General features: G+C 36.1%; 3 protein-coding genes and 1 long non-coding RNA gene across 7 annotated transcripts; 2 read left to right on the top strand and 2 right to left on the bottom strand.

Annotated features, from left to right (window-relative positions):
- Window positions 1-44,267: 44,267 nt before the first annotated feature.
- LOC116195176 (albumin-2-like) lies at window positions 44,268-45,943 on the bottom strand. 3 transcript variants are annotated; one of them, XM_031524167.1, is made up of 2 exons: window positions 45,865-45,943; window positions 44,268-45,297 (listed from the first exon to the last, which is right to left on the bottom strand). In XM_031524167.1, the coding sequence occupies exon 2, from the start codon at window positions 45,285-45,287 to the stop codon at window positions 44,373-44,375; it is 915 nt and encodes a 304-aa protein (XP_031380027.1). In that variant the 5' UTR covers window positions 45,288-45,297; window positions 45,865-45,943; the 3' UTR covers window positions 44,268-44,372. The 3 variants fall into 3 exon arrangements, with proteins under 3 accessions (XP_031380027.1, XP_031380039.1, XP_031380034.1); XM_031524179.1 differs by having other exon boundaries at window positions 44,268-45,615; window positions 45,865-45,928; XM_031524174.1 differs by having other exon boundaries at window positions 44,268-45,691; window positions 45,865-45,897.
- Window positions 45,944-54,589: 8,646 nt separating this feature from the next.
- On the top strand, window positions 54,590-56,498 carry LOC116196130. The gene is made up of 2 exons (XR_004154757.1): window positions 54,590-55,798; window positions 55,886-56,498. It is a non-coding gene; the product is annotated as an uncharacterized LOC116196130 (long non-coding RNA).
- Window positions 56,499-63,724: 7,226 nt separating this feature from the next.
- Window positions 63,725-64,132, top strand: LOC116203486 (self-incompatibility protein S1-like). The gene has a single exon (XM_031535232.1). The coding sequence runs from the start codon at window positions 63,725-63,727 to the stop codon at window positions 64,130-64,132; it is 408 nt and encodes a 135-aa protein (XP_031391092.1).
- A 231-nt stretch (window positions 64,133-64,363) lies between these two features.
- LOC116195687 (DEAD-box ATP-dependent RNA helicase 50) lies at window positions 64,364-69,220 on the bottom strand. 2 transcript variants are annotated; one of them, XM_031524995.1, is made up of 8 exons: window positions 68,815-69,218; window positions 67,460-68,055; window positions 66,786-66,980; window positions 66,403-66,590; window positions 66,110-66,323; window positions 65,651-65,782; window positions 65,373-65,548; window positions 64,364-64,829 (listed from the first exon to the last, which is right to left on the bottom strand). In XM_031524995.1, exons 1-8 carry the CDS (start codon window positions 69,152-69,154, stop codon window positions 64,592-64,594), a joined length of 2,079 nt encoding a protein of 692 aa, XP_031380855.1. In that variant the 5' UTR covers window positions 69,155-69,218; the 3' UTR covers window positions 64,364-64,591. The 2 variants fall into 2 exon arrangements, with proteins under 2 accessions (XP_031380855.1, XP_031380863.1); XM_031525003.1 differs by lacking the exon at window positions 64,364-64,829 and adding an exon at window positions 64,830-64,966 and having other exon boundaries at window positions 68,815-69,220.
- Window positions 69,221-72,089: the final 2,869 nt, after the last annotated feature.

Raw genomic sequence — 72,089 nt, 5'->3', positions numbered from 1 at the left:
TATCTAGTTACCAATATTTTAACTCTTTCCTGGTTACAGCGGAATCCCACAATGGACGTAGGAGGAGATAAATTGAAGTGGAATTAAAAATGTAAGAAAGGTCCTTCTGAAGGTTGAATTCACAATCTCTTATTTCTAAATCGAGGGTTGGTTTCTCCTGCATCAAAGTACAAGAGATGAAGAGAGGACAAGATGATTTGAAACACTTTCAGAGTCGCCAACAAATATTTATAAAACAACAACAACAAAAAACAAGAAAAAGGGTAAAACGGGTCTGCTCGTTGTACAGGGCGAGTATGGCCTTTTTCCATGCGCAGGCACGTCCTTTTTCCTTTTTTTTCCCTCTCAATTTCTTTAATTTCTATTACATAAAATAACTTCGTAAATAAAGAGGAGTGCGTAATATTAGCTGGCGTGGTAAGAGAGTACCCTTTTCTTCTCAAATCCCGTAGCTGTCTCTTGACCTTTTATAAATATTAAGCTGGTCAGCGAGCTTCTGTAACTAGCTTTAACCGGCCAGGTAAGGCTCAACCTTCTTTTATCCAAATTCCCTAGATCGAATCCCTCCAATGGCATTTCTCCTTATTTTTCCTCTTCCCCTTTTTTTCCCCCCTTTTTACCACTCCTAGCCTTCCTTGGCTGTTTTTTTTTTGTCTCTCCATCCCTTTCCTAATAGCCTTTACCATTATTCATTTTTTGATGAATGCCTTTATTATTATCGAATCCTTACTGTAAGTAAGTTTCATCAACTCAAAATTAAAGAACGACTTAAGACTTTTTATAGTTCAATCATTATTTTCTAATTAACATATTGAAAATTCAGATTAACTTCCAACCTGTAACCTCTTAATTAACCCACTGAGTATGGAATTTGCAACCTCTTGATTATCAACCGAGAGCGTGTGTCACTACGTTGCACATTTTTTATTACTTATTTTTCTTTCCTTAATCCTCTTGCAAGTGATACTTTAATTGTGTGAGAATCCATTATCAACTATTAGGCTAACTAGTGGATATTAATTGTGTGGAACCATTCTTATCACCTTACATATGTATGCATTTTTTTCTTTGGAGAATCTATCTGTATATATTATATGTGCTATTAAGAGAAGGCAGTGGCTCAATCTGGCTCTTTCTCCGGTAAGCCACTACCACCACAATCTGCCTCTCCCCTCTCTTAGAAGAAGGTGTATATATTGGGGTAGTGGTGGCTCGTCAGAGGCCACAGTGACTCCACCAAAAGTTGCCGGCGGCATCTGAAACTGTCAGTGACTAATATGAAAGGACGGCCTCTGGCGAGGCACATCACCTCGATCTGCCTCTAGAGAAGGGAAGGCATATTGAGATGGGTCAAGGGGTGACTCGTCAAAGGCCACTGTTGTCTACGAATCACTTTGGGAGAGGTTCCTTTCGGCCCTCCCTCTCTTCATTCATTATGGAATTCTTTCTTTTTCTTTTTCTTTTTCTTTTTCATTAATAGGAAATTTGGTCCATGACTAACGGAGGTTACATCAATTGGGTCCTTAACTTAATTTTTGCATCAATTCGGTCCTTGAGTTTGTAAATTTGCATCAATTTAGTCCTTGTTACGTCATTTAGGTCCCTCACTGAAGAAAATTGCATCAAGTTGGTCATTGTTACATCAGTAAGGTCCTCCACTGAAGAAAATTGTATCATGTAGGTCCTATAGTTACATCAAACTGGTCTTTTATTACATCAGTTAGGTCCTCCAATGCATTCCCTTAACTGTAGGTATTGACGTCGTTAAATGATGGGTCATTGTTACATCATTTTGGTCAAACGCAACATCAAATTGATCCTTGAGTGTATGTTGCTTAGATTTGAAGTTTTAAATGAAACATGACTTAATATCTCATTTTTTGGCGGGTAATACTGGCCATTATATTGGACAGACGTTATATCAATTAGGTCATTCGTTTTCTTCTTACTTAAAGAGTTGTGTATGGCTATTACATTACCTCCAATTTAGCAAAATAACAAGGAATTACAAAAATAAATACATTAACAACTTCCCAAAGGTTCACAAAATAGAGTACACGTTACTTTGCCAAAGTACCTTCACAAAAGAAAGTACAAGTTACTTTGACAAAATAACATATATGTTACTAGAGAGTTGACAACAATCACACATACAATGACATCCTGCTATCTTCTGTTTACATAGATAGCCGAAACCTAAATGTAATCCAAAAACTATCACATTCAACCTAATATAACTAAAGTAACATTCTATGTCATTGATTAAGTGCACAAAAAGTGTTGCATTAGCTTTTTTATGGTTCTATTTACTGAGGAAGAGGTCCCCTTAGATTGAAATAAGCTACAAATCTTGTAGCAATTCTAGCAGTGGCAACTCCCATGGTCTTTCCTGTGATTGGGGTGCAAGAAGAGGGCCTGACTAGAGGAGGCATCTCAATAACGTGTAGATCGAGCAAATTCATAACAGATAATCCATTAGTTTGCACTTGATCATACATATCATGCATTATAAAAAAAAAAGAAAGCAAAAGTACCTGTGATTGTTGTGTTTCAGATGACTGTGATCTCTAAGAGGGCTCTAATGGCTGAAGTGCAGTACTGTCATTAGTGATGTCCATTTGTTCTACTTCTATACTCTAAACATGTCGTCTAGAAGTACCTTTAGCTGCTCCGGGTTGTACAGTACATCTACTTTTGGTGTGTCTACACCTCGAACATTTAGGGGAATTCAACCTCCTCTTTACCTTGTGGGGGTGAGTATACTCCTCCGGGCTTTCTTCTCTTCTTGCTAGGCCTACCTGGTTATTTACTAATCTTTGGAGGATTGATAGGGTCATATCGAGTCTTCTCCCAGTAGTCTAGCCCAACTATAGGATTTGTGAAAGGTTGATAAGCTCTCTTACTGATCTCTTTCCTCAAGCGATGATGCACATATTCCTCAGGTTTCTGGTTGTTGTATTGCAATGCAGTAATGGCATACTTGCAAGATACCCTTGTTAAGTCATACACTCGCAAGAAATTATGTAGTTTCTCATGTTAACTACACATTTAGAGAGTGGGGAGCATGTTATCTTAGACAGTGCCATATCAAGATCCCCACACCACAATGTAACCTAACCTCCACATCTGCTCCTATATTCTTCCAATCTTGGTTGAACCTTAGGGCATATGAATCCTCGATGCTTGGCATATAGCCTCTGCCCTTTCACAATTTTCTTTGTAATGTATTCTCTCACCCTTTTTCAACTAGTGTTATAATAGTTCTTCCTTCACTTTCAACATTTTTTTATTGAATTGTTCACAAATGTTATTGGTGAGTATATCATTCTTGCAACTGGTGTCAAAAGCATGCTTGCTCCATCTATGAGCTTCTATATTCTGAAGGTAGTCTGCAGCAGTTGTACTCATCATCATCACTCAAGCCATACATTGTGTGAACCTTTGAAGGGTTGTTGCCTTGACCCATCTCCATAAGGCTTTCTTCAAGCTTTGAAGTCTCCAATTCTTGGTCATATTTGCCCATATGTATCTGCAACAGAATCTGTGTGTACCTTGACATACTTCATGCACGGTAGATTCCAATCCTTCACAGCAACTATCTGTCAATACATCTGCATTGCATTAAGAACAAAACAAACCAAAAGAAGCAAAGCAATGACATGGTAGCATTAACTGACCTTTTACATGTCTAATATGAAAGTGTACTTCTTTTCCACATGATCTCCCACATCTGCTATTAAGTTCTCCAAAAACCATTTACAGTTATCTTTACATTCCACTTTTATAATTGTATATGCAATGACAAAGATTAAATTGTTGTCATCTTGGCTAATTGCAGTTAATAGTTGTCCACCATAGTAACCCTTGAGGAGACAACCATCCCAATTGAAAGCTTGTAGTCTTCCATGAAGCCTCTCCTACCTGCATCTAAGTAGATATAGAGCCTCTCAAACTCATGGCTCTCAGGTTGGACTTACAAGTGCACAGTGGAACCTGCATTGGATTTCAGTAGCTCATTTGCATACTCTCTCAAGTATATTGTTGTTTCTCTTCACCTTCGTACTTCTTTCTAGCCAAATTGATGGCCCTGAAAACCATTGAATCATGTAGCTTAACTTGATGGACATGAATGAAGTAATCAAAGACTTGTTGTGGACTCATATTTGGTTAGGTCCTCAGACTTGGGATCAACTTCTTTGCAACCCACTCTCTAGTTGATAACATGTTTTCGATCCTTCTTGCACAAGTGTGCTCACTCATATATGTAATCGCTTGAAATATCTTTTTCTTCTTATTGAAACCACAATAAATTTTCCAAGGACACCCATCTTCATCTCCTTCCTTTCTATCAACACTAGGGGTGATCGGGTCCGATTACCTTGTATTTTTCATAATACCCGGACCCTACCCTATAAGAGATATGTTCCAAGATTTTAGAATCGGACCTTATCCTGTTGGAACATGTCTTTTTTTTGTCTCTATGGAATTGAATACAGTCCTTGCCTGTTCAACTAGACTAGAATGTCTGCAGGCAGCTAAAGTGCCCGAGAAGGTTACTTCATTTGGCTCCAGTCCAGTTCCTATCATTTCATGGAATAACCGCAGAGCTTCGTGGGCTTTTCCATTTTGCCCACAACCAACAATAATCCTTGTCCAGCACACAGTGTCCCTCACTGGCAAGATGTTAAATAAACTTAAGCCATCATCAATTTCTCCACATTTCATATACATATTAGTGAGAAATGTGACCACAACACCATTTGATAGATACCCACTCTTAGTACAGAAAGCATGAACCTCTTTACCGCTTCTAATTGATGCTAAATTAGAACAAACTTTCAGAATACCTGAAGGAGAGTCTCTTCATTTGAGTTAACCAATGACTCCAAATCTAAAATCTAATATCCATTAGACAACTTCTCTTCTTCATCCTCACTTAGAGCAGTTGAAGTTGCTAGTGAAGCTTCAAGAAATGCAGGTCCTACGTCATCATTATTAGTAGCCTCAACATTCTGCTGCATCTGCATCTAAGCCCATTCAGCATGTCGTGTAGCTTTGAACCTATCCTTGTTCTTGTAACTTGGCCTCTTTCTTTTAGACTCATTCTCTTCAGTAGTCATCTTCTTCTTCTCCTCCTCCTCCTTCCTTTCACACGCTTTCTTCCTCTTGCAAGTGATATCTTCCTTACCCTTACTTTCACATGCATTTACATTGTCCACCTTATTAGCTCCTATCCCAATGGACTGTACAAGATGAATGTCATCATCCTCCTCATCCCAGTCCCTAACTTCAGGTGGCTCACCAATATCATCATTAGCAAAGCATTCATTGGCCATCCCTTTAACAGCTTCTTGCTCTCTTACTTGTGCAGCTTCCTGTTCCTACTCCTTCTTTGTAGCTTCACATTCTCTCCTTTGAGTGTCAATCTTCTCCAACTCCCTAATCCCCTCTTGAGTGAGTTCAATTTAGTTATCTACATGGTCATGCTCATCATGCAAGTGCAACTTACTCTGATCTTGCAATACACTAATGATGTATATGGCATCATGGTCTGTTAGGAATGGGTTTGTGGCTAAATCAAAGTTCTTAAATGTGGGATCTTTACAACGGCAGGTTGTGGGTATACTGCCATAATTCTTAAGCAGCATTTCATGGATATTAACAGCTGTTAGGGTATCTACATCTATACCTGTGAATGTGCATAAAATCAACTGTCTTCCACGAGTGTAGATTGCAAGAATTAGAAAATACTACTTTGTAAAACCTAAAAATCTCGCCTTTTTAACAAAAGCCAACATCAAACAATGGATTTCTACCCAAAAAACAACCACATAGAGACAAAGGTCTGATCGATGATGGAAACCCAAAAAATGTCATCTCTTTCCTTTGATTACCACAATGGGATTTTAGAGAGAGAAAGATAGATTTCTACCTAAAATTACATCAATAGAGAAATAGAGATATGATCGATGATCGAAACCAAAAAAAAAGCTCATCTTTTTTATCAAGACAACCACAATACGAATTTAGAGAGACATAGAGAGTTACTAAGTATGCAGAAGAACTTAAGATCACCTTGATCGTCATCCATAGTGCTCCAACACCTCATTGATCGCTTCGCACAATGTTGGTGGAGAAGAAATAGAGACCTTCTTCTTGAGCAAAGGAGACGAAGGGGAATGGGAAGGTAAGGGGAGCATGAAATGAGCGAGAAATAAGATGGAGGACAAAAGATTGAAAAGAAATGTCTGTTAAAAAGTAAGAGAAAGATTGTACTCTGAAGGACCTGATTGATGTAATCCAAAAACAATGTTAAAAAAGGTAACATCAGATCTCTTCTCACTTATATTGATTAGGTCCCTCATACTTAACGACCATTTAGCTCCGTCATCCCAATTACATGTGTCCAACATTGAGGGACCCATATGATGTAACAAGGTACCAAACGCCTTTTAAACTTGCAAACCAACTTGATGCAATTTTCTTCAGTGAGGGACCTAAATGACTTATCAAGACCAAATTGATACAAAAAAATAAGTCAGGGACTCAATTCACATAATCTTCGTTAGTCAAGGCCCAAATTGCATATTAATTCTTTTTTTTTCTTCTTTTCATATTTTAGATAGAAAAATAGTAGGTCACATCAGTAAATATGGTTACACTACATTGCATAAGTTGTCACCTCGACAAAAATGGGGGACTCGTGCATATTTTTTGGGAAAATTATTGGGTCTTGTGACTGAAAATTCAGTCACCTATAAGTAAAAATCCCCAACACTTGTTGCATAAAAATTGTTGATTTTGTACAAATAATTTTCGTACAATTTAGATTTTGTACAAATCCCAATTTTTTTATACACTTGTTTTGGGATTTTGTACTTGGGGTGACTGGAAATTCAGTCAATCACGGATCCCAAGAATTTTCCATATTTTTAATGTAAGGATGTAAAGCCACGTTTTATTAAAATGTTGGGGATGGACAGAAAATTTACCCGTAAAAACAAATGCAAACAGAAACTCAAGTACGATCACTTAATTTATAAGTCAACTGAGCAACAAATTGTAATTGTATAGGTAAATTGCATTTCTGACTTCGTAACACTTATCACATGAATTTATCCCTAGCTATAAAAAGCAGTTACAAAATGTGTTGAGAAGGTGAAAAGTATTTTTCGGAGACGAGTGAGAAAGGGGAAAATAGAAGAGCATATATGAGATTTGAATATCACAACCTAATAGTTTAAATTTTTGGATTGGAGATGAATCCAAGTTCGTATAGGCTCAATTGAAATTTAAGATGGTGTCAAAACCAGGTTACACCCCCGTGTGGGGACTCAAATCACATTAGGCCAGAGTATGAATTCGTGATCAGTGAAGTTTTCAAAGTGAAAGCCCAACTTCAGATCAGTTTGTTAAGGACAGGTATCTAAAGGCATGTAACATATGTAGGCAAAGAGTGAGACAGACCCCATGATACCACTTGAGAGCTGATTATGAGGTAAAAATATTACTTCCACACCCAGCAAGAAAGATGAAAATAGGAGAGCTCCATAAAAAATTTGGATACCAGAATCTAACAGTTTAAATATTTGAGTTAGAGATGGATCATCTGTATAAGCAGGATAGAAATCGAAGAAAATGAATTATATTATAATAATCCCTCATATTGGATCGAACAATCACTTAAAAGATGTGTAAAACCCATTCACCTGTGCAACTTGGAACTCTCATTTTGATATCCGCCACATATTATTATATACACGGCTTGTGGAAAATAAAACTACAGGTTGATAATAAAGTCGTCTCAGTTTTGCAATGATATGCCATCATCATATAAGTATGTACCCAATTATATACTTATATATGTATATACACACACGAAGGGATTTTTTAAAATGAATTAGTTAACGTGATAGCGTGGTATATTACGTTAAAAGACATGGTACTTCTATCTAAATGCGTAAAAGCATTTGAACAAAAATATCACATCTTTCAATTTGACGTGTTACATTGGCACAGTAAGTAATGGTCATATTATAAAATCTCATACATAAAACATATGTGCGTGGAATTATGTATGTATATGTTAAGTCAACCCTTCAAGAAAAATATTATTTTTCTCAGGGTATGCTAAGTCAACCCTTCCAGAAAAATATTATTTTTCTCAGGGAAAAATTAACAATAAGTTGTTGCTAACGTGATCCCGAGTATACTCTTTCGGGGATAGCAATATGTCTATTCTTTCGGGACAGCACAGACGCTCCATTGATTTCAATGGAATTGGTCTTAATTAATAATATTACTAAAAGAAAAAAAGAAGAAAAAAAGCATTATGTGCGTCCTATGAGAGAGAGTCAGGGTGGAAAAATGAAGAAATCTTATCCGAACAGACCATAATGGTTTCTCCGTTTCAGATAATTGAAAATAGTCAAAAAGAAAGAGGATGCATAACACTGATACTCGCACACACAGGTTAATCAAAAAGTCTTCGATTTAATTCTCATGATGAAATTATTTGTATCATTTTATTAACTATTAAAATTTTTATTTAATTTTACGTAAACTCATAATCCCCCTATAAGCCAAAAAAGAAAATGTCAAAACTAGGAGATTGGCAAAAACATTTTTAGGTATGGTATGCATGGGTAAGCAAAATTAGGGCATGCGCCTATTTTCTTTTTCTCTTTTTTTATTGCTCATAGTAATATCATTAATAAAATGTGACAAAAATGTCACATGTCTTAGAAATTAAAAAAAAAAAGTAATTCAGAATGAAATTACTGAGATAGTGGAACCGTTGGAATAAGTGGCAGAAACAACAAACAAAAGGGGAAGATTAAATCATGAGGGCATGCGCCTGTTCAATTTTTTTCTTCAAAAGATTTGTGCATGCGATATCTGAATCATTTGATGTTGCAAATTTCGAAGTTTGGAAAACATAGGTGAACTGAGTCCACATAGATCGACATATTTGCGGATATGATCGAATTCATTTTGATGAATGGACATAATAGGATTCTAACTTAGAAATACTTAAAGATATAATAGGGGCTTTCTGTTCCATACATAATAGTGGATATATCTAACTGCTTTACCAAGAGGAAATGATGTATGGAAGGGAAGAGATATTGCGTATGAAACAAAAAAAGGTAATATCTTTAAGAGATATAATATCCTTAGTTGGATATAAACAAAAAAATATCTCTAAGAGATATAATAGATATAAACAAAATATATCCATAGTTGGATCCCTTAAAGATATAATATCTTTGAGAGATATTTACCTTATTTCATACACGCAATAAGAGGAAAAGTGATCCAACGAAGGAAGGTTGAGGACTAGAATCAGCCAAAAATTAGATTTAGGACTAAACCAACAAAAAAAGGTAAAAAGCTGAGGACCATAATGACCTTTCTTCTATAACTTTCCTTTTTTTTTTGGCCATATTTTTCAATTACATTTGACTTTAGAAAAAGTGGTGGATACAAAATGTATTTCCTTCAAATATAATAGAAGACATAATAATGTAGATATTCTAATAAGTCTCGTCATTTGCTAAGAAACTCATTATTTTATTCACTAAGTAATAAAATTTTCTATTATTTGACAACTAACCTGTTAAAATTCATAGTGAGACTCATGTTGATAAATGGAAATAATCTAGCTTTTAAATATGATGAAATATAATTTTTCGGTTACAAAAGATGTCTAAAGCCTAGTATAATGAAATAGAAATTCTAAATAACTAATAAAGGAACATGGATAGTCCCACTAGGTATCGACCCTGCGACCTCTAAGTTAACAAGTGAGAATGTGCACCACTGCGCTACACCCTCTTTTGATGAAAAATATTATTTTACATCTTATGAGATAACCTTTTTAAACATTAGGATGCTTAATGGATAATTATTAGAGCTCTATTATTTTTTGGAACATCCCGGATAGTTGCCTTGGGCAGTAGCAACTCTCCTCATTATAAGGCAAATTCTATCACGATAAACAATTTTTTGTTCCATGGTATACAATAATTTCAATCATTAGATCATCTCAACTTTTAATTATATCTATTCATTATTTACATATTTTAACCTGAATACTTTTAATCACGTCCGTCCATTATTTCAATTATCATGGTAAATTTACTTAGACATATGATGCATTTGAACTAACTCTAATTTTTTTAGCAGTCATCGCAAACACGAACTGTTTATGTGAGAAGAACAGAGAAAAGGATTATATTTTTTTGGCCAAAGAGAAAGGATTATATAAAAATCCCAAACGAATGTCTTAGGTTGTGTTTCTTTGGACTTAAAATTAAGTGCTGAAAATTTAACCGCTTAAGAAAATAATTGCTTAATTGGTTAAGTCAAGATTGTTTGGTAAAATTAAGTGTTGAAAATTTGTGAGTTTCTAAAGTCGTATTTGTGCGGACCCGAATTTCGTCTCGTCGAGGTCACATGCTTGCGACCGATCGCACGGTTTATGAGTGTCTACCTTCTCGAGATACGTGAGAATGAGTCGCCACTACCTGTTTACGACTCGGAGGCTGAGGGTCAGTGAGTTGCCATGATCTAGGGGTAAGGATCCACCTAATTTACTAAGGCATATGGTCTTGTAGAACCCGAGATTTCGAATTCGGAGGTTCTATTACGTACGGGCCTATATCCCGCACGCTCTATCGGTACTTTAGTCTGTCTAGAATTTGTCGTTTTTATTCATTTATCGCTTGATTTAAGTTTCACTCATCTTGCTCGTTTTGACACCGTAAATTTGTAGAAGCGATCGGTTCGATTTAAGAGATCGACAGAAAAGCGAATCCTCGGGTCAAGGGATCAGTCCACCGTCCTCACATGTCGGTTAACCGTATAATGACGATTGGTTCACCGCGTGGGCCGGGCCTATGATTAGTGTGGTCCCGCTCATTCTAAGGACCCGCAAACCGACTCGAACGGCTCCGACACTCAGTCCGTTCGCTTACCGATCGAGATCATTACAATAATGAATGTACAAATAAATGTCTTTACAATATTCTCTCGAACAATAAAAAATAATACAAATTACAGCGCGGAATCCCGACCGGTTCGCGTTCGACCAATATTCCTCTCGGGCTTACCATACAATTTGAATGACCGAAATCAAAATTAATGCAATGCGGGCTCATGAGAGTCGGGGATCGGGTCCGGCCGAACCAACGGATCCCAGGAGGGCCAAATGGTCCTCAATATAACCGTGGGACCAATCGAGCTCTCAGGTAATTATCTAACCCCATTTCCCACATCCTGACCCTAGTCATCTTCCGCTTGGATACTACTAGGGTCAAAACGGTGACTCAACGCTAAATCTCATACCGCACTTGGGTCGCGCGCACTCAGTGTGTGGGGGCGTTGGACCTCGTGTGAACTGTGTCCTATGGGTTTGGGCTTGAACCGTCATAAAACAGACAAAAACAGATAAAAACAGACAAAAACAAATGAAACAAATAAAAGCAGATGAACGCAGATAAGTTGTGTGTTAATTGTCTTGTTTACGTGATTAACAAATTATGAACCGGATTTGCTTGGCACACAAGTTTCTATCCTAAACAGAAAAACAATGGTGATGTATTCAATGTGAATCGGTCATGGACTACCTTGGGAGGGTATGTCGCATTCGGCAGTATTTGAAAGGATTTGACAGACACGGCGTCTATAGTCAAGTCTTGAATGGATGGGTTGCTTTTAAATTGTTCTGCATTGTGATATTGAGGGCTTAATAGATTATGATGGATGTGTGTTTTCGCCTAAAACCGAAAACCTGATATTTTGTCTAACCGTTCTCCCATATTTAATTAAGCCAAGTTTGAAATTAATCAGTTTTTCTTGTTTTGACCCATTCTAAGCACAAACTTAGGGAAATGGTCACACAAAACACTACGAGGGTGCCAAGGTCTCTGCAGTTATCCCCGGAGGGACCAAACAACCTTTCACAGGCCATCTCTGCTCGTACCTCTAATCTAATTCCCTAAGCGCCTGAATCTACGCCAGAGTGACAGAAACATACAGACAGAAAAAGGGAGGGTGTACAAGTGACAATCGCACCTTGACAGGCGCCCACCCTTTTTCTTATTCGGTACGTCGTCATCCTAATGCCTAGGATGTCGGCGAATCAAGAACCGGTGGTCATGCCCTTGAACTGGAAAATGTGTGAGTGTACATATGAAAAGTTAAGACCCCGTGATACAGAACATCGAAAGTTAGTAGCCGTCGTCGACTGATCTCTTGGACCCATCGAGGTCGTGAGAACCCCGAAAGAGCCAAGAAACTAGTCGCTCCGCCCGGAAGTGGTCTAAGGACTCATGCACCCCAACTTGAGCCACCTCAAATCGGACCCAAACTCAAGTTAAGATACACGAGTACTCCCTAGATATCCATGTCACGCGTGTCACATGTCTCGATGCTTTTGAAATTATGAGTTTTAAAAGGGCATGACTAACAGTTCTTGAATTGTCGATGCGATAATAGATTATTGACCCGTTCGTTCAATTTATTTAAAAAAGCCGAGTGATTTATTTAGCCAGATAAAACGTCTTGATTAACTGATGTGTGGTATTATTGAGTTAATTAAAATCTTGTCGAATGCTTTAGTCTACGGGTCTCGAGCCGTCGAGACGGCCATCAGTGGACCGCCAGATAAAAACTCTAATACCAACCGTCCTGAAATTAAATTCAATTTTTAAACCAACATTACGTGATTAATCCGGTTCGTATGAGGTTTTAATTGAAATGACGCTTAGCAATCCGAAGAACACACGAATATAGGCATACATGGTCACACCAACACTCAATTTACCGGTTTTAAATTCAAATGATCAATTAAGCTGGCTTTAGTGTATTTAGACAATAAAAGCTGAGTGAGCATGAGATTAATTCATGTGGGTTCATTGTCATTTCACACAATCGATTTTTAGGTCAAGTTCGTGTTCCGGTCGGTTCATTTCGTCACAAACCCGGGTTTTAAAGGTCGAGTTCAATTAATCCCGCTCCGTACCATTTTCCGTTCTTTTCAATCAAACATTCATTTCACACCATCCACATCCACACGAGCATTAGACGAACAAAAATGGAGCCCTATGCATGTCACTAAAGTTCGACTTTTGTACCTCTCTCGAGCTAGTGTCGAGAGGAACTCCGTGAAGCTTCGGGCTGCCCACAAAAGGAGGCTGGAACGAAACGTTTCGCGGACATTCCGACAACAGAAAAAGGAGCTGCAAATCAGTATAGCACACTAGGAGAAGCTTGACTGATGGTAGCAGCAACCGAGTGACAGCTATGATGGGCCCGAGCTCATGAAGTGGGCTTGAGCAACGGCCGTAGTGGCTCGAGGGGGACCTGAGGAAACTGAGAAGTGACGACAGAGAGCTACCACAGCTGAGGGAGGAGCCAGGCAGGAGTTGCACCTCAGCAAGGTGTCCGTGGGGTTTCAAGAGCAACCACTAGCAGGAGCAACAATCGACAATGATCTAAAAGGGAAGGCAAAAGGAGAACAACAGCAATTTCGTAAGGGCAAGTGATAGTACGACAACTGGGGGAAGTGGCAACAAGTATCAGTAGCTCAGGGAGCTAGGAAAAAGCCTGGATCACGCTAGGCGCAGCTCATGGGGCTCGAAGGTTGCAGTAGCTCGGGGAGCGTAGTGGGGATCCGAACAGCAGCAAAACGACTCTAGCTGGAGGACGAGTGCCAGTGGGGGTAGCAAGCTGCAAAGAGGAGCAAGGACAGCAACTCAGTAACTCATTCAGGGGTCGGGAAAGTGGCGACAACAACTCGACGACTTTGGGAGCAAGGGGAACGTCCAAGAAGCTGAGCCTCACAGCAATCACCTCCTCTTCATACTATTATGATAGTTGAGCGGAAAAGGATGGGGAAAGGTCACATGCAAGCCACGGCTGAGTGAGAGAGTGAGGGAAGAATGAAAAGTAGCGGGAGGAAACAGAGGCTGAATGGTGATGTGAGTGTGTATGGATGTGTGTAGAGTGGGGCCCGAGAAGCAGAAGAAGCCAAGGAGACGAGAGAGTTGCTGGAAGGTGGGGCAACTGAGAGGAAAAGGAACAGTTCCCGGGGACAAAGAAGAACATGACGTTGATGGAGAGTGATGGTGATCAACTTCCAAAGAAAAAAGTTGTTTGAGGGAAGAGTGAGCTGAGGTCTGATGGTGAACGTGGGATGGACAGAGAGAGGGAGATAGAGTTTGCTGGTGTCGATGGAAAAGTGACCAGGATAAGAGTGGGGTTGGAGGCTGATGGAAAGGAACAGGACACGGAGCCTCGCCGTCTCAGTGAAGCCATCGTTAAGAGAGAGAGAGAGAGAGCTCGGGTAGTTGTCTTTCCTGCATATAAAGAAGAAAGGTGAAGTTGGTGGTGTGGCTTGCGTGCAGCAGAGTGGAAGAGCAGAAGCAAAAGGTGAAGAAGATATGGGCAGGTTGTAGAGGTTTGGAGTAGATCAGAGCACGGGCGTTTTCAGGCCCCGGACTTGCCCGAGAGGAACAAGAAGAAGAAGGGGAAGAGGAGGTTGTTGGTGATGGTGACTGATGCGGGGAGCAGATCAGCCGAGAGCATGGGCATCTACAGTCTGCAGAAGAAGCAGAGTGTTGGAAGTTATGGCTAATGGGTGAATGAGGAAATTGTTCACAAGCTAATGACTCTTGATTTTCTTGGTGGCTACAAGAAATGAATGGATTGCATTCATGAATAATCAAATACCATTAACACATATATTGAATGTATGTGAGTTATTCTCCATAACAGGAGAATGGGAAGAGTCAAAGAAGCATTGAACCTAGCCTATAAAATCCAACAGACCTTTCAATCTACTTACTGGACAAAAAAAAATTGATTAATTGCTTGTTTGGGAATGATGAGCTAGTGTGGAGTGTTGTCTTCATGCACAAATATCCGAATTTCCACCCAAAACCAACAGAATTCGGTGAATTGAGGTTCGAGGGATCCAAGTCTCCCATTTTCTCTTATGTACCTTTTGAGATAGTGTTCACACTTCACTTCGAGTTCGCTGGAGCGTTACTGTTTGTGTTGTTGCTTCGCTTGTTGCCGTTTTACCCTGGGAAACAATTGTCCACGTGACCTCAAGCACCCAGGAGGGGACAATTCTGTTTCAAGGGGTTTGTGTCTGACACAGGACTCGGCTCTCTCATATCTTTCGGTTTCGCCTTTATTTCGGTTTGAATTTCCAAGTTCTTACACTAGTGAAATTCATTTAATTTTATAGCATTTTATTTGTCCGAATTACTATTTGAATTATCATGCAATTTTGTGACTTATTACGGCTAATTGTTTTTTATTTGTTACAATCTTGAAACAAAAATTGTTATTTGAACGATTCGAATAGCGTCGGGGAACGATGGAGATACGACCAACGGAAGCCAGGCTACTGGCTTCGGCCCTGCTCCTATCTTGCCTAACCATTTGGTTAGCCAAAACGTGGTTGCTCCCTCGATGGTCCCTGTGAACCATGTCGAGAAGCCCAAGAAGTTCAATGGGTTGAACTTCAAGAGGTGGCAGCAAAAGATGCTATTCTATCTCACAACTCTGAACCTTGCAAGATTCTTGACTGAAAATGCTCCAACCCTATCTGTGGGGGAGTCAGATGTGCAGGCTCTCAGTGCGGTTGACGCTTGGAAGCACTCCGACTATCTTTGCCGGAATTATATCATGAACAGTCTTCATGATTCCCTGTATAGTGTCTATCAAGCGTTTAAGACGGCAAAGGAGCTATGGGAATCCTTGGACCGTAAATATAAATCAGAGAATGCCGGTGCGAAGAAATTTCTCGTCGGACGGTTCCTTGATTTTAAAATGGTGGATTCAAGGACCGTAATGAGTTAAGTGCAGGAATTTCAAGTGCTCTTGCATGAGATTCAGGCTAAGGGGATGGCTCTAAGTGAATCCTTCCAAGTGGCTGTTGTCATTGAGAAGCTGCCTCCTAGTTGGAAGGATTTCAAGAATTATCTTAAGCATAAGCGAAAGGAGATGACAATGGAAGATCTTGTTGTCAAGCTTCGAATTGAAGAAGACAATAAAAACTCCGGCAAGGATCTCATCCTCCCTGCAGCTAAGGTAAATATCATGGAGCAAGGGCAAAGCTCCAAGAACAAAAAAGGCAAGAAGAAGCTGGGTACGAATGGAGGAATTTTCAAGCCCAAGTTTCAGGTGAAATGCTTCAACTGTGACAAGAAAGGTCACAGATCTGCTGACTGCATGCTCCAAAAGAGGAAAAAGGACCATGAAGCAAACGTGGCTAATGAAATAGCCCGAGATGTGGCAGACATCAACCTATCTATTGTGGTTTCAGAGGTGAACCTCATTGGGTCCAACCCAAAGGAATGGTGGCTTGATACCGGTGCCACCGACATGTGTGCTCAAACAGAGACCTGTTCACTGTGCTCGAACCGATCACTGGGGAGAGGATCTATATGGGAAACTCTGCCCATTCTGCTGTTGAAGGTCAAGGCAAGGTGGTCTTAAAGATGACTTCAGGAAAGGAGTTGACTCTGAACAACGTATTGCACGTACCTGAGATTCGGAAGAATTTAGTCTCCGGGTCATTGCTGAACAAACATGGGTACAAGATGGTTTTTGAGTCAGACAAAGTTATTTTGTCCAAGTCTGGAATGTACATAGGAAAGGGATATGTATGTGATGGGCTTTTTCAGCTCAATGTAATAATCATAATCAATAAGAATTTTGATTTTTCTGCGTATTTGATTGAGTCTCATGATTTGTGGCATGGAAGACTAGGTCATGTTAATTATAATACTTTGCGTAAATTAATTAACTTGAACCACATACCTACATTCCAAATTGATTCACTGCACAAATGTGAAATTTGTGTTGTGGCAAAATTGACAAGGTCACCCTTTCAAACGATTGAAAGGAACACCGAGCCACTTGATCTAATTCATAGTGATGTATACGATTTAAAGTTCGCAACAACAAGAGGTGGTAATAATTATTTTATTACCTTTATCGATGATAGTACAAAATACTGTTATGTATATTTGTTGAAAAGCAAAGATGAGGCCATAGAGAAATTTGCTCTCTATAAAAACGAAGTTGAGAATCAACTCAACAAGAAAATCAAGAGATTGAGGAGTGACAGAGGAGGCGAATACGTAACGCCTTTCGGGGAATTCTGTGCACAACACAGAATTATACACGAAGTGACTGCACCCTATTCACCTCAATCGAATGGTGTTGCTGAACGCAAAAATCGCACGTTGAAAGACATGATGAATGCAATGATATTAAGTTCAAGATTACCTCAAAATATGTGGGGTGAAGCAATATTGTCAAGCAATTACCTATTAAATAAGGCGCTTCGAAAGAAAGGGGAAAAGACACCTTATGAATTATTCAGAGGTAGGAGACCATCCTACGATCACTTGCGAGTGTGGGGGTACTTGGCAAAAGTAGTTGTTCCGACACCAAAGAAAGTAAAGATCGTTCCTAAGACGGTGGACTGCATCTTTATTGGCTATGCACATAATAGTAGTGCTTATCAATTTCTTGTGCACGAATCTAAGATTCCCGATATACACAAGAACACAATAATGGAATCAAGGAATGCATCGTTCTTTGAAGATGTATTTCCATGTAAATTGAATGAGGCATCGAGTTCATCGAAACGAACCTCACATACTATGAATGATGGACTTCATGACGTAGATCATGAATGGCAAGGTTCAAATCAAGAGATTGAACCTAGACGCAGCAAAAGAGCTAGAATTGAAAAATCATTCGGGAATGATTTTCTGCCATATTTGTTACAAAAGGAACCACAAAGTTATGCTGAAGTAGTGAATTCCTCTGAGGGACCTCTCTGGAAGGAGGCAATCAAAAGTGAAATTGATTCGATTCTGCGAAATCACACTTGGGAACTAGTGGATCTCCCAACTGGTTGTAAACCCTTAGGATCCAAATGGATCTTTAAAAGGAAAATGAAAGCAGATGGATCCATTGATAAGTACAAGGCCGGGCTTGTAATTAAGGGATACAAGCAAAAGGAAGGCTTGGACTATTTTGATACTTATTCTCCTATGACAAGAATAAATTCCATTATGATGATACTTGCAATTGCGGCACTGTGTAATTTGGAAGTTCATCAAATGGATGTGAAAACAACTTTCCTAAATGGAGATTTAGATGAAGAAATCTATATGAAACAACCTGAGAGGTTCGTGGCTCCAGAAAAAGAAAGGAAAGTCTGTAAATTGGTCAAATCATTGTATGGGTTGAAACAAGCGCCAAAACAGTGACACGAAAAATTCGATAATGCAATGATTTCCAAATGATTTAAGATCGATGAGTGTGATAAATGTGTATACATTAAGGAGACAGAAAATGGTTACATCATTTTATATATCTACGTGGACGACATACTCATTGTTGGTAGTGATGACAAAATGATCAAATCTACTAAGAATATGCTGAATTCGAGATTTGACATGAAAGATATGGGACTCGCTGATGTGATTTTAGGAATTAAAATCATGAGAACATCAGATGGACTAATTTTGAGTCTGTCACACTACATAGATAAAATTCTAGAAAAAATTTACAAAAAATGATTCTGGAATTTCAAAGACTCCAATAGACAATAATCTTCATCTATCAAAGAATAGAGGAGAGAGTATTTCTCGCTTAGAATACTCGCGGGTCATTGGAAGTCTAATATATCTGATGAGTTGTACTAAGCCGGATATGGCATACTTGGTTAGTAGACTCAACAGATATACGAGTAATCCGAGTAGGGACCATTGGAAGGCAATTGTCAGGGTACTCAGATACCTTAGATACACTTGAGATTACGGGCTGCACTATACTAGATATCCAGCTGTTCTAGAGGGGTACAGTGAGGCAAACTGGATATCTGATATAACGGATTCGAAATCCACTAGTTGATACGTGTTCACACTAGCAGGTGCAGCAGTTTCATGGAAGTCCTCGAAACAAACTGTTATCGTTAGGTCCACAATGAAATCTGAGTTTATTGTTATGGATAAATGTGGAGAAGAAGCTGAATGGCTGCGCCATTTTCTAGAGGACATTCCTAAATGGGAAAAACCTGTGCCACCAATTTGTATTCACTGTGACAGTCAAACGGCAATTGGAAGGGCACAGAGTAATATCTATAATGGTAAGTCTAGACATATACGTCGTAGACATAATACCATTAGACAATTGATCTCAACTAGAATTATCCCTATTGACTATGTGCAGTCAAAGGATAATATAGCGGATCTGCTAACCAAAGGGTTAAGTAAAGAGCAGTTTGAGAAGTTGTCAAAGGGAATGGGTCTAAAGTCTATTAGAGGAAAGGTTTTATAGCGGACACCCAACTTAGCTGACTGGAGATCCCAAGATCTAGGTTCAATGGGACAACCAAGTTATAGAACCGAATTAAATCACTATGGGGGAGAAAATCCCTGGACCATTCCTTCATGAAACAGTGATAAACGGATAAAGTTAGCAATCTAAATTGCTTTAATGATATGTGAAATCGCCTATGTGAGAGAGAAGTGGGGCCGCTTTAGAGGAGAATTTTTATGGACTTAATTCTTCAGAAACTCTCGCAAAACCAGGACGGTGTTCCATGGCAAAAAAGGACACAACTATGAGAACCGAAGGAAGTCAATTGACTCCTGTGTGAGGTGTGTGATATCTTTACACAAAACAGAGGAACAATTCAAGGACTTCGTGTCTATTGGACTGCTAGTAAAGTACATGCATTTTCACAAGAGAAGGTTTAAGGGTGGTGACACCTACCTATCCTATACAGGTTCAACTGGTGAACACTATCTACGAGGCGAAACAAAACAATTTCCATTCATGTGGGAGATTGTTAGAAATTATGGCTAATGGGTGAATGAGGAAATTGTTCACAAGCTAATGACTCTTGATTTTTTTGGTGGTTACAAGAAATAAATGGATTGCATTCATGAATAATCAAATACCATTAACACATATATTGAATATATGTGAGTTATTCTCCATAACGGGAGAATGGGAAGAGTCAAAGAAATATTGAACCTAGCCTATAAAATTCAATAGACCTTTTAATCTGCTTACGGGACAAAAAAATTGATTAATTGCTTGTTTGGGAATGATGAGCTAGTGTGGAGTTTTGTCTTCATGCACAAAGATCCGAATTTCCACTCGAAACCAACGGAATTCAGTGAATTGAGGTTCGAGGGATCCAAGTCTCCCCTTTTCTCTTATGTACCTTTTGAGATAGTGTTCACGCTTCACTTCGAGTTCGCTGGAGCGTTGCTGTTTGTGTTGCTGCTTCGCTTGTTGCCGTTTTATCCTGAGAAACGATTGTCCACGTGACCTCAAGCACTCAGGAGGGGACAATTCCGTTTCAAGGGGTTTGTGTTTAACATAGGACTCGGCTCTCTCGTATCTTTCGGTTTCGCCATGTTATATATTTTTATTTATTTATATATTTTTTTGGCTCATACGGGCATACGCAAATCGAAATTCAATTCCTCCGAATCAATCAAAATTTTTGGAATGGATGTTTCAAAATTGAGAAATTCGAAAAATAATTGGCTCTATGGAAATTTCAATTTGCTTTGATGGAGGTTGAATCTCGATAAAAATCGACATTAAAATTAAAATTAAAATTAAAAAATATAAAATTAAAATTTTTAAAAATGCCCCTAGTTTAAAAGCCGTGAAAGTTTGGGCAATTAATCAAAAAAAAATTCCCTCCAACGGATGACAAAATGACGATTTTACCCCTCCTCCTCATGATCACGCTAAGTTGTCGGTTTTGAATTCTCATCACGCTGTGATCCTCTGTGCCCTGCTCTTGAGGCCATCAAGTTGACATGGCCGATCCGACTGTGAAAAGTAACCTAATGACTGCCCGGTGGTTTTCTGTTGCGATTTAACGGTTATCGTTGGAAGCGCTGTCGATGCTCTCCTCTGAAGCAGGTGGACCAAAATGGGATGCTGACAGTATTTATTTTCTAGTTTAATATTTACCTTTCTTATACTTTGACCGGGGCTTTAATTATTATATTATTTTTTCAATTACTAAAAATAAATTAAAAAATAGTGAGATTGGGAGAGGGAGGGGGCGATGCGGGCTCCGATCCTTGCCACCACCGCCCAAGGTGAAGTCGTGTGCGACAGCAGAAATCACGATGAAATCACCTAAGCGGTGGTGGCCGGGATCGGAGCCATTACTGCTCAGAAATCCAAGGTCGAACCCTCTCTCTCCCTTTCTTCGAAATCGAAGAGAAAGAGAGGGGCATATTGGAGCGATGGGGTGACCTCGTCTGTGATGGTGAGGGCCGGTGTCGGAGCCCCCACCCCTTCGTCCCTCTCTTTCTTCGATTTTAAAGAGAGAGAAGGACAATTGAGGGTGGAGGTGGTCAGAAAGGGTCGCCGCTCCCTTCCGGTGAATCGCCCTTTCTCCCCACCCTCCCTCTCTACTCTACTCTCTCTCTTACATTGGGTGAAAATCTAAAAATGGGGCAAATTGCAATCGCAAGAAACTTCTGGGGTACCTCCATAAATATAAGAAAATAGCCCCAGCTGAGCGATTATGTCAAGTGTTTAATTATTAAGTAAGTCCCAATTTATTTAATTACTAGGTGCTTTTTTTACTTAATTATCAAGTCATTTTTTTAGTGTTTATCAAACAAGCCCCAGCAATTAGTGCTGGAAATTTAATTTTAGCAATTAATTTGTGTTATCAAATACACTTTTAATCAGGTTCCATTATTAATATTGCGTGTCTTTATTGAAAAGAATTTTCTTCGGTCAAATATAAACACCCACACAAGCACAGACACATATGAATCATGTGATGAATTATGTCAGGCTTAAGTGTTTCCAACATTAAAATATAGTCAACCGATGAACATCTTACCGCCTTTTGATTATTAAACCATATGCTCATACTCTATAATATAATATGTATCCGTCATTTAATATATGGTGCATCATCTCAGAAGAATTTATTCTAAAAAGAAAAAAGAAAAATAAGAAGAGGGGAGAACTGAGAAGAAAAATATAGGGAACTTTTTCTCTTCAAACACACTTGCACGACATCCTGAAAATAATGCATCCCTCTATAAAATGAATACCATTTATCTATCTTTCTTTAATCTTCTATCTATTTATCTATCTATCTATAAAAGAAATGATATATGGTCCCGTAATGGAGGAAATGGGGGAGTACATTAAAAAAAAAAAAAAAAGATTTCTAGTCCCACAATGGGACCAGAGGGCCAGTGGGAAGCTTTCCCCACTCCCCTTTTCTTTTCTTTTCTTTTTTTCAAATAAATTTATTTTTTATGCTTGCAATTTTTTAAGTCCCTCTTTTGTTTAATGTTATTAAATCTGATCCGGATTAACAGATAATTCAATTAATCCGTCGAGGCAAATAATTGGGCCATTATGGTTGGACCAGTGTTTTTAAAAATATTTTTACCAACTTTCATCTAGAAAAATCTAAAAAATTTCATTTAAAAATTTGCTAGATATACAAATTAGGATATATGCAATGTTCTTCTATTCTAGATTTTTGACGGCAAGTGAGGAACCTTTTCTCATTCTCAAATGTTTAAATTATTCTCTAATACCCACATTTTATTGTATTCAACAAGCAATTAATATTTCAAGATTCAAATTATCTAGTCAAATGACCTAAACATTAAGTTGAGACAAGTTATTTCAAAATGTCATTTTTTCTCCAACTTTTATATTTGTCCCAATTGTGTACTAGTTTTTCCCACTTTTTTTACGATAACTATATATACAAATAATGTCGCCTACAAAAGTAAATCTCTAGCATTCCCAAGTAAATATACGTCACGTTTTTTGTCCCTATTGTGTTCATGCTTCCCATTTTTTTCAAATACTATAAAATTTGACACCTGGCATTTTACTTTACCCTCTTTATCTATTATCTTTTTCTAAAAAATTAGACATATATCATGTACTTCATTTTTCCTTACAGGTATCAATTATTATCTTCCTTTCAATCCATATTATATATTCTATTCATTCATAAATTTTTATCTTCTATGTTGTATCTTCTTAAGGATTATACTTATACACTTACCTTCTTTGTGTTATAAGAGATGCTTCTTCTTCCTTTACCAATATAAGAAGATCCAATCATGAAAATTGATTTTAATGTTAATTTATTTTTTCACAAACTTATAAAATGGGAACACTTTCATATTCTTAAAATACATCATATTCTCTTTTATTTAATGTTATTTGTAAAATTTCAAATAATTTTTCTATGAATGCAAAATTTCAAAATCATTTGATGCAACTTTTAGACCTGTAGTATGCCTATTTATTTTTAAATAATGCAAATCTCCATTTCTTCATACATATACATACATATATATAATAGTTGATTGAACCAACGCATTGGATGAATCTTTCGAAAAGAATTTATTACGAGAAGACAAGTATGAAGATAATAATTGATATCAATTTATGGTTTATATTAATATGCAGAAAAATTATTTTTTGTACTACTTAAACTCTAATGCATATTTTCAAACCCATGCTAGATTAATTCAAGAGCTCAATAATTCATGTGAAACATTTCATATGTGTAATCTCAATTATTCGTCTAATATATAAATAAAGAATTTTGAAATCCTAAAAATTTAAAGTTCTTGACTTTAGCTAATGAAAGAATAATAAAATCTAGGAAATTTTAAAGTTAAGTAGCCGTTTGTGTTTTATTCTCGCTTATATTTCATTCGTTAAGGTTTGTGAATATGAATAATTTTACATAAAAATGGGCCAATTACTTTGATAATGGAATCAATTAATATATCAACTTTTAAAACGATAACAATGATTTTTAAAATTAATTAACTAAAATTTAAAATAATTCATGTTTTGCTTTAAATTATGAATATTTGTTTGCTAATGAAATTATAAGTGATTGGAATCCTTCTTTAATATTTCTTCCGAGACTAATTTCTATATTGCATGCTAATTTATTATTAACCTTTTGTTTTGTTTGGATTTCAACTTCGACCAAAAAGGGAGCGTAGGGAAGGGGAGGGAAAGAGAGGTGAGGGGACAGGAGGTAATTCGGGGGATTCTTTTTTTTTAGCGGGTTTAAGTTTCCATTTTTTGAATAGATTAATAAAGAGGGTAAAAAAGTGAAAGAAACTTTACATATAACAATTGACTAGTATGACCCTTTTTATGGATAGTGTGTCCGCTTTTTTAAAATTCAGTATTGTATATTAAATTGGGCAAAATAGTCTTTCAATTTAGGCTTGGTTTGAAGTGATGTTACTGAAGCGGAAGCACAGTAATATAATTGCAAAAAAATAAGTACTAATGCTTTAAAACAGTTAAGTTGTTTGGCTTGATGTTTTTCTACATTTGCTGAAACTGAAATTAGTGCATAATAGGTATTTGAAAAATTATTTTTGCGCTTGCTAAAAATTTTAAAATTAGTAATAAAATAGAAAATTAATTAGTTTCGACTTACATGAAAATACTATAAATATTACGGATATTAAAATTTAATAAATATTGTATAGCTAATCAAATGTATTCAAATTACATTTAGACGTATCGTGTAAAATAAAATAGCTAAATAAATTTGATAAATTAAAAATAAAGTAATTAGTATTAACTTACAAGGAAAAACAATATATGTTAAGATATGAAAATTAAAAATTGTATACATAATAAAATTGATTCAAATTGAAATTGGACAAACATGTAAAGTAGAATAACTAAATAGATTATTTGAACAAATGAATACAAACTCTCACTATTCAAATAAAGAGTACTTAATTATTAATCAATCTACTAGTAACAAACAACATTCGAGCTGACGAAGACGGGTTGGGGTAATGGCACATAAGAGGGTTGAGGTTCAGTCCTTGCTGACGAGATTTCTTGTGCCTTTTTATTTTGCTTTTGCTAGTTAGGTCCCGGAGTCTCCCCTATAAGGGGAAAAAAAGAACATCATAGGAGTTATTTATTTATCTGATTAGAATCACCAATATTATCAATTATCATGTCCTCTTCTTTACAAGGATTAAACTTTGCGTCTTCATCATACTTTTTAAAATGAGGATCATGAAAATGAATCCGAATGTAATTAATATGAATTACAGTCTCAAATTTTCGCTTATTTAAAAATTAGAATTAATAGAAGAAGTCAAGGATGATGGCGGAATTTAAAGAAATAAAGCAGTGCGACAAAATAAGAAATTTATTAGAAACACTACCAGGAAATGCAACCTTCTCACTACTCAAGGATTTTGACGTTGAGACACTCTTGCGGTGCGAGAAGCAGAAAACAAAAGCATTCCCAAACGACGTCTGGGAGGTGCAAATTATAAGTTGAACAAGAAGATCTTGTATATAGGGATATACCACATGATATTGTATCACAACAATCACAAAAAAAATTATTTTTGTTAATAATAGATTTGTTTGTGATAATACTAAAAATCCATACTAATTTAGGGAATCCTTATTGAGTACAAGGGAAATAAAAGGAAAAAAAAATAAAATGCAGTTTGCTCCTAATCTTTGAGGTTAGTTGCACGGTAAGCCCTGGCCTTTGAAAGTTCCGCTATACCCCTTGTCCTATGTAAAAATGAACATGGTGCACCCTTTGTCTAATTTCCGGCAACTTTTCCGGTGAAACTAGGTCACATGTATATCATGTGACTTTTTAAAGGGTAAAAAATATCTAGTAATTTATTGAATTGAAATAACAATAAAAAGAAAAAAGAAAAAAGACACCAAGACACGACCTCACCGAAGGAATAACAGCAAGTGCAAAATTAGGGCTAGCAACCCACCTCCATTTTCCTATGATGCTTTCCTACCGTCAATCCTCCATTTTGCTCGGCCTCACCTACATCTCCCCTCGATGACCGTTGCACCCTCTGTCAGTTATATGTCCTAGAGTCGATAAATGTATTTGGATAATTCCTATTTATGGCAATGATATTTATTCTGTTATTCATAAATCGTTTATGTTTAATGGAGTAAGTCCATAAAATACTTGGCAGATGTTTCATTCTCAAGTAGTTGAGAACATGAGCAACGAAGTATTCTGGTACAAATTTCTTTAAACCGTTCCTGGTTGTAAGAATCTTAGTTGGGCACTATCATTCTGGAATGACCGTCACATCTGTCTATATCCATTATTAGTATAGAGATACCAATGAAGATGGAGTAGTCAGTCTCAGGCTTTTTGATATTTGATATCGAGATAGACATGTGGATGCTTATAGAGATAAGTGAGTCGAGCTGTGACGCGCAGATAATATTCACGTGGTACTTTACTGTTGTCAATGAATATTATATGGATCGTATTAGTGCATATAGTCCTTAGACCTGAGATTGCACGGTTATCTCATACACTTTTTTTTCTTTTTTCAGTAGATGCATTCATGGATAGCCTCGTCTTTTTCTTTTTTTTAATACCTATACCCCTTTCATAGATAAAAATTATGCCTATTTTCCCTCAAAAGAGCGCGTACACATAATTAGTAAACCACCCTCTTGGACGATGAGTAGTTAGGATTTGCTCCAGCTTATATACTTGTGCTTAAGCATGGGTATCTGACATACGATGGTCCTAGTTAGTTGTGTATGGAGGTAGGTATCTAGTCAAGATGGGATTTATTGACTTGAGTAAACAGGGAAAGATCCTATGGGTTTTAGTTTTGTTCTTGATCAGGAAATCATTGGCCAAGGTGAATGGACTTAAATAGAAAAGAGTTTCTAGTTTAAGTTTTATTGATCTATGAATAGAAGCTCAGAGACTCCATACGATCAGCTATGAGTTTTGACATTAACCATGACCCTGGTTAGATCGGGATCTGTAATGAAGGGACTCGAGTGTATGGTGTGTGTATGTGTGTGTATATATATATATAGTCATTGGTTCATCAGAATGCCTTAATCGCACATTGGTCACTAACTAGATTATCATGATAAGCTACTAGGCGTCACTCGTGATCTTTGGGAACCAAGGGCATTTTGATAATTGTGCTTTTAGTTGCGGAAAGGAGTTCCCAATAATGTCAAACTAGTTGACATTATAGTCTTGTTGTCATTTAGTGATGAACCTAATTAGTCACACACAATATAATGTGTTTGAGCCAAGAACTAATTGATTCTAATTAAGATAGTTAATTAATGATTAATTATCAGATTAGACTTGCATTGTAGTTGCAGGGGTGCTAGCACATCCCGAAGTCAAATCTAACATTGAGGTGGACTTGTTTAAGGAATCATTATATTCGATGTAATAATGTCCTTAAATGGAAAGTTACCATATATGTAGAGAACATATATTAGTAAGTGCATTACGGTTTTTCTTTTTCGGGACTAATTTGAGTTATGAGATAATTCACGGATGGTTTTAGAAACTACTCACGTCATTAGGACTTATTTGCTAGTTGTAATTAATTGTTAATTAATTATAATTGCTAAATAATCATAAGGAATAATTGACAAATATATATACATATATATATATATGAACATCTATCTATGTGTGTTTATTATATTGTTCATGGCCCACTCGGTAAGTAAATGAAATTCACGCCCAAAAGAAAAAGTAAGAGAAGTAAGGCACACGGCTGAATCAGAAATCAGCCCGTGCCATCCTTTCCTCATGGCCGATCGAAGAAATTGTTTTCCCGTTCGCCACCCGTTGCACATGGAATTCACTGCCCATTATACTTTTGCTCGAGAGCGTAGTCCGATCGTTTGTGCGACTCGTGGAGACTAGTTCGAGTCGAGGAGGAACAACCCTTGGCGAAGATGCATTTGTGTGGATGAGCTAGAGGCCGAACACTTGGGTGGCTTCGGGAGATTATTCAAGAAGGCGATTACCTGACTGTCTTGCGGGATTTTGCAAATGAGGTATTTTTCGATAAACCCTAATAGGATTGTCGAGTTAGCATTGTTTAATCGTGGCAAAGTGATACCACACATTCGGACTAAGATTCTGGATATCGATACTACATGTTTGAATGAATGAGATTTTAATTTATCGTTTATTCCGCTTCCGCGACGTTTTCAGTATAATTTTCTTTCAACCTCAACCTCCACCTACTGGATATCCACCTCCACCTACCTAGCGAGTAAAACAGTAGTTGGCAATGAGTTAGAAATTGAGAAGGAAACCATGATATGTCAATTCAAAATAGACGGAGCGAACACTTTCAATGAGTCTTGAGTTCTCTCCTCCTCCATTCCAAAGCTGAGCGGAGTCCGTGTTGCCGATGATTGCTCTAGTGAAAGGCAACATCACTAAGTGTCCATGGATGGATCCTCCAATGCAATCTTCTGCACTCTTTCTTCTCTCTCTATTACTTTGGGTGAAGTTTATGTTCGGTGGAAAAAGCTACAAATTGAAATTGCAATGAATCATTCACCAGATTGATTTTTTTTTTCTTGGACAAGTGCTTTTCATGTTTCTGCAGTACCCTTAGCTTCAAAGAACTAGGTGTGCTCTGTCGATGGAGTTGTATCAGCCATGTGATAATTGTAAAATGAACGCAGAATTAAATTTATCCTCGAATAGACATATTATTTCTTTAGGATTATTCGGATGCATTCTATCATTGTTTGTGAAACCAACACACTCAATCTAATTTAGCTTTGTCTTTATTTAATTTTATATTCAATTCAATCAATTGCTATGGACTTTTTTACCCTTTAAAAAGGTCACATGATATGCATGTGATTTACTTTTGCCGGGAAAGTGGCCGGAAGCTGGACAGAGGGTGCACTATACTTATTTTTACATAGGTTTGGGGTATAATGCAATTTTTCAAAGGCTGGGAGCACTGTACAACTAACCTCAAAGATTGGGGCTAATTGCATTTTACTCAAAAGGAAGATGAATGCACCCATTTTCCTCTCCATCTTAAAATTTTACAATGCCAAACTGAGGATTTTGAATCCCTCCCCTCCCCTCGCCTCCCCTCCTCTTACTCTAATCCAAATATAGTGTAAATGGGTGAATTCTTTTTCCTTTCATTTCCCTATTTATTAGGATGGGTTAAGTACTTACATGTAGATGTGTGTATATATATACACACACACAAGTGCAACAAGTTACTACAGATAGTTGGAGAAGCCTCAATGATATTACCTTTCTTACCAAATAATAATTAAATTATTTTCTTTGAATGGAATCTATATATAATATATAAAAGTTAAAGAGCGGGATGTGAGAGCTTCATTTGAGAACCTCAGCTTTTGGTAAAACGTCGTTGCTTGCCGAATCAATACATTCGATAATCTCAGCTTCACAATTAATTGACCGGAGAATATATGCAAGTAAAGTTTGCCAGTTAAAATTGGCTAGCCACTCAATGCCTATATATTACCATCATAGTTTTTATTAATTAAAATTATTAAAAATTTAAATTAAGATTAACGGGGAAATGTTAGCTATACTGTATGAAATATTAATTAGCACAATTTTTTGAGAAATTTGGATAATTTACTTGAGAGTTCATAAATTCTTAAAATATAAATAGTTTACCATTAGTCTATATTGATTATCACAGGAACTATTATCATAAATTAAAAAATTGATGAAAAATTTTTCCGATCCCCACGCTGCACCCTAGTTATCCAATTTAATTTTGTGCACTCCACACGCTTTACTACTAAAATTTTCTTTTATTTAAATAGACAGCATTTACTAAAAACCAAAAGGAGGTCCAATATAGTGACATACACTACTGCCAACCTGCTATATAATAAGAATATTCTTAATCTTATTTTTTATGAATGAGACTTTTCATTATTCCATGATTTCTATAATATTGAACTACAAATTAATATTTTAGTAAAATTAGCCCTAAAATTATATACTTTCTCTTTTATTATAATTAAGAGGCTCATAAGCCTTGTAGAGGATAAGAAAAATAAATAAATAAAACTGCTAATTTTTCCTTTATAAGAACGACCCGTTCACTAAAAGGGGTTCCAATGTAGTGAATATACCATCAACCAGAAATTAAGAATATTTTCAATCTTATATTTATCAATGAAACTTTCTATTCTTCCATATTCATCTGTTTTAAAACTATAAAGATCATTTTGGAATTAGCCATTAACAGTATACTTCGCGCATGCGAGATTGCTTACGTAGTTTTGTGTAAACCCAAGATTGCTTATTTTATAAAATTCACCCTTCTTTCATATCTCTTTTTGAACTTGCTGATTTTTCAAAATGGATAGTAGATGAGATAATGGAAGAGATTTTTGAGCTACTAGAGTAGTGGATTATTTATAATTATTTTTGACATCTTCCTTGAAAATAGAAGAAATTTTGGTTTTTGTGAATACAATAAAGTTTAACTTGAGAAAAAATTGCAGCGATTACAAAATGTAGTTTTACTTAAATAATAATATAAGATATAAGATTTCTCTTCTTTTGCTAATAAGAGATCGTCATTGAGTATTGAATAACTAAATCAAGCCGCGTATAAATGGATTAACCTCTTATATTAGATAGTCATAACATCACTCTCTAACAATGTTAGTTTTTTTAATGAAATAATTGTAACATCTAAAAAATTTCACTATGCTGATATGAGCCTTAGAGGATAAAGCAATAAGAAATTCCACTTACTTGAAAAAACCATTAATGTATGCCAACATCTTATCATCCATTCCACAAAATATCATATATATCAAATAATACGCTTCATTGCTTTAGTAATTAGCAACGTTAATTATTTATTTATTCATTTATTTATTTGTCATAGCATCGTTAATTAATTAAACAGTAGGATTTTCTATTAAACCTAAGATGGATTTGAAATTTTAATATATGAGGGCACACTATGTTGACAAATCGTTTCTAAGTATTGGTGGAAAGAATTAGAGATGAGATAGTATAGATAGATAGATAGATCAGTGGAAAATGATTCTTTTCTTTTTTCATTTACCCAATATTAATTTGTAATAATTCATTTTAAAAAAGAAAGAAGATATAGGAAACGGTATATAAGAGTATAATCAATCACATTCATCAAAAAGAAGTTCCTCAAAAACACTACAAAAAATGCTGGGATTACCGAGGGAATTGATATCAATGAGAAAATTAATAATTGTAGTGATATATATCACATATAAATTATATTTCTTGAAGAGAATATTATATTGTAAGTTAAACACAAAATTAATTTAATTTAGGATTGAAAGTGTTAAATATTTAAAGTAAATATGAAATTAATTAATTTGAATATTTAAAATTTTGAGTTTTTGAAATAATATATATAGATATAAGTATATAAATATAATGTTTAGGTTCGAAACGCGAGTCATAAATAAATGTATTTTATAGTTACTTACTATTTTAATATTTCACATTAAAAGTTAAAAACAAAAAAAATGAACGAAATAAATAGTATTAGAAATAAAACCTCAAAATAAATAGTAGTGGAAAGCATGTACGAACTAGTAAGGGAGAGTCTATAAATTCTCGATTATATTACATTAAAATCTATTTAGATATGTCAAATAGACTATGTGATTATTTTCAATTAAATATCACATTAATTATATAGATAAATAATGTCGAATCTATATAAATATATAATGCCAATACGAAGGGAGAGAATGAATGTAGTTTCGCCAAGTGCTACTCTTGATTTCGCCAGAATCTGTCATGTGTCACTTTTGACTTCTCTAAATCCCGCCACGAGGTATCTTCTCAACTCTTATTAATGCAAACAAATTGATCTCCACGTGGCATCTTCTATACCCTCTTTAATAAAAGAATTGATGGGTTTCAAAATTAGTGCAATAATAGATATAATTTTGTAAATTCAATTTATAAATTATTTTGATTTTTCAATATTCAGTTTAACAAGTAAATCGATATTGATTAGAAAATCTAAAAAAAAATTGCCAATATCAAATAAACTCAAAGATTAAAAAAAATATAATACAAATAAATTGATTGAAGAATTAGTATAATTTATAAATAAATATCATCTTTTCAAATTCAAGTAATTAAATTATTTTCTTTTTCAATTTCCAATGTTACAAATAGTTGATCACATTCTTGAAATCGTAATTGGAATACTTAAAGGCTATTTCAAGTTTTATGTTAATATTAAATTCACTTAGAAATTGAAAGTGATGCTTATGAATTTATTTATTAAAAAGGATATTGAAATATTTTTCAAAAAGAATATTGAAATATTCTGGAAATGAAATTTAATTTTTCAATTTACAAAGGATATTGAAATATTTTTCAAAAATTTTCACACAAGTAATTTTACTTGCATTATTGAAATCGTGAGGACCTTAGAAAAAATAATACAAGTAAATTAATCTAAGAATTCGTACAATTTAGAAATAAATATATCTTTTCAAATTTGATTAATTAGAATTGGTTTCTTTTTTTCATTTTTCATTTCTACAAATGCTTAATTATACTCTTGAAATCGTAATTAGATTATTTAGTTAAAAAACGATGTTGAAATACCTTTTGAAAATTTTTCATGCAAGTAATTACTTACAAAATAGAAATTGTAAGGAGTTTTGAAATATTCAATAACCATTACATGGTTTGTATTAATATTAAGGGTTAATAACAAATAAAAAAATTACAAACTTTTCACATTTTAACAATCCTAGTAAAACCTAAAAATGCACAAAATTTCAATTTGATAATAATTATAGCATGGCATCAAATTTTTTCATTAATTTGGATAGAATCGATGCTACAGATGGCGCCGGCTACCCTAATCTGGGGGGAGGATGCCGGCAACCCCAATCGGGCCCGTATGGTGGGGTGGATGGCTGGAATCGTGGCTCCACCAGTCGGAATCAAGAGAATCCCCAATTTGAGGGTTCTCTCGGAGGGTAGGGGCCTCGATTCCGGCTACCACCCCCCGTTGGGGTCGTCGACTCTCTCTGTTGTCTCGATTCTGTCCAAATTAATGAAAAATTTGACCCCATGCTAGAATTATTATCAAATCGAAAACTTAAACATTTTTAGGTTTAGGAAAAAATTTGTGCTAGAATTATTAGAATGTGAAAAGTTTGTGCTTTTTTTTGTTATTGACACTAACATTAATTACACAGAAATAAAAATGATGCTACAAAGAATTGATCTCTTTAGAAGTTCATAAAACGAAGGGAATAAATTTAGTTTCTATGTTTATTATATTTACTTATATTTGAAACATTTAAATTCTACGAGTGATTTACTTTTCAGTGAATTACGAGTAATTCATTTTTATTTGAAATTTTTAATTTCACGAGCTTAGACATATGCTTGAAATCAAATTCAATTTTCTAGTTTAAAAAGGATATTGAAATATTTTTCAAAACTTTCCACACAGTTTTACTTACATTATTGAAATCGCAAAGGACCTTAGAAAAAAATCATACAAGTAAATTACTCTAAGAATTCATATGATTTAAAAATATATATCTTTTCAAATTCGATTAATCAGAATTAGTTTCTTTTTTCATTTTCAAATTCTACAAATGCTAATATACTCTTGAAATCGTAATTGGATTATTTAGTTCAAAAAGGATGTTGAAATACTTTTTAAAAACTTTTTGGGTGAGTAATTACTTGCAAAATTAATTGTAATTGTAAGGAGTTTTGGAATATTCAATAACTATTATATGTTTTGTATCAATATTTATTATACTTAGGAATAAAAATGATGCTATGAGAATTGATATTTTTCGGTGTTAACCTTGGTATCTGGAAACTCAATTGGGCCCTAACTTAGTTAGTCAAGCCGGGTCGGCCTACTATAAGGTAAAGCTCTCCTAGCATCAATGTTTTGCATTCACAAGGGCTTGAATCCGAGAACTTATTTAAGCGGAATAAACACCGAACCGCTTTAACCAACCCACGTCAGTTAAGAGAATTGATTTCTCTAAATGTCCGTAAAATGAATGGAATAATTTTCATTTTCATTTTTATTAAATTTACTTACAGTTGAAACATGTAAATTCTATTAATGATTTAATTTTCAGTGAGTTACGAGTGATTTATTTATATACAAAAGATATATATCCAAATATCTTCCACGATATCGATATTGAAATAGAAACTGAAAGGTTTAATTATTAACTTAATTTTAATCAAATTAATGTTGTTCATACTTTTATTAATCTTATCTGTAAAATATATAATTAATACTTTTTAAATAAATGATATAGTTTCTTATGTATATATGATAAATTTAACAATTTTATTTATTGTTATTTTGACAATTATCAAAGAGTTAATTCTATAACTATAAACTAATTAATATTTTCAAAGACACTTTATAATAAAAATATACAAATTTATACTATGATAAGCAATCGCGTGCAACGTGTGAATGAAATGGCTAGTTTATTATTAAATGTATATATTATCAGTGCAAATTTGTTAATATTACAAGTTTTTGGTTTTTAAAAATGAAAATATGAAGACAAGTAACATAAATATAATTAAGTATAGGGAAATGACAAGCACAATGCAATTAGCTCAACGGTTAAGGAAATGGCTTGAGGGGTGGGCGAATGGGGGGTAGGAGGTCTTGGGCTCGAGACTTCAAAAATGAAAGAAAAATATGAGAGAGGTGGGAGGGGATAGGAGAGAGAGAAGGAATTGCTAAATATTAATAATATAAATTCAATAAAACATACTGATTTTACAAGTTATGTCGCTTCAATTCGACAGAATTAAATCAAGACCCATTGAAAACACTAAAAAAAAGAGAAAAGAATATAACCAATCACAAGTGTGAAATTAAAATTCAACCAAATATAAGGTTTTATGTGACGACAGAAACTGAGCTTTCAACACTATTAAAGCATATTCTATTTAACAACAAAAATTAAAAAAAGCACTTCCAGTTATTTTTTTCCTTAAATCACTTAGTTTATCCTTAATTTCTCTATCTTTGGAACAGTACTCCTATATTTATTATCTAAATACAAATTGGTCCCATTTGCTCTCATGAACAGTGAAAGAAAGCTACTAAAGTGGAGGGGAATGTTGGTAACGTCGGAGCCATCATCGCTCAAAATCGTCCTCTGCCTCTTAGGTTTTCAAATTTTAGTACTTTTTTAGCCAAAATACAAAAAAAAAAAGGACTAATATGGTAAAAAGTTGAAAAAGAAATTGTGGCATTAGATAGTAGAATACCGAACGACATTTCACAAGTAATTGTTATGTTTAGTACACCGGAATCGAAAGGAATGAAGTGAAACAGATATTTTATCATTTTCTTCATTTTTTTCAATGTTTTCCAATGAATTAAAAGAGCATTCTGTTAGAGAGATCTTTTTTCTCCAATTTGATGGAATGGTGCTTTTTTAAAAATTTTAACTAATAATCATTTCTTCGTTTCGACTAACTTTTATTCAAGTACGATGCATTTTCTTTAGGTTCATATATTTAAACATATGTATAAATTAAAATGTTGATAAATATAAATTCTTCCTTTTTAACTACACATTCATCCATATCTTCGAGTTCAATTTGAAAACAAAAAACTTTTTCTCTTAATAAAATTATATTTAACATTATAAAATCCATTTCATTCATTTCCGTTCCATTCCGGCATTACCAAACATAACTTTATACTTCTTTCACCAAGCTAGATTTACGATTACTAAAACAACAACTCATTTCATTAAAAACTTAAAACATTCAACAATTGATTTTCAACGCTTAATTTTTAGTCCAATAAAATGCCTCATGACTTTCTTGGTGTCAAGATAAAAAGTACAAATAAAGGGGAGGAGAGGAGTGGCGCTCAGTTCACTAAATTAACGTGATTTGTTTATCACCCACCAGCACGGTGATATAGTGGTTAAGATCCAAGCATTCCACTTGAACATTACGAGTTCGAACCTCACTAAGGCCGGCCCATAATGTTTGATCCAATGGGCCTTGGACTTAATTCATTAGTGTGTTGGTGGGGCTGCGGTGATCAAATTGGGCTAAAGTCTTAGCGAACAATGGCAAAAGGAATATTCTGTGATAGTTATGTTCTCTTAGTTGAGGTAACCACAGTGAACTGATAACCCAACTTAGACTTTTTATCCAACAAAAAAAAAATGATTTGCTTATCTTTCTTCTTCTTTTTCTTCTTGTCCTGACTTTTCTCGTCTGTTGAGTTCGTTTTCTCATGCTTTTAACTACAAACCAAAGAAAACTTCCACATGGGCTTGTCGCTAGGGTCTTCGCCCGCTAAGCGGCTTTATTAGGGTCGGGGAGATTTCTCATACCCGAGGGTTAGTGAGTTAGTCCAACTTGCTTGGAACTTAGGGTGTAAACGAGCCGAGCAGAGTCCGAATATAGTAGGCTCAAGCTTGGCTCACCTGTCAACTCGAAGGCTCGAGCTCGGGCCTGGGCTCGTGCAAGCCTAAGCAGTCAAGCTTGAGCTCGGCTCGTTGGCACAGGCAAAGGCTAAAACTCAGCTCGTTTAGGCTCGTTTAGATCAATGGCCTGACCTAGAGAAGGAGAGAGGATAATGGATTCAACCCTTATTATGTGGTGTGGATAGGCCTTGTAATTTTTTTGTTTGACGAACATGAGCCTCATAATATATACATATATAACTTATAAGAATATATATATATATATATATATATTTACATATTATAAATAAAAAAGTTCGTTTAGGCTCGTAAACTTCATGAGCCGAATACCATTGAGCTCGACTCGACTCGTTTAAATGGAGAGCTTGAGCCAGGCCAAGCTCAAGATTTATAAGAACGAGTTGAATTCGAGCTTTTATCGAGACGAACCTGAGCCGTTCGCGAATGTCTCCTCTTGTTTACACCCTTACTTGGGACAGGTTTGGTTGGAGCCGCCACTTACCGTTTTCATAGGCCGGCAAGCCACCTACTAATCTACTAAGGGGTCAAGATACTAACCTCCTAGGAATTTATTTGTTGGTGTTTGAACTAGTGACCCAAATTCAGGGACCTTATTACAATCATATTGCTCACAAGCAATAGTCTTGCCCGAAATCAGTACCCTTCCACCGGTTAAGTTTTCTAACTTGTGCATTTTAGAATTTGAAGCCTAGTTGTTCAACCTATGAGTCTAGGTCTTAGTCGTATATATACGTGTATACAAGTATGAAATTTACAAGTAAATGAAAGGCTCACATTCGGCCCGTATACTTACAAGTAAATGAAGGGCGCACATTCGGTCCGTATACATGCATTCATTCACATATTCATTCACATATTCATTCACCACATCACCACTGGGCCGAGTGGGCCTTGCTTGGCCCAACTCTTCCATCACATGGACCAAGTGGGCCTAAAGCCCAAAAATGAAAATAGACCTAGGGCCCCTAACTTAAAAAAATCTACGTTAATTATCCTGTCTTTTCATTTTTTTTTCCAATTTGTATTTTTTTGAATAAGTGTAAGTGATTATTAAATTTAACCCAAAAATTCTAAAGGAATCTAGAACCCACAAGGTCATGAGACCTTCAAATTAAATCCTAAGACACATTGAGTGAGTGAATTACCCCAAAATCGTATAATTAAGTGTCGACTTGAAGTGAGTAGCCGGTTTCATTCTTGATTAGACAATGTGATCACATAAATTGAACACCCAAATTGTTTAACGTCCATTTCAGCCAGATGAGGCTTAGACGAATTACTTACCGACTCTAAGAGTCCTAAACGCTCAAGATCACTTGGATCTTTCAATTTATCCTAGGACACTAGTCTAAGTGGGTGTTTAGTTCCCAAATCCCATGAATTAGAGTCCGATATATGTGATTAATGAAATTGAAACTCAAATTAACCAATTGGACTCAATTAAACACTTAGGGACACAAGCATAGATTCAGCCACTTTGAAAATAAAGCACCGACCTATCAATTTCAATTTCCTGAGACCAAAATGAGACGATTTAATTAATTTCGGGCAAAAATCCTAGTGGCCGTGACCTGCCTTTCGCCATTCCATCTAATTACACTCAAATTGACTCATCCGAACTTTAGCCACGTTGACCCCCTTGACCGAAATTGAATAACGTCACAAAGGGCCTCTCAAGTAATTAAACGAATTAAATGAACAAACTGAAATTAAACATGCAATCCTATATGTAGCAGAAAGTTAGAGAAGAAGAATCATGCAATTTCGCACTTAACCTAACAATCTCGAATTTATCTAGCAAGTCGACCCTAATAGCCGAAGCTAGCATGCAAATCAAGTTGGCTCTTTTTATTCTTAAGGTCGGGTGAGCAATTAATCAAATTACGATTCAAACCCCTAATGGCCGAATCAATACAAGAGCATTTAATCCCTTTCTTTTCTAATTCGATCCTAATTGACACCACCGAGACCTTGTTTAATCTTGGATCCCACTAGACCATATTTATACCAACGCAACAGAGAGCATGTATCATCATCCCAAGTCCAGTAGAAGGAAATTATCAAATTAAATTTCTAATCCCATTCCTCATGCACACAGACATAAACATTTCGTTCATTACGCCAAGTGTCAACATTAATCCATTTTCGAAATCCAATTTCATGTTACCAAACATTTGCACACATATAGACTCTCATTTCTCTTGTTGCGTGACCCAAAGACGATTAATGATTTTTTTAATGAAAAACAGTGGGTGGCCGAGACTCATCACAAAAGAGAAGAAAATTTAGTCAAGATTGGGTCGCTTAATCATGCCGCTAACCGGTTAATCCTAAGTCTGCTCTAATAAGCAAGATTAAAAGGGCAAAATCAAACATAAAATGGACAACATAGCTATAAAGATCGTATAAATATATAAGAGCACACCATATAAATATATATATATATATATATATGTACAATATAGATATTTATGTAAATAACTGCGTAGTTAACGTAAACGAAAAATCTCGAGTCACTCCCGACCTCCCTGCTTTACCGAGTAACAGTATCGAGGGTCTCAATGGGGAGTGGTAAACCGAGAAAAGGCATAAAAGAAGAAGAAAGCGGGGTAAATGAACTCGGAATGTAAAGACACTAATGTAAAGTGCAGTTTTTAAGTATATATATATGTATATTATAGTGCGGGAAATGAAGAAAGGGAGAAGAAATCACCTCGAGATTGAGCTAGAAAGCTCGGATCCCTAGGCTGGACAGTGGTGTTGGAGTCCCCTTCACTACCTTTCGTTCAAGCTTTCGGAAGAATCGGGCATCGGGTTGGAAACGAATTAATCTCCTTCAATATTTCATACTCCTCTACACTAGCACTACGCAGAATATAGTGATTTTGGGTCTCTCTTGCAAGGGTTCCAGCGCATGGAAATGCAAAAATTCCCTAAAAATGAAAAGGACCTTCAATTTATAGAGGATAAAGGCTGGAAGGGTATTTTGAAGCATAAAACGAAGTTCTACGGCCGAAAAGAACGACGCGGCAACTCCGATGCTCGCCGCGGGCATCTATGAGATGCGGGAAAGAGTTCTGGGGAGAAAAACCAGCGCATTAGATATTTAGGGGCAGAAGAGCAATTAATATGGGGGCATCGGAGAAACGACGGAAGAGCTGGGGGCACCGTGGAAAATAATCCGGGGCAGCGGAGCAAGTGACATAAAGATGAGGGGTACTGGAGCAAAAAGAAAAGCTATGAACAGTACGGTCCTTCGCCCACCCCCGCTGCTGCCACGTGTTCCCATTACGAAATTACCATTTTGCCCCTGAGGAGTAAAAATTTTAAAAAATGCATTTTCGGTCCAGTTCTAGTGAATTTTCCGGTATAATTTGGACAAAAAATATTTTAGAAAATCCCGGAAAATATTCTTTGATTAAAATTTCGGCCGAAAAAAAATTGTATTCCAAAATATTAATCATCTTTTTACGGCATCTCAATTAAATGATTAAAAAATCCATTTTCAGTCTGCTCAGAGTGTATTTTCCAATTTAATTTGGTCTCAAAATTTACAAAATCTTGAAAAATACTTTTTGACTAGGATATTTAAAAATTCTGTTCCGGACCGTTTCGAGAGTATTTTCCAGTCAAATTTGGTTTGAAATTTTCGCAAAAATGCCGAAAAATATTTTGGCTAAAATTTTGATCGAGAATTTTGTACGTGGAAAAATTAATAGTCCTTTCATGCCCCCATCCATAAAGATTGAGGAAATTCTTTTTTCAAAAAACAACCCCTTGATGTGTATTTTTCGTTACGCAAGGATATGAGTTCGCCGGTCCCGAGCCCTTTGCTCTATTATACAAAAATGCGGAAACCAAGAAAACTACGGATAGTCGAGTTTTGAAATAAAAATCTCCGAGAATTACAAGCTACTTTGGGAAATTGTTTTTCTTGAGTGCAAACTCGGAGAAAACTATTGCCGACCACCGTATTGATTTTAAAAGTGGCACCGAACATAAGAAATGCTTAAAGATAGCACTCGAGGACTTTTATGATATGTCTTGAGAACAGTCTTTGATGTTGTCCATTTGCACTTCCCTTCTGTTTGGGTCCGCTCTCATACTGATAATGCGTCTTATGGACTTGCTGTAGCTGACCAAGCGCGGCCGAAAATGGGTGCTTGCAGGGCTTATAACTATGGATTGGTTTTGGGAGGTAATGGGTTGGGCTTGGATGATTTTATCAAATCCAATTAGATCCTGGGTTGGACTAGCTTATTCGGGCATAGTCCACCACGTTCAAATCGACATCCGAGCAGAATTGGTCTTGCCCAATAAACTGAAGATATCTGTGATTTCACAATATATATATATATATATATATATATATATAATCAACTTAAGGTGCAGAGACACTATCTGCCCATAGAACAATATGCGCACCTCTGCTGTTGCGGTTCTTAAAGTCTCCAACCATGTTCATACCTTGATACGTTTTATAAGCGCAATTATACCTTAGAAAACTCACCATGGTGAAGAACAAAGTACAGCTTATGACGGATGCGGTTATTCTTGCGCCGGGACTATCTCTTGTTGCTATACATTTATGACGACATAAAAGTTTTTCCAACTAAGTCCAAACGCAGCTTTCCTTAATCAGATTAAATTTTTTGTGAGATGCATTGGTCCTCGGAGACATTACCTCCATATTAGTGCATTTCATCTCACAAGTCGAAAATGCCCCTCGTCCCGTATTTAATTGTGAGCTTGACCTCAAAGACGCGCTTGGAGCTTCCGAATTGGGAGGATATATAGTGCTGCTAGTCACCGAAAAGGAAAACTATGGTTCGTGTGAATGGAAATTCCATTACGGACCTATTATATGCATAATACTTACTGTATTGTTTGTTTTGACCAGTAACCATAATCGGAATTACAAATGGACATTTTATCCGTAATAGATCCTGTATTGCAATGCCCCACCTTCCTATTAGCTTTGTCTGGTAACACTATTTATGGTACTATTTATCTTGTGAGCTTCACATCAACTATTTTTATTTAGAGAAGTTTGGTCGATTTTCAAACAATGTTGTGGTCAGTTGTACGTGATCAACAATTTTATCATGAGCCTTATTACTGATCTATAAGGGACACTTCTTTAACGTGATATGCTGATGAATTTAATTTAGCATTTCATACGATAACTTCACTTCTCTATGCATTAAGTTGCTGACGCTGCATTTTTTATCAGAAAATTTCCTTTGACTTGATTCCCACCTTAACTCTTTGCTTGTCGGATAGTGAACCAAAATGTAGATGATGAACAATCTCAGAGAAATAAAAGAAACTTTCGCCAGCTGTCAGTCATGTGATTTTTTATTTAGTGGAGAAGAAAGAAAGAGAACTGTTCAATTTCATGAGAAATTCAAAGTGCTTAATTCTACTTGGATCGAGTTTCTTGTTTTGTTGATTACATGTGCAACCATCCTATTGGAAGAGCATAGATGTTTCGTTTGTGACGTATCTTTAGTAACATGATGATTCAAGGGTAGTTTTGTGCATGCTCTTATATACGCTGACAGTAATTTTTTTTATTTTTTTACAGGTTTGTTGCTAGGTCTTAATGTAGGATTCAAGGGACGGTATAGTAACACTTACAGTTTGCTTAAACAACAGAGGCCACTTCTTCCATTTACTTTTGTTTGATAAAAAAAAAAAAACCTCAATGCAACTATTAGAACATTATTTTGAGGTTAAAAGTTCAAATAAATGTGCCACCATATTTTCTGATTCTATTTAAGTTTCCAGCTTAACTTAAAGGGTGAAAATTGTATTAAGATGATTCTTTATACTTAATTATCGACCTAACAAGTTTTTGTTTTATTTTCTAATCATCCGGAGGGAGATCCTTAGAAATAAGGATTACAACAGGGATACTAGTGTCGTTATAGTAGTTCCTTTATGAAATTAAATGTCTTTTAGCGAAGCACTCTTGTGTTGGCTCTTCTTAATTGGTCCTTTCATTGTCCTTTTTAAAACAAATTGAAGTTTGATTTCATCAATGATTCAATATTATTTTCGTGTACCCTGCTTGCGTCTTCTGTTTGACGAAATTTGTAAGGCTAGTTTATAGATTATATAGTATCCGATTATTGGACTGAATGAGTTCGCGGTAACTCATGTCTATGTTAGGATTGGTTAAATCTTGACATTTATTTTTTTTCTTTTGAAACTTTTCCACGGCTTTCTGTTCGTGGGAGGAGACTTCCTCGGAAGTAATAATATCACAGCCCGTGGTATTTCCATATCTTGAGATGCACCATATTGGATAAACTATCTATTGGATATTTAAATAGTGAAATGTACTTGTACGGGAAAAAATAGTGATTTTTTAGTTGAATTTGAGAGCATGAACAGTGTACTTAAGGAAAAGAACTTATTTACCAAAATATCATTCTATATAAATATATTTTTATACATAAGAAATTGATAGGAAATATAATAGTGAGTTTTAGTTGAATTTGAGAGCATGAAGAGTGTACTCAAGAAAAAGAACTTATTTACCAAAATACCTTTCTAAAAAAATATATTGTTATATATAAGAAATTAAAATATATAATAGTGATTTTTTATTCGAATTTGAGAACATGAAAAGTTTACTTTATCGGATATCATTCTAAATAAATATATTTTCATGTTGGGATTTTTACATCATATATTCAATGGTTTAACCGTTCTTTCAAATTTATCATATGCTTTAAAAATTGTCCAATATATCTCATGGTTTATATTTTTTCTCCATATCTATTCCGGCTTTATATGTTCCGTTAATGAAACGCTAATAGGCTCCAAATCTATCCTATGTTTTAATTTTTTTTTCAAATCTATCCTATGGTTTAAATTTTTTTCTCAAATCTATCCCATGGTTTTAATTTTTTTTCTCAAATCTATCCCGGATAAAAAGGGTACAGTGGCAAAACCGTTAAATGTTGACGAAGACATAACGGCATGATAGATTTGGAAAAAAATGTAAGCCATGGGATAGATTTGACACTTCTTAAAATATATGATAGATTTGAAAAAAATTTAAACCATGAGATATATGAGGTAAAAACCCTTTCATATATAAGAAATTAATAGAAAATATGTGATTATATAAACTTAATTGGTGTTTGATAAATTAAGTGCTTAAATTGGTTAAGGAAAGAAATGTATAAGAAGACAGAAGAAATGGTAAGGATGAAAGATATGTTTTGTGAGGAAAAATACGCACCAATAAGTGAAAAATGACTTATTTCATTAAGTCAAATTTTTTCTTTACTCATTAAGTGATTTTGACTCAATAATTAGATTGGACCATTTTCTTTCATCTTCCTTTTCCTCTTATATTCATCTTTCCATGTAACTAACTTATAACTAATTTTAAAGCATTTATTTAATTAAGTTGTAATCAATCCTAACCTTAGTAGAAATGGTGCAATGAACATTTATTACATCTATTGAAGGTAAGAACATTCTACCAAGTTAAAAGAAAAATATCCTTCAAATGAAATGGTTTTTCTAACTCTTAAAAGTAACAACATATACAGAAATGGAGTGAAAGGATAGAGCGCTCCATTCCATTCCATTACTGCATGTATCAAACGGGACATTAAGTGAATAGAAAATTTAAAGTGGAATTAACAGGATAGTGTGGCTAGAATATTTCGTTTTATTTGTTATCTTAAGTACTTTAGTGTCTATTCACATTAGTGATTTAGCTTATATGTAATATCTGCTTAGGGCAACCAAAAAAAAGAGTACAGCGTTGCACGTGCTATTACGCTAGTATAAATAAAGATATAACTGCGACGACGAAATCATACAAAAAAAAATGGCGGTGTTAAATCTGTATCAATGTCTTGTAATGAAGAAAACATTGCCCAACAAAATTAAGACAACAGAGTTGAAACGGTCAAGAAAAACTAATTTATTTTTGTTGAGATTATCGGACATACGGTACCAACAAGAAAATGTATAACCTCAGCATTTACAACATATAGGTACATATCCAGAGCGGGAGATAACGGATCAGGCTCAGGGGCAGAGGAAAATTGAGAAAGGTGATTGTGCAGCTCTGATTCATCATGTCTTACCACGTCTTCCCCGAAGAGGACGTCGGCAAATGTTAGAGCAGGCTCACGTTCGTAGCCACCAAGAGAAGGCCAGTTTGGGTAAATCGGCTTCACACCACCGATGATGTAATCATTTGTTGTGCCTGGTGCGAAGTTGATGAGTGCGTACTCAAAAAGGTTGAATATGTATGCCTCATTGTAACGGTGCGAAGCAAATGCGGCCTCGATTCCATGCTCAAAGATGGTGTTCCTTAAAGTTGGAAAGCCTTGAGCGATGAGACGCATGGTAATTAGGTGCGGACTAGAACCGTAATTTATACGAGCATACTGGTCGGATCTGAAGAGGTAAGCTTCAGATTCCCTCGATGACTCGAATGCAGCATCTATGCCTTTTTCGAACACCGTGCCTCTGAGGAATGGGAACATCGAAGCGATGGTCATGGGTCCTTTAACTATCCAGTCGTTTGTAGTGTGCGGTGCATAGTTCACCACTGCGCATAGATCCCCCTTGAAGATGAATGCTTCATTCCTGTAATGAGACCCGAACGCACAATCTATTCCATCTCCAAAGGGCGTGTCTGCAAGTGACGGAAACCCATCACGGATGAGCAGCGGTCGGTTCACGGCCTTATCATTTTGAGTGCCAGGCGCGTAGTTAATCAGGACGTACATGTTCCCCTTGAACACATAAGCTTCGTTTGTACGAGATGAACGGAATGCTGCATCTACGGGATACATGGGCTCATACAGATCTCTGTGCCCCATTTTCGGTTACCTGCAAAAATGGTATATATCTCTTATTGTTTGATATTTATTAATTCTAAACTTATTCGGAAACAAAGAAACTTCATAGTTATTCCGCTTATCCCTGATTGTTATAACCGGTAATCAATCATGAAGAGTCTAGTTGGACTGCTTGAATGTACTGCGGCGCAATGCCAGCAACACACACTCATAGACTTGGCACGTCGTATCGTCATATCTTTGGAGACACCAGTAGACTTAGCACGCTGTATCCCCCGTGCACACACAGCGTACTCACGCATGGGATCAGTCTTTGGCCAGTAGTTGGCTGACCCTGACTCTAACCACGCTACACGTGAGAGCGGATATTAGCAAGAATCCCACATCGACATCCATGCTAAGCGTGAGGGTGGTGTTAGGTTCACCTGTGTCCGATTAGTTCAAGTTTTTGGATCAGACACGAGCCTAACCACTAATAAGCCTAGTGAAATTGAACTGATCTTAATAACCAAAACTCTGTACTTGCATCATTTCTTCAAGACAGTACTTGCTCAAGCTAACATCAACACGAAACAGAACGTACGACTCACTCACTCACCTTAAATGAGATTAAGGAACACAGATGACCAACGCTGTCTTTCGCTCTTAAATGGCCAGATCGATCGATACTATCTGTGTGAAAGAGGAAGGTATATTTATATAGTGATCCATCAAACAAGCTTCACGCATAAAAAAGTTGGAATTGCCTAAGAATATTGAGCCTGACCTCAGCCTAGTGATGTGGCCGGTAGATGCCGTTGTGTATTGCAAGTAACTGATTCTCTTAGAATGTCATGATTATTCTATTCATATAACTAAGTCATGGAGACCGTGCGTTCTATGGAATGGAAAGGATACATTTTTCTTTTTTTCAACTTTATTCTGTGTTATGTCTTTTCTAATTTACAATCAATAAAAATATATTATATTAAATATAGATAATAACGTATTTTATCAATAAAATAAGTAAAAAGCTATATTAAAGATCACCCATGCAACCATATATTATCAAAATAAACATGTACAAAATTAATTTAATATATATCACATATATTAATATATATATTTCAATAACAAATGTTAATGTGATTAGATATTAATTTTTAACTTAAATATAAAAATTCAAACTTATTAAATATTATTTACATAATAAAATCTTGTAAAAAAGTTTCAAAAATGTTCTGTTATATTGATACCTCAAATTCAGATATCTAAAAAAAAAAACACAATCTTATCTAGTCTTTTCAAAGCAAAAATATAAAATCATATCTACGAAAAATATGACCTAATTTGTTTTTGAAAAGCAAATATAATGTATTGTGAGATTAATTGTTTTCTTTGGATCTTTTTCTTAAATATTTTATTTTAAAAAACTCCACATCATGTTTATGAAAAATGTTTAAAAATAATATTTTGTGTTATTTGTCATAATAAATTAAAAAATAAAAAAATAGAGAAAACAATGATCCGTCCCACAAATCTATATCTCTATGTGTTGAAAAATAAATATATATATATATATATATATATCTTGATCAATTCATAAAATATTTTTATTTTTTAAAAATAAAAATTATTCTTTTTAGAAGTATTTAAATACAAAATATTTGGTTTGTTTTTCCTAAAATATTTTAAAAAAATTGACATAATAATGAACAGTTTTATAGATCTATATTTATATAGTTTTAAAAATTTTAGATTAATTTTTTTCAAAAAAAACTAAAAAATGAGAAAAAAAATTGACATGTCCTCACAACTCCATATTTAATGTTTTAAAAAATAAGAAATAAGAAATTCATTGTAAAATACTCAAGAAATTGAGAAAATACAAATCTTTATCTATATAGTTTGAAAGTTTTGTTTAAAAAAACTCAAAAAATTGAGAAAGTTTGATTCAGGATTCAAGCATTCTAAGGGCTCACCATAATTATGCTTTCTTAGATATACTAGCCTTGTAGCATGTGTGTTATAAGGGATAGAACATGATCTAATTTTTCATGTTTATTTTTATATGTTTTTAAAATTTTAATAAGAAAAATATTTGTTTTAAAAAAAAGCAAAAAAATCAAGAAAATAAATGAGCGGCCCTATAAATATATATTCATATATTTTTTAAAAAGTATAAAAATCGGTGAACAAGCTCAAAAACTGAGAAAATTTCATTTAGTAATTTGAATATCAATGGAAAATATGATCTACTTTGTTTATTGAAACTGCCAAAAAATTATTTTCTGAAAACACATCATATCTATGAAAATATGATTTAATTTATTTTTTGAAAAGAAAATATAATCTTACATGAATTGTTTTGTTCGAACCTTTCATAAAATATGTTTTTTTTAGAACAATTAAACCATTTTTGTTAAAAATATCAAAAAAATCATATTTTCTTTTATTTGTCATAAACATATAAAAAGAATAAAAAAATTCAGATAATAATAATCACTCTCATGATCTATATCTATATCTATATATTAAAATTTAAAAAAAAGCTCAAGAAACCGAGAAAATGACAAGCTTCATGTAAGCCTATATTATATATTTCAATTTTTTTTTAAACAAAAATTATTAAAATTCATTTTCAAAGAAATCTCAAAGAGTCATGAAATAATGAGCATTCCTTTAAATCTATATTTGCATATTTTAAACAATATAAAATTTGTTTAAAAACCAAAAAAAAAACTAAAATATCCAAGAGAATTTTATTCAGTATCTAGGTGTTCTGAGAGCATCTAATCGGCTCCACCACAGTTCTGCTTTATTTATATACAAAAGGGAAAAGGATGACAATTATGGTAACTTTCGTTATCTCAAAATGGCCATGAGAAATAAAATTAAAAACTTAATGGCAGTTAGATATTGAGGAAGTTATGACTGTATTAGTAATTTTAACCTTTTCTCTTAACTACTCATTCCTCTCTCTTCCCTTAATTTTCACCCATTAACCCTCTCTTCTTCTCTCTTCTCTCTCACCTCTCTCACGTTCAATCCCGACTGCCATTTCTCCCTCTCATCTCATAATTTTTTAAAATCAATTCTTTAATTAATACTTTACTTAATGAAAATACTTTTACGATAATTGCTGAAGAATCTATACATATTAAAATTATTATGAAATGATTAAATTCTTTTAATGAGTAAACTGAAACTTATTGAAATGGCGTGCGTAGTATGGTATACTTCTTGTTATATATGTATATATATAGACAGATGAAAATCTATCTATCTATCTATCTATCTATATTATAAAGCGAGAGGCAGACTTGAGATGAATTTACAAGAAAGCCCCTGTAATAATTTTCAAGAAACTAACTATATACCATGTTATGCATATTTTAAAGAATAAAAAAAAATGAACGTTTATTCAAGACGTGGAGTAACCCAGCACTGCCAACTGCCTTCTACCCAGTAACTTTCCCATAAGCCATTCTCATTTTTTAATTTTAATTAATTATTATTATTATTATTTTGCTCTGAATTAATTAGGGTGGCGCGGGCAAGTGAAATTTATTATAAAAAAAAAGTACAAAAACTCCCTTGTGCTTTAGGATCGAGACAAATCACCATGTCTTTTTGTTAAGGACAATTAGCCCCACGTGTATACTCCGTTAGACATAAAGGGCTACGACATTAATTTTTTTTCATTTTCAGTCCTCAATCTTTAACATTTTAATCATATTGGTTCTAAATTTTTTTCTTTTATCATTCCTACTCTCAACTTTTCATTTTATTTCATTTTAGTCCTACAAAGAAAATCGAAAGGGAAGGAGGAGTCGGGACCGCCAATCTCGGCGACCTCGACCACCAAAGTTGCCAGTACCCACGGAGGACGCCGGCGACCTGGGAATGAGGGGTCAGGGCCACCGATTGGCGGCCCCGACCTCTCATTCCTTTTTTATTTTCTTTATAGGACTAAAATGAAACAAAATAAAAAGTTTAGGTAGGAATGATAAAAGAAAAAGATTTAGAGCCAAATAATTAAAAGGCTAAAGATTGAGGACTGAAAATGAAAAAAATTAACATTGTAACCCCTATATCTAATGGAGTATACTACAAGGGGCTAATTGATGCAGCAAAAGACGTGGTAAATCGGTTTCTCGAGAAAAATAGGTTATGACGACCCTGTCTCGAGAGAAACGACCTCCGGAGCACAACTCACGCCTTTGGCGTTGAGTAGACGTGATTTATGCTGAATTCCTTCATTTAAGACCTCAAACAAGTAATTTTATGTTATTTGGGCTTTTTTATAAATTTTAAAAAGTTTATTTCTTTCGTTGCAATTTCGTTTAATCTTATTTAAGTGTTGTAAGCCCTAAGTTTAAAGATAGTTTTTTTTTAATCATCTAATAAAGTTTCGGAGTTACCGTGCTCTTTCGCCCCCTCTCGGATTAGATTCGAGTTGGATACCGATTTCTTAGGAATTCGAAGAATCGATAGGGAATTGAAGGTCGTAATTCCGGTATTCTGCGGAATCAACGGATCTGTGACAGGTTCTTCGCGTGTACGCTGCATCACTAATTGTCCCTAACAAAAATACAAAGTGCAATTTGTCCCGACCCCAAACCACAAGAGGGTTTTTGTACTTTTCCCTATTATAAATTATTTCGTATAGTACAATAATTCTTTTAAAACATCCATATTTTATCATAATTTTTAGTGTTGTCCGCGGGAGCGTTGTTGTCTAATATAGTAATAATCATCTAATATATGTGGTTGGCAAAATTTAAGCAGTTGGGCAATAAGATTTGTTGATCTAGTGGTAAATAGTTTCAATCTCTATGCGGAAGGAAATCACAAATTCAAATAGGATATGTTAAACATGTGAACACCAAATGCATCTTGCTGCTTTCGGATTAAAACATGAGAATGCAATTATAAATCATGGCGGTTTCTACAAATCATATTTCTGATACTTCTCATATGGTACACATAGATATATGAGATTCCCAATAGTTAGGTGTCATTTTCCGGTGGTAAGATGCTGCAATGCCATCGAATTAAAGGTTAACAGTTGTAGCCCACCGGTGCTAATTGGGTTCATCTTTTTCAGCTAGGTCCAAATTCGATCTCCACAATCTCGCCACCAAATGCTAGTTGTCCGTGTGAGGGCACTAATTCATCAATTACTCATCTTGGGTCCACCACGCTCCGCGTTAGATGAACTCTGACGGATGACCCCCACATTATTTTTTTGGATTTTGAACCCAGGACCTTCAGGACTTTCATGGGCTCTAATACCATCTCGCCACGAAAAGTTAACTGTCCGTATGAGGGCACAGATTCATCAAGCACTCATCCTGGGCTATGCACGGTTGAATGCATGCAGTCATTCATCAATTAACATCAACCGAATATCCATAATTGACATAATTTTACTTTTTAGTAGATCGATATGACTCGAACTATATTAATAAGAATCTGTTAGACTTCGAAATATCAGCTATACACTGAAAATAGACAATGTTAATTATTCTGTCAAAGATTTGGCCAAAAAAATATTATATTCTGACAAAAATAAAAATACGTTATGTGTCACATGTGAATATGAATGTGCATCTTATTGTTGTTGGACAAAGACACGATAGTAAACGATTTACTTATCTTCTTATCTATAATGAAAGTAATTTTGTTTGATTCTAAATAGCCACGCGTACGATATCTTATGGTTTCAGATCTTATCAAATTTATCAAAAGTATCTCAATGAGCATCTTCTTTTGCCCAAATAGGCCCAAATTCGATCTTCTTATCTATAATGAAAGTAATTTTGTTTGATTCTCAATAGCCTCACATACGGTATCAGATGATTTTAGATCTTATCGAATCTATGAAAAAGTATCTCGACGGGCATCTTCTTTCCCCAAGTAGGCCCAAATTCGATCCCCGCCATGCGCAGTCAAGTGTGTGCCATCAATTATATGAACTAGGCATAGAGCCCGCGGTGCATAAGTATATTATTATTAGAAGATTTGAAAAGCTCAAAATTTATTATGTATATACCCATGCAAGTTCGAATTATTTATAATATATGAGTAAATAACCGTATTTTATAAAATATAATAATTTAAAATAAAAGAATTTATAATTTGTGTCGATCCCTTCATTTTTTCGTAACATTAGTATGAATTGAGTTATTCTATCTAAATAGGAATTTAAGAATATTTTTTGTTCATTAAACTATAGAATGGTAATAGGTAAGGCGAAAATCAATATATCTATATATATATATATATATATATATATATATATACTTGAAAATTAAGCTATTTCGAGTGATGTCAGGGAGATTACAATTCGAATTCCGTATTCTTGCAATAGTTATTCATTTTCATTTTTTAATTATATTTATTATTCGTTTTACTTATAATATATTTCATTCGACTTTCGATGAATAAATAAATGAAAATAATAAATACTTTCACATTGTTATTTCCTTCTATTAGGAAAATAAATTTCTTAACTGAAGTAAATAATATCAATATGCATATTTATTTTTCTATAAGTTTTACAACAAATTAATCTTCATGAATTTCGTCGTAAAATTGATTGGTAGCATACTTGATCAAGCGGGTGACTTTCTCATGTACTACAGATCCCATTCTATACCCCACCGAAGCAAATGTTTGGATCTATTATGACATAGTGCTTTAGGGTTTTAGGGGTTAAGGTAGTATAGGTACTACGGATTCTATACTACCCGTACTTTCATTTTTTCTATATAGTTTACTGGATAAAGTAATAAACTTTAATTGATTTTGTCACGTTAACTTAGTTGAAAGTTAAATAATGTATATATTTCGAATTATTTTTCACAAATGTGTTTTTTTTACTGCTTATACCAAGTACATATTAACTCTGATATTATTCAAAGAGATTACAACTTCATTAATTGAGCTATTTTTTACGATATAGGGAAGAGTATGATTCAAATTTCGTATTTGCACGACTATGAACCGTTTTCATTTATTTACTAATATATTTTAATTATAAATATATATTGTATTTGATTTTCAATGAATAAACAAAGGAAAGAAATAAATGCATTCACATTAGACTGCAATTCATTTTCGTTTAATATTTATGGTAAATTATAGACGAACTTCAATGTTTATATTATATATGTCATGGTAAATATTCAAAATTTGCATAATGGTGCATTATAAAAATTTGTATTGTATTTTTCAATTAATATATAGGATTAATAACCAAAATTTTTATTATTATTGTTATGTATGCGTTTGGTTTCGAAGTAAAATTATTACTATACTCTACTCTATTTCATGGGATGAAGACAAAATAATGGGGAAATTTTATTATTAAAAAATTGATTGTAATAATTGTTAAGAAAAAGCATGGGAGAGAATTTTATTAAAAAAAGGAGAAAAATAAAAAAAAAATAAAGAACAGTTGAGAGAATTTAGTATTAAAAAATTAGTTCTAATAATGGTTAAGATAAAGTACGTGAGAGAATTTATTATTAAATTGAAGAAGAGATTAAAAAAAGTAATGATTGTGGTGTTGAGTTGATGGAAGAAAATAGTTAAATTATGATTGTTAATTGTGTTGCATGGACTTGTATTCACGCATTTATAATGTTAAAATCAAAGTAGAATATTAAAATAAATTAATAATTTATTAATGCACTCAGTATTCTAAGAAAAATATCAAATTTGTGTGTAAATAACAAATATCATTCTAATAAAAATTGGGAGTATCAAATACAGATTTATTCATAATTTTTTTTATAGTTTATAACTTTCTTTATATTATAAATTCATTGATGAAATTGTAAAATTTTCATAACTCTAATGTTTTATTCTTATTTACCTTTGATTAAAAAGAAATTATACTTCCAGATTAGTTATTAATTATTGTTAAATTATATTATTTCCTTAAATTTTCTAAATAATACTTACATTTTGTATTTTTATAATTGCATCAATTATAGCACATTGAATGCTATCTCAAGTTAATTTTACTAATATACTAGTTTTCAATCCCGTGTGTTGAACTAGTTTGTTTACATATGATAATTATTCAATATTTTTTCAAAAATGAAGTTACTTCTTATGAATGCTATGAATTTTTAATAATTAATGTCTATTTTTGAAGAATAACTTCCAATATGTTGACATTAGACTAATTTTAAAGGGCTTAATGACAACTCTATGACAATTCTACGAGTGATTCTCATATTTAGTTTGCTTTCTTTGGGTTATATGAGAGGACCATTGTCCTAGTGCAATGAAAGTGATTCTCATAATTCTTTTGACATTTTTTTAATTAAAAAAGTGACTTTTAATAATTTATTTGAATTCTATATGTGAAATTGTGTAGATAATATGAGAACTATGTTATATGATATACTTATTTCTATTTATGTGAATTAAATATAATATTTATTTTATGATATTTACTTTTAATATGTTAATAGCATTTATTACAGGCATTTTATTGATTAGTGTAGTTTATTACTAATAGATAGATAGATAGATAGATAGATAGATAGATAGATAGATACTTGATTATTATAAGGAACTGATAAAACCAATAAATGAATTGTAAAGAATAATATAGATATTGATGGGGTCCGGATCAACGTTTTTGGTCTTGATGGTCTTCACGATCCTATTTGCACGAACAACACTCTTAGACAACCTGCATAAAGGGATGTCGAGGGTGCTCCTCGATTTCCTCCTCCGATGCCTAAACTAGTCTCGGGTTTATGAGAGTGTAATCCATTATAAATAACATACTTGACTATGCTTATATAGGAGGAAGATACACTGGGATATTGCCCAGATATTTGGATTAAGATATATTTTGTAGACATATGTCAGATTCACCATATATTAATAAGGAAATAAATCTGATTGCATGGATTTCTCTGTAGACACGCGACTAGGGCCCAACTTAGTCGCGGGCCTCGGTCCAGTGGCTTGTTCGCTGGCCTTGGCTCCTGGTCACCGAGCCCGGAGCCCATCATTTGCCCCTTGTTGGGGTTCCAGGCTTGTCCAAGAAGCAAACACCTCAGACACGTTTCACCATGCGAGTCATCAAGACTCAAGCACCCGGATCGTTACAGGAATGTCGACGTGGCGCTTTCTGACCCACAGATCGACCACACGAGAAACACGGTGGACATGTCCCTCGACCGTTGAACAGTTGCGTCAAATTGTCTTTGACCCATGACATCAGCAGTTGTCGGAAGTCATCTCGACTTTCGAAACTGCCCATATGAGGGCTAGGGCATCATCATTGCCCTTAGCGTGTTCCGTCGCTTCAATTTCCCTCTTTCTTCCTTTTAAACTGCCATTTCTCTTCTTTCCTTCACGATCCATCACCCCTGCACACTCAAACTCCGTCTCGCTCTCTAGAATCATTCCGATTCCATTATGACCCACTCTGTCAAATCAACCACCCTCGTTGTCAAGCCATGGTGGAAGGATCATCATCACGAGCCAAGGGTAAGGCCGTTTGCTTCATCACGCCCTCCGGTTCGGCGATCAAATTCCGGCAGCCCTCCTTTTTCGACGCAGTAGCAAAGGGGATGCTGCACCATGATGATGGGCTTCATCTACCCAGCCTATATGCCACCTCAACCAGTGCCAGGGATGCCTACATAGTCATACGCCCCGATCAAATCAAGGCGGGGCTGTGATGGCCCCTCCATGAGTCCATCATAGAAATCGTAAAGTACTAGGGGATTGCCCCTACTCAGCTGACCCCTCATGCCCTTAGAGTTTGATTCACTTTCTACATATACTGCCACCGTAGGGGGTACAAGTATTCGCTTGTTGCATTCAGGTGATACTTCAAACTATCCCATGTAGGCGCGACAATGCAACGTATTTCTTCAAAGCGCGTCCGAAAGTAAAGGGCAATCCCATCATTAATGACGAGAAAGTCGGACTCTGATTGTAAGAGAAGTTTTTTCTTTATTTGGCGAGGGGATTGGCCCAGGAGGAGAGGGACAGTCAGTGATGATCCATCAACTCTTCCTCCTACCGAGGTCGCGAGTCGGGAAAGTCGCTTCCAGATGGGTTCTACCCATTGACCATGTCAACATGTCAACCCACGCAGTCTCGACGCGACAAAGCTTATTCCTAAGAGTTGCGATCCTATTGATATGCACTAACCTTTTTTCGCTTTTTAATTACACAGCAACTCGACAACTATGGACTTGGATACTTACTGGTTGATTCGGACGATGATGATGATCAGGCCAAGGTCGTGTTCGCTTCGGACAAAGGGATTCTCATGCAGGAGCCGCGAAACAGGAAGAGGCACCCAGGGACGACTCAGAGGAAGTTGACGATGAGATCATGGAAGAGGCCAGCGTCTCCCCAGTTCCTGAGGAGCCCAGCTTCTAGGGACCTTGAAAATCGCTACTCAGTTGTTGTGGTTCACCATTCTTCCTGATGACATTATCGACGAGATCGACAACACAGATCGCGAGAAAGTGCTGCGCATTCTTACTGTTGACGCTAAATGCGTAAGTGTTGGCTATACTTCCCTCCCCCCCCCTAATACTTTGCTCACCTTTATCTTAAATAATATAGCGTTTTGCCCCTTGTTGCAGCGGTGCTATGCTAAATTTCAGATAATTTAACAATATGGCATAGACGGGCTGTTTATCCAGGGTTTGCGAGACGATGTGAAAACCTTGAGCGACAGGGTCAAGTAGCTGGAAAAGGAGGTGGAAGAGATGGAAGGAGAGAAAAAGGCGATGAAACAATCACTAGAAGCGGCTGATAAGCTAGTGGTCAAGACCCGAGGCCATCTGGTCCCGATAGAGAAGAAGGAACTCGACGAAACTCTGTTCGTCGAGAAATAGAAAATTGACAAGTAGATTGGCTACCAAGCTTTGGTCGAGGTTAAGCATGACCACCTGAAGAAACCGGTGGAATAGTTGGAGAAGGCCTTGAGCAACAGGAGAAAGATCCTCTTGACGTCTTCAAGGAGGCCGAGGAGCAGAAAGCGAGAGAGATAGAAGCTTGAGACGTAAGCATAAGAGGGAATTGCGCTAGACTGCTGTCCAGTCCCGGTATCAGAGCTTTTGTGCTCTAAAAGAGGGACTTCTAAAGAAACATGGGAATAACTATGTCTGGTGGTGTTGGGTGGCATGGTTTTTAGGCCTCCGCCACCTGCTTAGGATGCAATTAGATTGAAATCGTCACTACATCGTTTTATTTGGTTGATGAGTCACTTAAGTCACCTACAGAGTCAAGATACTAATTGCCTGAGGATTTAAGTTCGACTTGGTCTTCTATCTAGAGAAATGAGTCCGGGGGACTTTGTTGCGAGATTAAAAGCTCACAAACCAATAACTCGCCCTATACTCCGTGGCGGCCACTCTCCATCACCAAATGGCCTACCAGATCCAAAACCATGCTCTGGATCTCTCACTCCCAGGGTTCGAAGAGGCCCTCATCATCTCTGTGGATTCCATGAGGGCTTCTAATAATTCTAACTCTTTTTATTCTTAAAGTCAAGTTGTTAATCCTACGGTCGAGTCCATATTCGGTAATGTGTGAAGAAATAAATGATAAATTACAGACTTTGCACGACTCACGTGCTTATATACAAGTTATACAATCCGACCTTGAAAAATGGGTCACACATTCGGGTCAAAAATAAAACATGCCATATGTTGAGGCCAAAAGTAAAATGGGCCATACATTTAGGCCATCATACATATACGGGCCATACATTCAGGCCAATTATTTGCAAAATGAGCCGAGCGAGCCTAGAAATAGGCTTAGGCCTAAAAGAAGAAAATAAGCCTAGGGTCCCTAACCTAGAAAAAATTCTAAGTTTATTTTCTATCTCTACATGTTTTATTCACGGTTTTTTTTTTCAATTTCATTAATAATGTCTTATTTAAATGAATTAGCCAATTAATCGCCAAAATAATCTATAAGGTGCTTCTAATCCCCTCAAGGTCGATTTGACCTTCGATCTAGATCCTAATACTTGATTAGTGGGTTTATTACCCTTAATCCTCATGAATCACGTCAATATACATGATTAGTCATTTTTTAATCAATTTATACGAAAAATCGAATTTTTAGTCCAATTTAGTCAAGTGATTGACTTATTCCAATTTAAAGGATCCCGAGTCCAATGGCCCACCCTCAAGGACACACATTAAGTTAAAGTGAGATGTTTCTTGAGTCGGTCTTCACGGTTAATATTCTTTACTCCCATATATTCGCTTTTGGGCCACCACCTCGCCGCTTTTCTGCGGGTATAAGATGGATTTCATGGCCGCTTTGCCGACGGAATACAAAAAGGATTCTCGATCACTGGTTATTGATCCGGCGGCATAATAAAATAGGAACTTGGTTATTGCCTGCTTTGCCGGCGGGATATGAAGGATTCTTGACCGCTTGACTCGGAGGTGATATAAAAAGTGAACTTGGTAAGTAGCCGCTTTGCTAGCGGAATATAAAATGGGAACTTGATTTAATGGCTTGGATATTGACCAAGTTGTCATTGGATCAAAATCACGCTATGAAGATCAAGATGTTCAAGATGAGCATTTCGAGGAATCTACATGCTCGTCTGGAGGGGAGTGTTGGATATTATATTTTGTTATTAGGAAATATTATATTTGATATCGAACTACTATAGTGCATGGAATTGATTTTATGTTTTCATAGCGGGGATTTAAATTTGATTTTATCAAGAACCAAAAGTATATGGTAGATTTTATGTTTTCATGTTTTTCTCTTAACGATAGGTATAAATAGCTAAGTCAGTTCATTACAATTATTGAGTTGTTCTATACAGTTAATATTCTTTACTCCCGTGGATTTTACCTTCGACCACCACGTACATAATCTTCTCAATACTCTCCCCCATTTGTCTTTACGCATCTTCCGCAATAATTCGACACAACCTTAACTTCTGTATACTCACTTAAGCATGTGATAGTAACGACTCTTCAAAATTCGTGGTGCCGAACAAACCTAAAAAAGTTTGTCGTGGACATGACTGCCACCGGGTACAGGATTATGAACATCGAGACCATGGTTCTTACGAGGGAGGAGGCTACGCAGAGAAGGCCAGTTTGGAAAGTTTTCCTTCACAATACCGATGATGTAATCATTTTCTGTGCCTGGGGCGAAGATGATGGGTGCGTAATATCTTCCTTCGAATATGTATTAGGGGTGTGCATGGGTAGCGGGTATACCCGGAACCGGTTGGAACCTACCCTAACGGGTAGGGTCCGGGTAGCTCGTATTGAAAATAGGGTAGGTTCCGGGTATTAAAATTAGGAACCTGTGAAAATCGGTTCCGGTTCCGGTTCTTGCCTACAGGTAACCGGAACCGATTATTTATTAAAAAAAAAAGAGGAAAGAGTAAAGTTACTATCTCTCTAATAAATCAGAACATAGACACTTTGTTTTGTGAGATCGTATTATAGATATTCAATTTTGTCGATGGATTGATGAGACATATTATTATTTCATTGTTGTGGATTAATTTAAATTTTGTTGATATTCTATTTGGCGTAATTATTGATTATGTATGTGATATTTTTGATTTTATTTAGCGAGAAGAAAAAATTTACAGGTTCCAACAGGGTACCCAGAACCTGTGGTATAATACAGGTTCCGGGTAGGTTCCGGTTCCATGATTCAACAGGGTAGGGTCCGGTTCCAAAATCTTGGAACCTGTCCCTTACAGGGTAGGATCCGGGTATTATGAAAAATACAGGGTACCCAGAACCGATTACCCCTAATATGTATGCCTCGTTGTAACGGTGCGAAACAAATGCAACCTCGATTCCGTCTTTGAAGATGGTGTTCCTCAAACTCGGGAAGCCTTGAGAGATGAGACGAATGGCTGCTAGCTGCGGATTAGAACCGTAGTTTATAAGAGCGTACCAATAGCCTCTTTAGAGGTAAGCTTCGAATGTTCTGGATATTCTATGCCTTTCTCGAACACCGTGCCACTGACGATTTGCGTACTCCTGGCAATTTTGTTTGGGTGATGGTGGCCATCGGCTAACCCCCATCGCCAAGCATTGTTCCTGATCTCCTCCCTGTCTCTCTAGTCTCGAAGAGCGATGGGCCAGAGGAGATACAGGCTGTTGTGGCTCACTGGCCAGCCACCACCGCCTAGTCAAGGCCACTGGAGTTGTGGTGACCAGCCATTAAGCTCTTATCATCTCTCTTTCCTCTTAACTGCTCTCTAGTCAGGGCGGATCTACAGTATATAGTGGGATCAACTGACCTCACTAAAATTTGAAAAACTTCACTTCAGTAGGGCAAATATAAAAGAATATTATTTCAGTCCAATTGTGTTGTAATGTTAAAGAATTGTGGCGTTAAAGAAAAATTAAACCCACTTTTGTTTTCTCATTCTTCTCATAGAGCAAATACGAATATATATCTCTCCCACGTGAATATTGGTCAATCACCAAGAATATATCTCTCTCCCACGTGAATAGTCATATCGTCCTCTTCCTAAAATTCTCTCTTATTTGTATTATCTATACATAATATATACAGACCGATGAGCGGGATGTAAAAACTTCATTTGAAAACGCTTTAGATTCTAGTAAAACATCATTGCTTGCTCAAATCAAGCCATTCGGTTGCCCTTAACTCCATGTTTAATTGATCTTTCTATTCCAATTCAATGAATTTTACTATACCTTATTTGTGTTCATATTCGACGTCTTTTGATTATCTTCTTTGAAAAATTAAACTATTTCTTGATATTTTAAAAGAAATCCTCGGTTTGCATAATATTTGTCAAGTTCAATATACCAAAAGCTCTATAAATAAAGAGCAAAAGTTTATCATTATGCATCATTTTTCATTCATGATAATTTTTCGACACTCTAAATCTCTCATTTTTGTTGCACCAATACATGTTGCAATATATTTTTCCATAACGGTGTGTTCGGGTTCCTCCTGACTAATCATCGCGAACCCATGAGACGAGTCATTTAGCCGCACATGCCAACCCTTGGGTTCATATAACAGAATCATTGACTCTCTCTATAAATGTAGATGATATCACATATTTCAAATTAATATATACTTAAATTACATATTTGTTTGATAATATTTAGTTCTTTTCTAGTTTGTTGTATTGATTACTGCTAGATTACATTAGCCAAATAGTTTGTTGTACACTTTCTTTACATATTAATTATTTGATTTTAATCCTATCAAATCATAAAAATTTACCGCGCAATATGCAGGCCAACTAATTTGATAATAAATAAATAAACCCTCCAAGCCCACGAATCTATGCCTCGAACACCCTAAAAGAAGACGAACTCATTTATATTTCTCTCTCCTTACGCATCTATCGTGCTTCAATCTATCACGCTTCGGTAAGTCCGTTTTCTCCTTAAAATTCTATACAATCTTAATTAGATTCTTTTTTTCTCACTTTTTTCATTGACAATATAAATTTTGTATTGTTGCAAATCATAATCGTCATTGTTATCGACTTGAAACGAACCAACAATTAAAAATTTTAAGGTTTTCGTAACTTTACAAAATTTTCATATAATTAACTAAAAGATAAGCCTTAATTTAAATTACAATCCAATTTAGTATGATTCCACGACTTTTATATCAATTACGTATGAGTTTTCATATTATTATATCAAATTTTATATATCACTGCTTGTGTGAGTTAATTATACAGAGTTTTCAAAATATTAAATTTCAAAGAGAACAATTGTAAGATTTTTAAATATATTTAGTCTATGAGTTTTTATTAACGTTTTTATTCTCAACATTAGTATTATAATGACATTATTAAAAAAAATCAATGGTTTTAATTTAAAAAAGAAATTGTAATTTGAACCCACGAGCTTGCGGGTCCTAGATCTGCTACTGTCTCAGGTCTCTTTTTGTGTTAGAACAAATGTGACTGATTCGCAATTTCGAAGCAAATGAGGGGTTCCGTTGCAAATAACCAAAGTTCCAAGAAAAATAAGTAGTTTTCAACAAATTAATGATTAAGTGGTTTCTTAACTTGATTCAGTAAGTTAATTCCTTCCAATTTATCAAACAAATTTAGTTTCGTTTGGGGGTGCGGTAACAATTGTATAAATGCTTTTTGTATTTTTTTCAAAGCGGGAACAATATTTGAGGAATTATTTTAATGCCATCATTTGGTTGATTTTAGTGGCAGATTGCGTAATATTCTACGTAAAATATAAAAGCCAGGACTACGTGTAGGAATAGAGTAGACTATCACTGTCGTCCTGCGCTTATTAAATTATCACCACTTTTGCCATTGATATATTTTTTTCATCAATTAGCCCCAAACATTTTCATTCCATCTAACATTTATACTCCTCCGTTAATCTTCATGACGAAAAAGTGACATGTCATCTAAAGTGAAGATAATGCCGTCTATGATATTTTCTATCATTGGGATTAACGGAAGGGTATAAATGTTAGACAGAATGAAAACGTTTAGGACTAATTGGTAGTAAAAATATATTAGTAATAAAAGTGACGGCAATTTAATAAGTGGAGAGTGATAGTGATAGCCTACTCCATAGGAATATGCCATGAATGACAAGTCTAGATTCTAGTTAAGTGACTTTTTAAGTCTCAACTAACTTGACAAGTGACGTAATAAGGTGGTGACACATTATTCATGAAATTCCAAAAGTCGTCTAACTTATGAAATTCATAAAGTCATGAACATATCGAATTCCAAAAGCCCCTTACTCACACATAAGTTCAAAAATTCATATGTCACAACAGTAAAAAATGTCTCTGACGTGAAAATTCTTACATAGCACGTGTATCTCTCTATTGCTATTAGATGAAGACATTTTTCTCCAAATTAGAGAATTTGGAAAGCGCAAATGATATATTTTGAAAAAGTAGTTTTATCATTGTGGACGTATTGTTGCAAGATTGCGTAGGGCTTTCGTATCTTGTATCAACAGGATGTGCTGACAATGGAATGTTCGACAAGTTTAAGGTAATAAAAGTTATAATTTGTTCTCTTGATTTTGTTAGTTATGACGCCGTCCAAATGCTTTTGTAGGGAAAAAATGAGATAAAGGCAATAGGCTTATCCATTGTCAATTTTTTATTTTGATGAGCATAAGATGGTTATCGACATTCTCATAAATAGTTTTCTAGTTAGCATATACTATTATGTGATTGAAAAAATAAATGACATATGTTTGAGTTGTTTGTCGATATCACTATGTCGTACTGCACTATTATATACAACCATCGATATAATCTAAACCTCACGTATGATATTCAATTAATTGTTATATTTCAATTAAATATTAAATAAGCATCAAAGTTTATAGATTAGAATGCATGAGAGGCGGAGTTACGGACATGATACAATTCCAAACTCACATCACATCTCAAGTTTTGTATATTTAGCGCCTCTTATATAGTGATCATTAGTTATTCTATTATCTCAACAACTCTAACCCGTGTATTTGCACAGGCCTCTCATCTAATTAATCTTAATTTCAGAACTTCATATTGTTCCTCCCAATGAAACTCCCACTCATACGTGCACCCATGAACAAAAGAGTACAAACATAAGCCTTTCTCACTTTTGTTTTTTTTTTATTTTTTTTTATGGCGAGTAATTTATTCTTTCCGGGTCCATAAATACCCCACAAATCCATGAATTCAGGTAAGTCAATGTATAAGCATATGTGTGGGTGACCTCATCAAAGGTTAAGCGCATTACGGGATTCGAACATACAACTATGTGAACTACTCACAAAGTGTACGTACGTCCTATCTATTTGTGCTAACTCTTAGGTTCCGTATTGATATCTGATTTGTTCCCGAACTTTTTCATCGTAAAACATGGCCTACCTTCAATTTAATAATAATGCATGTCCACGAGCTGCGACGGGGGAGGTACCCATTTAAAGAGAGGATATCATCGGCAATAAGCACATACATTTTCCCAAGCAATTTCATCGATCTCTTAGGAGCTGTGAGAGTATAAATACTAAAAATCCCTCATCGAAGAGAGACAAGGGTCTTGGTGCCTCTCTGTATGTATCTTGAAATTTCTAAAAAGAATGCCCTCATATGTATCCACAGGATATAATTCGTAAAATAATATGTTCCAAAAAAATTAAAAAGAAAACAAGAATACTCAAGCGTCCGAAACAGTTTGGGCGCATCGATTGGCAAGAGCAGCTGCTCGACAGTAACATTACCTAGGAATGCACGAAGATGTCAAGGCAAGGCAATGTTACCTTGTCATCTCATTCTGCATAAAAAAAAAGGAAAAATAAAATATTTTAATCCATATTTGTATTCTTTATTAAACACAGGATTTTATGTTTCAAACGGATCATCTTCATCAACTGGCAGAGTTATCTCATTTCTTGAATTGATTGATCAAACTCTCATTCCTCCGCCGCCCGGACTCCAAGATGTTGAGCCGGCCACCACCCTTTGCAGCCGCTGCCCTCCTCCTCCTCCTCCTGGTGGCAGGGGCGGCCTCACATGATGTCCATGTGAGCATGATGAACCGGCTTGGTGGAGGCAACAACATGACACTGCACTGCCAGTCCAAGGACAACAACCTGGGCCAGCAAACCGTACCGGACGGGTCTGAATTCGGATGGGATTTCTCTGTCAATGTCGAGGGGACAACGCTGTTCTTCTGCGACCTGGGGTGGCAGAGCGTCATGGATTTCCACTTCGATGCTTACTCCTTTGGGCGGGACTTCGTACGGTGCAGCGGAGACAAGTGCTTATGGATTGTGGCCAAGGAGGGAATCTATGGCCAGAATGGGAAGACTGGACTATGGGAGTATGCCTATTCCTGGCCCAATTGATCTTCATCCGTTGAAGGTCAAATTGGAGAGTTCATAAAATAATATTCAGCTCGATAATGTTATCTGGGGTGTCTCTCGCACGAGCCAATTAAACCTAGGCACGGCTTCTACAACGGGAACGTTCCAGGCTATTAGCTTTTTCAGTTTTCCGTATGTTTTCTTTTCCTCTTATTATCTGGCGTTTTCAAGAAGGGAAAATGGAAGATTGGAGAAATGAAAACAGTTTAGTCCTAAGGTCGGGGAAGAACCAAAGATTTCCTATTTATATGATCAGCCAAAATTTTTACAAGAAGCTACAAGGAAATCCCCACATTTTTGGAAGATTGCGGTGGGGAAAACCGACTATTCTATGCAATCTTCCTGTCACATGGATCCTTCATGTAACAAAGGGGAACACAAGATCCTCACCTGCATAAAAGAAAACCAATCCACGTCCTCATGTTTCGAGCAGTTGGGTCATCAGCTCATCAGCTCGTAAGCAGCTGGCACATCGTGCAGAGGATGCCCCTTTTGGTTCCTCTCCATGATCTTCCTTGCCAGCGAGACCTGCTTCCCGACAGCAAACACGAATGCCTTGCCTCTCCCTCCAGCACCTCTGGCTGTCCTTCCAACGCGACGGACGTACTCACTCGGGTCACGGGGAAAGTCAAAGAGGACCACGTGATCAACTCCCGCAAAATCAATCCCACGCGATGCTCTGAAACATAATCGAGGAATAAAATTCAACCAATTCTTTGGGAGCAACCAAACACAAGATTAGCAAACTTTTGTAGCGGACCAGATCGGCTCGGCAGACTAGTTGAAAGGTAGACAGAAGCCCTGACCAGTCCAATTCTTGGAAAACCAAATCAGCAAATGAACTCATCAGATTGGACGGCTATCAAGCAAGAACAAGTCAGATCCAGCTGGTTCAATTAAGTTAACTGCTCACTTTGTGCTTGAACTGGTCCCTTATCCTTATAAATCTATATTGTAAACCGATAAATTTTTTAACTTCTTGCTTTTCACATAAACCGAATGGACCCATTTCCTCCAGTTGAGTCCATGAATTCATGGCTCAGCTGATTTGTCATATAATTAAGGTTCAGGGAGAGCTTTTATACTAGAGGAAGTTCCAAGTTGAAGTCCTAGGACCCCTCATCCAAATGCCTTCATTTCTTAGATCGATATGCTATGATATTAATTGTAGATGTACCATATATTAATGTTTTAAGCTTTTTGAGAAAGCAACCATTATTACCTATCGGTGCAGACCAAGAATAGAGAGCCGTCCCTCGGTTGAGAAGTGGTAAATTCCTTCATATTTGCAAGCCTTGTTTCTTGTGCCACAGCAGCATGGAAGGGGAGCACCCGCACACGAGCCCCCTTCCTATCTAAACGCTTCAGAGCATTCTCCACTTTTCTGCATGTCTCTATCTGAATATCCATAAGAGAGAAAGCTGACCATTAATATGGTCTCTTAAATCACGATAATTTCTGAGTAGATCTGGAAAAACCATGACTATTAAAGAACAGTACCCTGTTGCAGAAAATAATCGTCTTTGGCACTGTGGTCTCTTCCACAATCTGAATGAGAGCGGACTTCTTGTTCTCAAATGCAGACTCAGAAGTCTTTTCAGCCCCGTCTTCTCCGCTGCAATCTACTAGTACCTGGGTATATAATAATAATCTTCATGAGAACCACAAACCACTATTCTAATGTATGTTTTCTTGCTTAAATACTGGAAGTATGATTGAAACCGAACAAGTGAAAATTCATCAGATGAGAATAATTGATAACCAAGGCTCTAAGACTCGATAAAATTGATTAGAACCACAACTAAGTGATGTTAAAAGAAGCTATTAAATGTAGGTGTAAATTATACTTATTACTACTTGAAAAAATATGTGAAGATACTTAAGCTAATTTATCAGGCAGTTTTCGAATTTAGATAAAAATTACAGAACGGTAATACAAAAACAGAAATAGACAAGAACCTCTTCAAGACCAGGGCTTGTCCGGTGCATGCCGGGTCCCATGATTACTTCACAGTCGGGAAAGATTTCAACAAGCTTATTATATATATCTACAGGCAAAGTGGCTGTCACAAAAAGGTACTGTGTTGAGACCGGGGAGGAGTTGATCAAACTCTGAAGAGCTGTTTCAAAGTCCTCATCCTTACAGAGAATATCCACCTCGTCCAGAACAACGCTGCCCAAAAAAACTTTTCAACTGTAAAATAGCAGAAAATGATAAACTTTATGAAACCTTCAAGAACAAAAATGATTACCTTCGGAGATTGGTCTGCTCCACGAACCCTTCTTTGATGAGATACATGAAACGACCCGGTGTTGCAATTAAAACATCAACTCCCTCCTCTAAATTTTCCAATTGAGTTCTCTGTTTGAAGCCACCCGTTACGACCATAGACCGGAATGGGACTCCAAATCTCGACATTGCACGGCAATTATTCAGAACCTGCAAAAGAGTTGCTTTCACACATTAAGCTTAGATGGACGGAACAGCTGGTATCACTTGTTTAATCAGAAATTAGAAATAGTGTAGTAAAATAGCAAACAATTACTAGACATCACAATACAATACTTGGAGTACAATGGGACTATAGTATAACGGACTTACAAAAAGGCAAAACATGGGCAAGAAGCAACTGACCTGTGAAGCCAGCTCAGCAGTTGGCACCAGTATAACGGCTCGAGGGCTTCTAGGTAAAGATTTGCTTACTCCTTGTATCTCCTCTTCCCTAAGACGCTGGATCACAGGTGCGAGATAGGCGAGTGTTTTTCCCGAACCACTCTGATCAGCCAGTATACAGCTCTTTCCCCCAATAACAGGCTTGAATGCCTTGGCCTGCAGTTCATCAATATGCATTAAGAATTGAAGAGTACAAGTATTCATTTCCTAGAACCAGCTTGGAATTCCGCCAATAATGGATAATAAAGCTTTTCTTTCAGCAAAGCCTGTTATGTTACAACTCTAGTTCAATGAGATAGTTACCTCAATCTTAAGCTTTTAAATAAGATTATTGGTAACTGACCACGCTATTAGAACAAAGGTTCTATTTTCAAAACTTGACATTTGCTTAATCTGATTCTAACTACTAACCATGATTAAAATATGGTTCTATTTTTTAATCTTGATATCTGTTCAGTCTGCTTCTATTCCATGACTAAACCCTAAATCTTAGTCCTCAGGGACACTAATGTAAAAATCCTAAAAATATAAATAGTCCATCAGAGCACTGCAATAGGGAACAGTAAGCGGGTGCATAAATAACAAAAGAAAGCCAGTAAATTTGAAGTTGTGAAATTCTACTAGCACTGAGATACCTGGATATGCGAAGGCCGAACAAAGAGCTGCTTTCTCAAGGATTCAATCAGATATTCACTGCATCCCAAATCAGTAAAGGACTTCCTACTAAAGAAGTCACTATCCGCAGATAGCTTCTTATGCTGTTTGAGAGGGTCCATTGATTCCGATCGAAAGTCCCGTGAGGTTCCACCCTTATCCCAACCTCGAAAACCTGCATTAGAACCTCCAGCAACAGAGTCCTCAGTTGCATAATTTTTGCGGCGCTTATCAGGCTTGTCTTGATTCACACAGTCGTCCATCTCTTCAGTATTAGATCTCAGTATTGACTCTCGAATAGCTCTTAACCTGTCAGCACCAGGAACCTTATCTTCATGTCTGTGCGCAGTTGGTTTCTTCTTTCTTGTATCTAACTCAAGATCAGAACGTGAGCGACCCAGTGCCCCAGGAGTCGGCTCATCATCGTATTCTCTACTTCCATCCTTCAGTCGAGGGTGTTGTTTGGCAAGGGCTTTCACTCTTTGCACTTTCAGTCTTCCAAAACTCCGGGGCCCACCCTTTGCCCCCACAGTCGAGGGCACACTATCCACATCTGTTGCAGTTCTTTCTTCACTTCCTGAAAAGCAAGAAGGGTGCTTCAAACAATGGAGAACATTTCAAAGCGAAAATGCATCACATAACCAAAATATGTACGATCGTACGCATCAAAAGTTTTCAGATAAACTCCAATACATATGTCTAGGATACTGAAATATCGAACTTCTTAAGTGATTCAAGCATTACAGTTCACATTTGGAGATTCATCATCTAATTTACTAAAACATTTAAGTTTACAGTAGGATTTTGCATCAGAATCACATCATTCACTATTATAATTTCCCCTATTGGATTTAGCTACTTTGTAGCCGCGCATTGCTACAGTTGATGAAGTCTCCTCACAAACTTATGATTGAAAAAACCAATGTTGTCTAAAAGAAACTAAGCATGCTTCACAACCCAACTACAGAGGAGCTCTCCCTGACACGGACATAATGCCAGAAAATGAGAAAAACATCCCCTTCAATTAGCATTTCGGTGCAGTTAGTGCTGCTCACTCGTAATAAAATGATCCCCACAGAAGACAACCATTGTCTACACAATAATTCTCCAGAATCGTTGTCGACAGCAGTTCTCTGGAGATAAGTGCACCAAAATGAGCATTTTTAAGCAGCACCCGCTTCCCAGAAGAGCAAAACTCCACCCAAGATTGGCGAATTCTGCCTACATTCCGAAACACAACACTCTTTTCTCGCCAAGTATTCCTAAAAATCCAGACTTTATTTCTACACAGGCCAGCTCAGACAAAGGCAATACTAATCCCAAAAGCAAGACCCACCTTCACTGTTCTTGCTAACGGAGGAGGCTAGCGAAGGGTTCCAGGAGAGGACGGCCTTGGAAGGGATTTGGGTGTCGTCATCGTCGGCTCCGCCCCACACAATGAACTTCTCCCCCGTTTCTTCGTCGATCAGCTGGTACGCTCCCGGAGTGTCCAACGGCGTCCTGTTGTAGCCCGCCCTCACTGCCACCGGACCCCCATTTCTGAGGGCCCTCGAAGGGGCCTCCCGTCGGCGGCCGTGGAGGACGACGCGCGACTGGAGCGGGTTCGGGGCTTTCCAGCTCAAGTTGGGGCGCAGAGGGTTCAGGTTAAAGGACGGGCAGGCAGATTTGGCGAGCATTTCTGGAACGCTGAAAAGCTCAGTCTCTTTGGATTTTCATGGCATCAGCATAAAAGAAGAAGAAGAAGAAGAAGAAGAAAAAAGAGAAGCAGCTATGTTCATCCGTCAACAGTATCCGGCCAAGGAAAAATCTTACGAGGATAATTGCAATTTGGTCCTCAACGATGAAGTTGTTTACATTCTAATCCTGTTTGATTGAGTCCTTTTGACTTTAAGCTGTAATTTTTCTTTTTGTTTTGAACTTTTGTATGGTACAACAACAATACAATACGTTAGGAGCCCTTTTTCTGTCCAATTTAGACCAGTCATTCACATTGGGTTTCGACTCTTTCGGGCATTTAATGGAATTAAATCACGTGGCCTCAAACACAAATTCAAAATCAATACTAGTTTTTTTCTTACTCCCCATCCTTTCCTTCCGTTTCCCTCAATCCAAAGGAATGATAAGGAGAAAAAAAAGAAATAATTTACTTAAATTGATTTCAATGAATCTCGATCTTTACAATAATTTAAGTATTAAATTGGCTTAACTCACCCTTTATAATTTGTAAAATCATCACGATTTCCCGTGAATACCTTTCTCAGCCTTTTCAAGTAAAATTTATCAAGTAAAATTTAATTGTTGGTTACTCATGTAAGTCCTTAGACAAGGATGGACCTGGAACTTAAATAATAAGAAAGAGGAAAAATTACAAAATGATCCTAATAGTTTGTTATTTTTAAACTTGAGTCCTATAAGTTTTACTTTGCAAAAAACAATCTCAAATCGTTTAGAAAACTGGCATGTTTGGTCCTTTATGTAACCGACCGTCACAGAAATCACTAATCTAGACTTAATACCGTCAAATTATCTGAGTTGGTCATTTATAGCTTGCCTGACAATTTTTTAAAAGATAAAAAAAGCCCCTTGTTTAGCAAGGCTGTCACCAAGGGTTGGGGCTCCGTCGGCGACCCCTCCTTCCAAGACTGAGGTCGCCGGGTGCATTCCCTGTGGGTGCCGGTCATGAGCAGGGTCCCAACCTCAGAAGGGGCTAGATTTTTTTTGAAAAACAAAAAAAGTTTCCATGTAAGGAAGAGGCTGTGGGGCTTGCCGGTGGCCACACCTCATCGGAGTTTTCCTGCTGAAATCAGCAACAACTTAGCATGATGGGGGTGGGGCTGCAATTGGAAAGAAGCCATCAGATCATACTATGATGGTTTTGTGGGGCAAAGACCCAAATGGCTTTCATGACAGATGCCTCACACCTAGGGAAAAGTTTTTCAAAGCCGAAATTGGAGAGATCAGATTAGAGCATGTTCCAAGATATCTTCTTTTCTGTTCAGATCAAACCTCACAAAGGACGAGCAAAATCAAGGGCACACAAGATTGGCAACAAACCTTGCTCAATCGCACCCTACCCAATGCAGCCCGCAAGGTGTTCAACAAAATTCCAGAGAGGATCATTGTTCAGGAATCGTTGTAATTGCACCAGTTGATGAGCATGGTGAGGCAATGCCGCATGATACATTGCCCTTTGCTCCTGCACCAGTCAAGATTCCTATATTTCTTTCTTTGTTTTTTTTTTTCTTTTCTTTAGAGATCCCTGGAATCTTTACCGATGGCCTCCCATCCTGGAGATAAGGTCGCCAACGCCTCCCAAGTTCGCCTACGACCTCATTTAAGGGATGAGGGGTCTCCGACGGGAATCCTAGCCCCTATAACCACCTAGCCAAGAAAGGGCTGGGGTTTTCTTTCTTTTTTTTAAAAATTTTTATTGTCATTTTTTATTTTATTTTATGTATCCTTTTAGTTCTTCTCAATAAAAAACAGCCACATGGAGAATTTTCGGCTAGCTAAGAAGAATTTAACGACTTTTCCATATCAGCATTCAATGACAACAAGTTACGGAATGAATTAAAACTGTTACCTTTTTAAATAATTTAGGGCTACTTTTGTAAAGTTAAATTTGTAGGACTCAAGTTAAGAAAAAAAACTTTTAGGATCGCCGTTGTAATTCTCCCATAAAAAAGATGATGATGAATATTCGTAAATGAATGGTTAAAACAGAAGGAAAAATTTTCTTCACTTTCAAGGTTTTATTCTAGGTAGAATCGGTCGAGGGTCGTAGAATCGTGAATCGCGATTCGAATCGTGAATCGTAAGATTCTACATGTAATTAAAAAAAATTAAAAAAATAGCATATATATATGTAGCATATTTTCCTGAGAAAAAAAAATCAATCATTGTTCATTCAAATAAAAACCAACAAATCAACAATTTACAAAACCTTCTTTGACTTCCCTGATTTAATGAATTAGCTGAAAATTTATTCGTCCTCTTTGACTACAGATTAAAGACTTCAATGATGTAAACAACAATTACAAGATTTTCCTTCTCAGCATAAGGGCTGGTGGGTTGGGTATAAACCTCACTACTGCTGACACATGCATATTGTACGACAACAACTGGGTAACTCTACTGAATTCTATCATAACTCTATTGATAGGCATTGGGCAATTCCAAAGAGCACAAAATATGCAACAACATAAACAATCAAGAAACTGTTGGTTAGGGCCTATCAATGCAGTCTGCAAAGCCTAAGGAGCATTATCATAGATTCACAAGTATTCCAATAATTCAAATTCCAATTTCAAACGTTGGGCAATTCCAATGCAATTATGCAACCAATTTCAATTCCAATTCCAGTAGCTACCCGGTCTAGAGTGGGCGGTCGAATGTCGGGCAGTGGGCAGTGGGCAGAGGCAGAACCAAGAGATCTTGGACGCTGGGCGATCAAAGCTCAGGCAGTGGGCAGAGTCTGGACTCTGGACCAAGCAACAGAACCGAGAGATCAACTTGGACAGAAGTCGAGGCACAGTCAGCTTGGATCACATCCTAGACGCTGGGCGGTCTGAGGTCGAGGCACAATCAGCTTGGATGAAAGTCGGTTGAAGC

The sequence above is a fragment of the Punica granatum genome, chromosome 1 (genome assembly GCF_007655135.1).
Source record: "Punica granatum isolate Tunisia-2019 chromosome 1, ASM765513v2, whole genome shotgun sequence".
NCBI classification, from domain to species: domain Eukaryota; kingdom Viridiplantae; phylum Streptophyta; class Magnoliopsida; order Myrtales; family Lythraceae; genus Punica; species Punica granatum.
Note: the sequence above shows the minus strand (reverse complement) of the source record. Positions and strands in the feature narration are given on the sequence as shown.

Coding starts and splice junctions, on each gene's coding strand:
- LOC116195687 (XM_031524995.1), bottom strand. CDS start 69,154: ATGCTCGCCAAATCTGCCTGCCCGTCCTTTAACCTGAACCCTCTGCGC. Junction 68,056..68,814: donor CGTTAGCAAGAACAGTGAAG/GTGGGTCTTGCT, acceptor CTTGCTTTTCAG/GAAGTGAAGAAAGAACTGCA. Junction 66,324..66,402: donor GAGCAGACCAATCTCCGAAG/GTAATCATTTTT, acceptor TTTTTTGGGCAG/CGTTGTTCTGGACGAGGTGG.
- LOC116195176 (XM_031524167.1), bottom strand. CDS start 45,287: ATGGGGCACAGAGATCTGTATGAGCCCATGTATCCCGTAGATGCAGCA.
- LOC116203486 (XM_031535232.1), top strand. CDS start 63,725: ATGTTGAGCCGGCCACCACCCTTTGCAGCCGCTGCCCTCCTCCTCCTC.